Raw genomic sequence first — 72089 nt, 5'->3', positions numbered from 1 at the left:
AATGTACGTGCCAAGGGCAGCTATTTGTACACTTAGTGCATCTGATGCCTAGTGGAAGCTATTTTATTTGTGGGGTCATTGTGGGGCAATTTAATTTAATACTGGGGTCTATTAAATTAAGTTGGGATGATGGGATCTTTAATTTAATGTTGGGCTGGTTTGGGGCTATTAATTGAATGTGGGCCTGAGTTTGGGGAGGAGGACTATTTATTAAATGGGAATAATAATTATTTAGTGCCAGGGATGGTTGTGGGAAATGGTTATATTAAACATGCATACTATTAATTTATTACTGAGACTATTTAGAGATTGTCGGAATAGCTTTATTTATCAAATGGGTATACTATTAATTTAATGTCAGGACTGGTGTGAGGGAATTAGATCTATTTATCAAATGTGAGTACAATTATTTTTTTTTTCACAAATAAAGTTTTATTGAGATTTTACAAATATACCACAAAATAAAACAAAATACAATGGTTTACTTCAATACCTTATAAAAACCATAATACAATACAAAATATTATACATACATTAGCCAGGGGGGGGGGGGGAGTGAGCTGGAAGGAGAAGAGGGATAGGTAAAAATGTAGCAGGAGGAACCACCTACAGTAGTCAAGTATTTAAACAGGCTGAAACTCAGAACCATGTGTCTAGTGGACCTTAGGGGCAGACAGCTGAATCAAGTGATTCAGGTGGGGTTGGATGGTTCCTATAGTACTCGTCCAAAAGATGTGCATAAAGGAGACAATTTCAACACATTCTCGCCAGCAATATTTGGACACATCAGGCCAGATCCTATGGAGTTTATTGGGGGTGAGGTACAATCTGTGGACTACCTTAACCAACATCTCTGAATGATTTATACATTTTGACATTTTATAAATATTCTGGTATATTTTCTCCTAATCTTCCTCGGTCAATGGGATCTCCAGCTCATCCTCCCAGCGGGCCTGAATCGTCAAGGTACAAGATTCCCCAGGAACCATCAAAATCTGGAACCAAGAGGATGAGTACTATTATTTTAATGAGGCTGGTTAGAATTTTCTAAATTTCATGTACCCATTTTATTTTCCAAATAGGTCCCCCAACATTCCAGGATCCAGACAAGCAGCAACTAGTGATACCAGCAGCCGCAGGTCGTGAATGTGACAAGAACAGGTAGGAGAGAACTGGACAGACTGACAACTATCCTGAATCTGGTGGGGCAGTCCCAAACTAGGGTGACCATCTCACTTAGTCAGGATTTGGTCCGACTGCAAGAACAGTTGGGAGTTATGTCCCGCTTCACACTGTACTGCTCATGAATGCAGAGCTGCATGCACCTAACAGTACTGCACATAGTATTGCCTGTGCATTTATCTAAAATTAGTCTAAAATGATAACCATATTACATCATAAGAGCACCTGGGTCCCCAGAGCCTTAATTCAGCTCTGCTGTAAGGTGATAAATGCTTCTCATTAGATTTTTGGACAAGACCCGATCGAAGAGAGAAAGGCTGATAACTGTCCTGCAAGCCTGGAGAATGCCCCTTAAATGCATTATCCACATCCCGTTATCTCATTTAAATAATCATATTGAAAAATCTCGTTTTTGATATTAGAGATTGCAGTTTGTTTGGTCCTCCTGCTCCAACTCTTCCTCCCAGCACTAAGTTCCATGGCTATGTGGGAGTGCAGCTTTCAGGTAACGAAGTAACTGTATTGTCATGACACTCTGAGGCAGATTATTATTTACAGTATTTCTAATAATCAAAAGCATGCACTTTTGTTATAAAAAATGTGGCATAATAGGATAGTTTTTATGGTGGTCGAGGAGGACATTTAGAAGTGGCAGTATGTAAATTTAGAAGTGACGGTATGAAAAATGTAACAAGAATGTAAGTGAATGGCATTTGATAGTTTTACATTGAAGGCAGTAGGAGAAGTGACGGTATGACATACCACCGTATACACCCCCCACTTAGACCAGTGGGCTAATTCAGTTGAAAAGAAAACACATTTTCAGGATTTTGGAGTACATAAAAAAAAAAGAATTAAATAAAATAATATTTAGAAATCATTCTTTTTTTTAATGTAAATTAGCATTTTCCTTGCGTGCTCCTTCTACTATTCCATCACCCTCTGTACCTCTTGGCCTGCTTCGCTAGTTCTGTTTTCTTAAACTTCGGCCTTCTTCTCGCTGATTTCTACCATCCCTTTCTCTATCTGTCCCTGATTTGCTTTACCCTGTCACCTGTGTTTGTATATATTTTTGTATCATGTTGTGTCTTGGTTCTCTGTTTTCTGTAGATGTAATGTACGGCGCTGCGGACCCTTTGTGGTGCCTTATAAATCAAAGATAATAATAATAATAATAACACATTGATTACAATCTTAAATAAAAATCCAGTGATGTTTAATTAAAAAAATGATTTAGATATACAGCGATAAATGTGAATTCAAATAAAAATATTTTAGGTGTCCTGACAGTTGCAATGATACCTAGAACAGTTTAAAAGATAGACTTTTATTATACAGAGAAAAATAAAAACATATATTTATTGCCACTTTTAAATATTGGTCACATTTTAAGTAGTGTATTTAACACTTTCAATTTCCCATGACTAAGTCTGTACGGTGAAACGTACGTTGGGTCACATGTGACGCATGACATCACAGACCAGGAAGTAAGAAGCCGGTAAGCTGGAGACACCCGCGATCGTGCCAAACTCCAGCATAGTTAGTTCCTTATATATATCAGCAGCTACTTATGTACTAATAGTTCATGTTATCGTTCGGGCACTCATGGAATATTAGGTAGTTTTTTTCTGAGGGATCTCAAACAGATGTGGATTAGCCCACAATACAGTTAGCTACTAATGAAAGTAGCGCCTTAATACAATAGGGGAATTTGCTTTGTATGCTGTTAAAACCTATTTACCATATTTGGTCCTGTATTTACAGAGTGATAGACAGCAATTTTTGGGGACAACCTAATGGATACATACTATACCATATGATAGCTTGTTATTATTAATAGAAGTAGCACTTCATTACAATAAAGGAATTCAATCTGTATGGTATCAGTTTTCTTTTCTTTCCTTTCTTTGACTATTTTGGTGTGAATGACATGTAACACCTGACAAATACCAGTTGAACATTGGTTATATCTAAATGACAATACGTAGAACATATAAGAAGTACCCCATAAATGTAAGGGGATCTTTTTCCCTCATGATGACTAATCAAAAAACCGGTAATTTTTGAGCTATTACACACCCAGAAGTTATCAGCCAAATTTATATGCAAATAAGATATTGGATATATATACATAGAACTACAGCTTCTGTTTGATATTTTGATATTTGGACATACTTTTTTTTTTTTTTAACTCTTTATTTAAAGAGGAAACAACAGGGAAAAATACAATCAACACGATTGACATAAAAATATTAATATTCAAGATGTCTCCTCTATGTTTTATGTTTTTATATCGGGGGGAGGAGGGGGAAAGAGAAAGAAGGGGTGGGAGGTAGAAAGGCACAAGTATTGTTAACAATATCACTAATAAGTAAATAAGTAACTAAGCAAACTTGGAACATTGCTGGGAAAAGCTAAGCCACACAATTACATTGACTACCAAAATGAAAAATAGCATAAACATTACTCACCAGTAGTCGCCATATCCAGCCTGGGGGTCCGGAGGTGGCCCAAGAGCTATATTCCATCTGCAGGAGGGGGAGCCGTACTGGATAGGCAGCTACGACTTTCTAGTAAATACCACGGGGCCCACACTCCTATCGAAATTATATGATTTATCATGAAGGTAACACGTTATACTCTCCATGCTTGCGACATGTCCTATGTAGGACTGTAACTCCTGCATAGAGGGAGCCCTAGGGTCTTTCCAGTGTTTTGCTATTAGGGATTTAGCAGCTGCCAAGATATGAGAGATAAGCTTGTTAGAAGGTGCGCTCTCATCAGGTATAGGGCGAGAGAGAAGGAATGACCAGGGGTCCTTATCGGTTGTTCTGACACAGAGTTTATAAGTGTAAGAACCATGTTCCAGAAAGGAACTATGCGAGGGCAGGTCCATCATATATGTAACATCGTACCTCTCTGGCCACATTCCCGCCAGCAGCTCGGAGTGGCCGTAGGAAACATTCGAGACAGCTTATCAGGAGTATAGTACCACCTATAGTACACTTTATAGGCTGTTTCCTTAATTAGTGTAGATATCGAGCTCTTGGCAATCCCTTCCCTGATCTCCTCCCAGCATGAGTCGTCTGGAGGAGGTCCCAGGTCACTTTCCCATTCCCGCTCATGTCGGCCTGGAGTATCGAAAGTGTAGTCTATGAGCCAATTATAGATCTGGGAGATCATCCCTTTAGTGATAGGGGAATGTAGACACATATACTCAAAGGAGGTCGGGCCCGAAGAACCTCCTGGGGGGGCATGGACATGGTGAAGTGTCGGACCTGGAAGTACTCAAAGAAAAGCGGACAAAACGGTTCAAAGCTATGATGAAGTTCCGACATAGAGGCCCAAGTTTGATTGACCACCAGGTCCAAAACCACCCGTATTCCCGCCCTTATCCAATGTTTAAATTGCTGTGTAGAATTGCCAGGAGGAAAGTGTGGGTTGCCCCAGAGAGGAGTCAGAGGTGAGATAGGGGAGGACAATTTATATTTGACCCGACATGAATCCCAAAGGGATAAACAGAATTTAAGAGAATGAAGAGAGGAGGCCGCTGGTGGTCTTTCTATGTTAGCCAGGCCCCAGAGTGATGCCATAGAGGGGACCCCAACATAGTGGGTCTCCAGGTCCATTTGCACATACTTTTGATAGACTGGAGTAAGCACAATGGCTACAAGATACCAGGAGATACAATAACATTTGGGAGTTCCCTGTTTAGATTAAATATATAGTTAAAGAGGCAATACCAATATATACAATATATATATATGATATACTTGTACTTCTATATATAAGATTGACCGGCTTCCCTAAAGGGTCTACTTTTATATCTCTGACACTTATTATTCACAACTTTATCACTTTCTTTACTTTTAAAATTTTGCCGATATTTTTGGAACCTGGTTATTAGATTTTAATTAAATTATTAATAAAAATGTTGTTTTTATATTCGGACCGGAGTGCCTCATTAAACAACCCTCTCTGGGTGATTTCTGTCACCATTTGTTTTCTTTATCCATGTATACATAGTTGTGAGAGCACCCCCTCATAATATACCTCTTATTTATTTGGTCAGGTATTTATTACTGAGGACAGTCCTATCCCTGGAGTGGACTAGGCTTTTTTTCTTTTTTCTATTTAACACTTCTGCAAGATAATTCTCCAATATATGCTCCATTAAATTTTTACACGGTAGTACCTTTGGAAAATGTTCATAGCATTATGAACATGTTTATAGTATTCGTTAATTGATGTTCTTAAGTAATCAAATCTTGCAGTTTGTTACTAATCCTGAACAAATTATACACTTGGTATCTCCTTGATACTTTTAAACATACTGTGTACATTGTGTTTTAAACTTTGTTCACCTTGTCGACTCGGCAATATCCCAGGTATATGAACCCAGGATATTGCTGGGTGACAGAGCCTCCCGCCCCGACAAATTCCCACTGAACCTGGGTCTGTCAGAGTCTCCCTGGCAACATCACAAGAGGAGCTCCTTTTGCGATGTTGATTTTTTTTATTTTGTGTTTTTTTTTTAACCTTTCAATAGCTGAAAAACCCAGATCTCACTGTTCAGACTGACATCTACCCGGGAATAACCGTTTAAAAGACCTGGGTTCAATTCACAGGTCATCCGACCCGGGTAGATGCAGGGGACCCCATATCTTAAATATCCTTCCGTACTACCTCTGCTCAGATATCACGGTATGATTCACACAGTCACTAATTACAAAGTGGCCAGAAATTTTATCTAAAGTAAATTATGCACAGTATCATCATCATCAACATTTATTTATATAGCGCCAGCAAATTCCGTAGCGCTTTACAATTGGGTATCTCTGTATCACTACAGTGAACACTCTCCATAAATATATATATATATATATATATATATATATATATATACACACACACACTCTTCACTCATCTAATACACAATTTATGCTGTAAGTCCCAAGCACTAGCTTACTAGTTAGTGTACAAACGCCTGTCTCTCCTCTCATTTCATTCTCGACTCTCTGCAATCAGGCTTCCACTGAAACTACTCTCACAAAAGTGATCAATGATCTACTTACTGCAAAGTTTAAGGCTTATATTTACTAAACTATAGCAACCAATCAGATTCTAGCTGTCATTTTGTAGAATATACTAAATAAATTATACCTAGAATCTGATTGGTTGCTATAGGCAACATCTTCACTTCTTCAAACACGCAGTTTAGTAAATATACCCCTTAGGGTCATTTATCCATAGTCATTTTCCTGGACCTCTCTGTTGCTTTTGACACTGTTGATCACCCTCTTCTCCTACACACCCTTCACTCCATTGGCCTTTGTGATACAGTTCTTTCCTGGCTCTCTTCCTACCTATCGAACGGCTCCTTTACTGTTTCTATCTCTGGCACAATCTCTCCTCCACTCCCACTTTCTGTTGGGGTCCAACAAGGCTCTGTTCTTGGCCCTTTACCTTTTCATTATACACTTTTTCTCTTGGGGCACTAATTTGCTTATTCGGCCTCCGATCTCTCCTCTACGTTGATGACACCCAAATATACATATCTTCTTCTGACCTCCCTCCTTCTGTACTATCTTGTGTAACCAACTGTCTTTCTGCTATCTCCACATAGATGTCCCAACACCACCTAAAGCTCAATATGTCCAAAACAGAGTTTATTATCATTCCTCCTGCTCTCAAATCTCCCTCACTGTCAATAACGCCACAATTTCCTCAGTCTCCCAAACCCGCTGCCGTGGTGTCACACTTGACACCACCATCTGCTTTTTTCCTCACATTCATACTCTCCCAGTTCTGTTGACTCCACCTTAAAAACATTGCCAGAATACAACTGTGACTGGATCACTTATAAATAACTTATTTGTGCCTGGCTCTTGTATAATAATTTATTGTAGAAATGTATTTCAATCAGAGGTGCAAGCACCAATGTATAATTTGAAATGCACTTATCGTGTTACATTGGGATGTGTTTTATATGGAAGTGTCATTGTTTGGGTTTGTAACTTTGCTAGAGGAAGTCTGTTTGCTGATAGCGGGAAATGCTAAGTAAGTCTTTATGTGAAGTGACAGACACCTGTTTAGACTGTAACCCAGCAGGGGGGCGCTGCCTGACTGTCTGGCGTGGCTGCATTTCAGATAATGCGAGCATCAAGTTTTAGCACATAACAGAGTAGTGTAAATATTGTTAGCTTTGTATTGCATGTAAATCTATGTTTGGGAAACATATATCGTATCCTGATACTAAAAATAACTCAGACCTCAGGGGATTGGCTTACCCTGTGAGGCTGTGTCCAAACTGTATAAAAAGGGAGACCTTCTACAATGAAATATATCATCATTCTTGTTCCATCTGACCTGATCACTGGTGCCTTCAATCAGTGTAACTGCAAATAAACATCACCTGCTTGAAAACGTCTTCCATGCTGAAAATCCTGTTACCTACAGATTAGACTCAAAATCTAACTGTTTTTGGCTGTCTGAGGTTTGGACCCAGCTTACCACCACCACTCTGCCCGCTACCCAGCAGCTCTGGCCAGTGTGATAGGCCAGGGGGTAATCCATCCACAGCAACCCTGATCCATAGTAAACAGTCAGGGGTACCAGCCCAGAAGCACCAGTGAGGGGGTACCCTAGAAGTGACAGTTACCCAGAAGGAACCTGGTACTAGATGCCGGTAAGGAGTCCAGTGGTGGCAGCATTTGTAAGCCCCTCCTACTGCGGTTAGAGGGCGCATTTGGGATAACGAAAGGGAACGGTGGCAAAGTAAGCCCAGCCGCTTCCCAGCAACAACAGACAGTGGCATTGGCGGTCCATCCTGTCGCAACACCCTTTTCTTACTCAACATGTTACCAAAAACTCTTATTCATTCTTTCTTCTCCAGTCTTGACTATTGCAACTTCCTGCAATCTGGCATTCCTGACACCCATACATCCACACTTTCATCCATCCTAAATGCTGCTGAAAGACTGATCTTCCTCTCTCGCTGCTCCACATCTGTTGCACCACTTTGCATGTCCCTACACTAGCTCCCTGTGTCCTCCAGAATCAAATTCAAATTACTCACCCTTATCTACAAAGCCCTCAACAACACTACCCGCGTGACAAAACGCGTTTGATTACACCGTAACCAGCACGTTTCTCATTTCTCACAAAATGTGGATTATAGCATGTACTTTTTATAGCCCTTGCTTTGTTCCCCAGCGCAACAAAATACCCCTGCAGTGTCTAATTACATGTGGATAAGGGGACATTGTAGCTCATTGCAAATATGTATATTGTGTATTGTATATTGATAATGTGGCAGTGAGGTTGTTATTCATTGTCCTTAAAGTGAAGCCAGGTGGGTTGTGGGTAAAGATCAGGTGGTGTCCAGGATACAGGTGAGGGGGCTGGAGCTTCATTCATTCTCCCCCCTCCTTCCTCTACAGGAAGCATGGAACAGCTGAGGACCCTGTGACATCATAAAGTAGTGTAAGGGGTTAATTTTAGGACGGGCTAACTGCTATCTTATCATTGGAGGTGGGAGAAGCCAATTAGTATCCATTGTTCTCAATAGGACTAGTCCAGACGTTTTGTCTGCGTCCCAGCAGGGGGTTTCTGTGGAAGCACAGCTCATCTCCACTCCCCCCTTCAACCCTCTGATCCAGGACCTATCAATGTTTATTGAGAGAGACCCAGGGGTTTGCCGAGGGAGGGGAAAGCACTGTGGAAATTTGACCCTAGATATAAGGAGCTACTTCAGGGGAGAGGTGGTTGTTCATTCTGTGTTTTGATTCCTAGAAGGTGCAAGATCTGGTTTTGAGTTGTTGTTCTTTAGCAGAGTCTAGATATGCAGCTGAGATCCATGGGTCGTCAAGTCTGGACAGCTAGATGACTGTTAACTCTTTAAGCTAGTGGGGTAAGGGATAGATGATGTTGTAAACCTGCTTGGTATTTATTTACTGTGTGTAAATAATAATCTAGTGTTGCTCACACTAATCCACTCTCACAAGTATCCCAATGTCCACTCTGAGCCACATTTGCTCCTCTCGTTTCAGCTGTGCTCTCTTCCACTTAAAATATAAACTCTTATGAGCAGGGTCCTTCATACCCTTTGTTTTCATGTCTGCGTTTATTTTGTTTACCTTGTATGTCCCTGTTTTATGTATGTACTGTTTTCCCTAATGTACGGCGCTATAGAGCACTGTGGTGCCTTACAAATCTATGATAATAATAATGAAAGGCCTTTGAGTTTTGAGCTGTATCCTTGCCTCACTGAAATTACAAACGAGAAAAGTCCCACTCACCTGAGAATGCATCCAGATGTAACGCAAATTCCTACTTGATCTGCCTAGAGTTTTGAACCCTTGTTCTCTTATCAATATTATCACTGAAGGGACATCCTGCATATATACTGGCTGGGTACATATTGACATATCTTACATTTTCAGATATAAAGTTTATATTCATCCTGTACAGCATTACAGCAAATGCAGACTGCGGATTTCCCTTGCTAAAATACTGTATTAAGGATTAGTGACATTATTCCAAGTGATGAGTGAAAAAGTATTTGTATAATTTCAGATTGTCCCTATTTTATACATCCCTATTTCTTGGCATTGTGTTTAAAGGTACGTTTATAAATTTGGCCGGCAAAGTCACTGAATATCAGCGATTTGCTAATGTCTAGAAACTATAATGAGGAAGCTGCCCTCCTGCTATAGCCAAATGGGAATCCTTTATGAGTACTATGCTCGTTTTTGATTATCACATTAGCCTAATTTACTACTAATGGGACATATATGTACCGTATTTCCCCATGTATAAGACGCACCTTTTTCCCCCAAATTTTGGGTCTAATAAAAAGGGTGCGTCTTATACACTGCAAGTCTTACTTACCTGAATGAAAAAGTCGGCACCTGGATGTGAGAGGAGAGAGGAGTCCCCGCCGGAAGTCCCGCCGCGTAACCGGAAGTAGCGGGTCCGCCGGGCTGTTCCAACTCCAGCCCCTGGTCTCCACCGGAAACAGGTCACAAGTGCCGTGATAGGCGCTCCGAGAGGTAGAGGTAAGGCACTGAGCAAGAAGCCACCAGGGCCAGGGGGGACTCTCAGAAGGCGGGGGCACCCGGGAATCTGGAAACCGCCAGGAGGGCAGCATGCTCAGAGCATGAGACGGCGCAGGAAAACCAGCCGGCAGTGGGAGACCCCAGTTGTCTCAGGAAGCGTCATATACTTGGGGAAATACGGTAAAATGTAGGGATTAAAATATTTAATGTTTTTTAGGGTAAAATGTACTAATGTGAACATTATTATAGGAAAGCTTGTAAACAGCAGATATGGGCAAATCAATTTGACTGAATCTTGGAGATTTGCAGCAGACTAGTTAATTTGTCATTCATTCCTGATTTACAAACAATATAAACCACTGGTGACACTGGTACTTTACCAATATTTCCACAGACAGGTTGCGCAGTAATAACAAAACCAGATCCCCCATAGATCTCAGGGCCAGTCCTGTTTAAAGTAATCTAAATAAATCATCATCATGGAGACCATAAACTTGAGGTCGGTCAGTCTTCAAGGCTGGTGTGAACACAGGTGATAATAACATCAGCACATTTCTATACTGTGTAAAAGCAGACGTGTCCTATTGATGCCAGTCATTTCACAAAATGGCACTAGACAGGGATGTCTGGCCCTCTGTATGTACAGCTGAGCCAAGACTCAATCTGGAACTACTGGGATACTTCTCAGCAGTCCCAGTAGTCTTTGTCTACAAGCTGTTTAAGGTAACCCCCTCTCTCCTATATCAAGTGTTCAGAATAATAGGATTTTTAAATTTATGTAAAATCCATTTCTCCTAGTTCATTGAGGGACACCAGGAACATTAGGGTATAGTGTAGGTGAGATTGGAGTGTGGCACTTTAAGAAAGTTGTTAGCTATCACTAGCTCTTTCCCCTCTATATCACCACCCTTCCTGTTTACGCTTCAGTTTATGCTTAACCAAGCCCCACAGTAAAGAAGACAATAGAGAAAGAGGAAAACAATTACATTATCTTGAACAAAAAAAAGACAATGTCAACCAAAAAGAGAAACTAGAGCATCAAGGATGGGCGCCTGGTTGTGCTCTTAGGGACTAGGAGAAACAAATTTTAGGCAAATATAAAAATCCTATTTTCTCCCACATCCAATTGGGGGAAATCCCAAAGCCGCAATTACGGGTGTGTCAGGCATCGTCCCCGCATTGCGATTATGGAGCGGGGACAGCTGCCTGTCGCTTACGGCCAAAGGAGCTCTGTTGCTAGGCAACAGAGAAGCAGTCTCCCCCTGCTGTCCGAGCGTCGCCCGAGCAGGCGCAGTAGCGCATACCGTTGCTAGGCAACGGGATGCTAGTTTTGGCTCTTGGTCAGCGGTCTGTGACGTCACTGACTGCCAACCTATCAATTCCTGGGCTCCACTATTTAAACCTGACTCTGGCACCATTAGGGTGCCAGGGTATCAGGCTTATTCCTGCCTCCAGCATTCCTAGTAGAGATTTCTGCTATACCTCCTGTTTTTGACCCGGCTTGTTCTGTGACTACTCTCCTGGATGCTGTTTCTAGTTGTATACTCTCCTGGTTTGACCTCGGCTTCTCTGACCATTCTTTTGGATCTCCCTCGGTACTGCATTGTCCTGTTGGCTTGACCCGGCTTGACCTGGCCACCCTTGTCACTACTACACTGGTGACTGTCTTGGAGAACTGCGACCTGCGCACCTCTTGCAGCGAAGTCCAAACCTCCTTGCGGGGGTCCCTGGCGAACACCGGGGGTGCGTTAGACTCCGCGCCTCCCTGTACAGTTGAGCTAATACCAGTTAGTAGCTCCATCCAGCTCACAGTCCTGAAAGGGTGGGAATGCTCATAAGAAAGCGCAAAGTACCTTTCTCCCAAAACTTGCATCACCAGATGCAAACACATTAAACTTGTAAATCCAAGTAAATGTGAGAACAGAGGACCAGGTGGCCGTCTGACACAGATGTTCACCATGTCATGCCACCCAGGAAGCACTTACCGACCTCATGTAGTTAGCTCGAAGATGATCAGGAACAGGCTGCCCAGCTCCATTATAAGCCTAATGGATTACAGACGTATTCCACCGAGCAATAACCACCTTAGGGCTGTCCAGCCTCTCTTATGTGCATCACAGAGAACCAAAAGATTCTCCGACTTGCGCACATCTTGAGTCCTACGAAATACATACGCAAAGCACAGACATCTAGAAAATGAAGAGAAAGTTTGTCCTGTGAAGACCGACATCTAGTCAGGGCAGTGATGACAAAGTCTTGATTTATGTGAAATTTTTACACAACCTTAGGGAGGAAAGAAGGCTTAGTTCTGAGAACTGCCATACCCTAATGAAAAATAATAAGAGGATACCTGCATGATAATGCTGCAAGCTTGGAAACTCTTCTAGCATACAAAACGGGTTAGAGGAAAACAGTTTTCCAATTCAAAAACTTTAAATCCACTGTGTCCAAGGGTTCAATTGGGGAATGCTGTAAAGAATGCTGGCTAGATTTACTAAGCTGCGGGTTTGAAAAAGTGGGGATGTTGCCTATAGCAACCAATCACATTCTAGCTTTCATTTATTTAGTACCTTCTACAAAATGACAGCTAGAATATGATTGTTGCTATAGGCAACATCCCCACTTTTTCAAACCCGCAGCTTAGTAAATCTAGCCCCAAGTTTAAATCCCAAGGCGCTACCAGTGGAATAAATGGAGGCTGTGCATGACGTACCACCTGAATGAAAGTTTGAACATCTGGCATTAAAGCAAGTCTTCCTTGAAAGAAGACTGACAGAGCAGACACCTAACCCTTAAGTGAACTAAGGCACAAACCAGCATCCAGCCCATCCTGCAATAACATAAGCAACCTGGACAACAGAAAAGAAGAGGTAGGATACCCTTTTAATCACACCAGACAATATATGTCCTCCAAACACGATGATATATTTTGACTGAACCCGATTTGCAAGCCCGAAGCTTGATCTGCACCATGCGCCAGGACAAACACTTAGCTCGAATGATCATGGCTTCAATAGCCACGCCCTTAAACTTAGACAGAAAATGATTAAAACAGTCCTTGACTTAATAATAGGTGTGGTCGGAGCAGCAGATGCCACAACCTACCCCCACCATGGAGAGAACATTGGCCAATCCAGCACCACCAGGATGACTGGAACACCCGCTCTCTTTACATTACTTAAGAACCTTGGAAACATGGAACGGATATGGCGCCTACTGAAAAAAATGATGCATGCTGATCAGAGCACGGAACATTGCTCGCAGTTCCAATACATTGCTTGGAAGTTTGTATTCTTCCAGAATCCAAAGACAGGATTGTAAGACAGACAGCACCCCAACCCCGAAGCCTGGCATCCGTTGTAATCAAGGTCCAATCTCAGATCAAGACTGGTCGACCCCTGCAGATTGTTTTTCTGCAGCCACCAAAGGAGCGACTGACGCACTCGAGGAGAGAGACGAAACACCTGATCGGAGAGAGTCAGGAGGGATCTGTTCCACTTTGACAGGAGTTCCAACTGAAAATCCCGTGCATGAAAGTGTGCAAACTGGACTGCCTTGAAAGTTGCTATCATCTTGCCCAGAACACTCATGCAGAAGTGTACAAATGTCTGTTTGACAGCCAAGAAAGATCTTACGATCTTCTGTAAAGCCTAAATTTTGTCCAGGGGCAAGAACACCTGCTGTTGTTGGGTGTCGAATAGAAGTCCTAAAAGGATCATCCGTTGGAGTCAACTTGGACTTCTTAAAGTTGAGGATCCAAACGTGGGACTCCAGAGTCTGGGTCGTTACTTGCAGGAGTACCACTGGGGAAGATCGTCCAGGTAATGGGGGATCGTAATCCCCTTGGACTGCAACAGCGCAGTTATGACCACCATAATGTTGGTGAAGATCCCTGGCCGTGGCCAGACCAAAAGGAAGTGGCTGGAATTGGTAGTGATCCGAATTAACCGCAAACCTGAGGAGGGACTGATGACCCTCCCAGATGGAAACATGCAGATAGACATCCTTGATGTCTAGAGCTCCACCATGGACTCCCCTTGTTCCATACTTTGAATCACCGACCGCAAAGACTTCAAGTAACAGATTGGAATAAAGCCCCAAATCCTTTTGTGATTCCTGAACCGGAATAACCATTGTGGAAGATGAGTGTATGACAATTTGCAGAGTCAGTTACCTTTCAGTTAAACTAAAGTTTAAAAAGAGAAAAAGGGGTATAGAGGTGGAGGAGCTAGGGCTAGCAAACAACTTTCTTAAAAGTGCCACATGCCTATCTCACCTACACTATACCCCAATGACCCCCAATTGGATGTGGGTGAAATGGAAACTATTCAATTATCCAATGTTATTCTTTCTTGATGGGGGTGCTTGGAAGGCGGTGGGAATATGAAATTGGACCAATTACATAAAGAAGGTGCTTCAAACAACCATGTACAGAATTTCCAATTCCAAAGACTTATTTATTTTCTAGATATTTCCAGGTTCGCCAGTGCAAGTATCACGGACTTACCTGATCCCCGCCGCTCCGTCCAGCCGCACTTCCGCATTCAGGACCATGTGACCGCACCCGGAGGCGGTCACATGACCACAACCCTAGAGGCGGGGATTTTGAATCCCCTTCAGTATAAAAACCTCACTCTGACACTCGCTGAGTGTCAGAGCAACACTTACCTGTTCCTGGCTCCTGCTCTTCGTGGATTGCAGTGTCTTCCAGTTTCCAGTGTCTTCCTGTGTGCTGATCTCTGCCTGTTTGACTTCCCTGGCTCTCCGTTCCCTGTGTACCGACCCGGCTTGCTGACCATTCTCCTATTCTTGTGACCCGTGTACCGAACCTGGCTTTTTGACTCCGAGTTGCCTTCTGATTCTGCCTGACTCCATTCCTGTGTACCGAACCGGCTTGTTTGACTCCGCTACCACCGCTTCACTCCGCTGTACTACATCTTGAGGCGAACCTGGGGACCGCGACCTGCGACTCCTGGCAGCGAAGCCCACCCCGCCTTGCGGCGGTTCTTGGTGAACACCGGGGAAATCGTTAGACTCCGCACCTCAGGTAAGCCAGTGCTAATCAAGATTAGTAATATAGTATCCAGAATCTGTTACAGTTTGCTCTGACCATGGATACCACAGCTAAAGATCTGTTGGAGCATTTAGTAGGAAGGATGGATAAGCAAGAAGCTAACCAAGAGCAACTTTTAAAATTCCTCAATAGTCTATCCACTCGGTTGGATGTTGTCCAGAACACCCTTGTGGCTGGTGGATCACCTGGGCCGGCAGTGGCTCCTGTACCTCAGGCCGCAGCAGCAGCTTCTTCCTCGCAGTTACGGTTACCTAACCCACCCAAGTTCGATGGAGACCCTAAATATTGCAGAGGATTCTTAAATCAATGCTCCATACAATTCGAACTTCTACCTGGGAACTTCCCTTCCGAAAAAACTAAAGTGGCCTATGTGATTTCGTTATTGTCCGGTCAAGCCTTAGCATGGGCTTCCCCCTTATGGGAGAGGGACGACCACATTCTACATAACTTCAACCTCTTCTTGTCCACCTTCAAGAAAATATTTGATGAGCCAGGAAGGGTGTCCAATGCCGCTTCCGGCTTACCACGTCTCCGCCAGGGAAACCAGTCTGTGGGGCAGTATGCGGTCCACTTCAGAACTATGGCCTCTGAACTTTGCTGGAACGATGAGGCCCTAGTAGCTACATTCTGGCAGGGCCTTTCAGACCGAATCAAAGACGAGTTGGTATCCCAGGAACTCCCTACGTCTTTGGACGACATTATCTCCCTCTGTGTCAAAGTTGATTTGCGTTTCAAGGAACGTAATTCCAAGAAGGAACAGTCGCGGCGTAGTATGATTCGCTTGGCCCTCAACTTCCAAACCCCTGTTCTCCCTCCTGAAGAGCCCATGCAACTTGGGAGGACCCGCCTATCAGCCGAAGAAAGGGAGAGGAGATTTCGGAACAAGTTGTGTTTATATTGTGGAGAGAGCGGCCATCTTCTGAGTTCTTGTCCCAAACGCTCGGGAAACGACAGGGCCTAACGAGTTCTGGAGCTGTATCGTTGGGCCTCTTTTCTCAGTGTCAGTCAGTTCCCAATAGTAATGATTGCCTGTCTATTCCCATTTCCCTCCAGTTAGGACAAAAGACCTTCCCGCAGTCGGCTCTTCTAGATTCCGGAGCCGCAGGAAATTTCATTTCTGCCACTGTAGTTAAACAATTCGCTATTCCCACACAAGCGTTGGAACAACCCATCTCTCTGATGGCCATTTATGGGGGAAGAATTCCTGAGGGGTCCATTCTGGTACGCACTATTCCCCTTCTGCTTCAGATAGGAGCACTTCATCAAGAGAAGATTTCTTTTCTAGTAATACAGAGGTCTACCAACCCAGTCATCCTAGGACTTCCATGGCTTCGGGTCCACTCTCCCACCTTGGACTGGAAATCTGGTCACATATTGTCATGGGGACAGTCCTGCTTCTCTCGCTGCCTACAGAGAGTGGTTCCTTCGAATAGTCCTAGACGTTCCCAAGAATTTCCTGTGACTCTCCTACCTGAACCATACCAAACTTTCTCTGATGTTTTTTGTCAACAAGAGGCCACTAGACTTCCTCCTCACAGAATCTGGGACTGTGGCATTGATCTGATACCTGGTAAACCCATTCCCAGGGGCCGTGTTTACCCCCTTTACCTCCCGGAGTCTAAGGCTATGGAGGAGTATATCCAAGAAAATCTAAACAGGGGCTTCATCCGCAAGTCTGCCTCCCCAGCTGGGGCTGGCTTCTTCTTCGTAAAAAAAAAAGATGGGGGCCTCCGCCCTTGCATTGATTACAGAGGCCTGAATGCCATTACCGTTAAAAATCGGTATCCACTGCCACTGATTTCTGAATTATTTGACCGGATTAAGGGTGCCACCATCTTTTCTAAACTTGATCTCAGAGGAGCGTATAACCTTATACGCATTAAGGAGGGGGGTGAATGGAAGACGGCGTTCAACACCCGAGACGGCCACTTTGAATATCTGGTCATGCCTTTCGGGCTATGCAATGCCCCAGCCATATTTCAGAGCTTTATGAATGAGCTGTTTCAAGACCTCTTGTACCAATCCGTAGTCATCTACTTGGAGGACATTCTCATCTTTTCTCAAGATCTAGCATCTCATCGTACTCATGTATTGGAGGTCCTTTCTCGTATCCGAAAAAATCAGCTATTTTGCAAATTGGAGAAATGCACCTTCGAGCAGAAACAAATTCCCTTCCTGGGATATATTATTTCGGGCACCGGTCTACAGATGGATCCCACAAAATTGAAAGCCATACTTGACTGGCCCCAACCTTCGGGCCTTAAGGCCACTCAACGCTTCCTAGGATTCTCCAACTATTATCGTCAATTTATCAAGGGGTACTCTTCTCTCGTGGCTCCCATCACATCATTGACCCGCAAATCTGCTGATGCTGGTATTTGGTCCACTGAGGCTATCTAAGCCTTTATATTATTAAAGTCTCTTTTTTCATCTGCACCCATTCTTCAACAGCCAGATTGTTCTCGTCCTTTTGTCCTGGAGGTAGATGCCTCTTCTGTTGGCACAGGAGCCGTACTATCACAGCGAGGTCCTTCTGGAAAACTTCATCCCTGCGGATTCTTTTCCCGTCGCTTTTTACCTGCTGAGAGGGATTATGGGATTGGCGACAAAGAACTCCTGGCCATCAAGATGGCTCTCTCCGAATGGAGACATTTACTAGAAGGAGCGCAATTTCCTATCACCATATATACCGACCATAAGAATTTGCTTTACTTACGCACTGCTCGATGTCTGAACCCTTGACAAGCAAGGTGGTCCTTATTCTTCTCACGCTTTGATTTCAACATCACTTTTCACTCGGGATCTAAGAATACGAAGGCAGACGCCTTATCTCGCTCTTTTGATCCAGCTGACATGGAATTCTCGGAAGATAATAAATTCATTGTAAATCCATGTCAAGTATTGGCAGCTACACACCTGAAAAAGGGTTGTCCTCCGGGCAAAACATTCATCTTGCCACATCTACGCACCCGGCTCCTTCACTGGGCTCATCACTCACTCTTCTCTGGGCATGCCGGCATTCGCAAGACCTGGGACTTATTGTCCCGAAGCTACTGGTGGCCTTCCTTGCTGGAGGATGTGAAGAGATTTGTTGCTGCTTGTTCCAAATGTGCTCAACACAAGACCTCTAGGAAGAAGCCTTATGGATGCTTGCTCCCATTACCCATTCCTGATTACCCATGGTCACAGATCTCCATGGATTTTATCACAGACCTTCCTCCTTCCAAATCCTGTACTGTAGTGCTTGTGGTCACGGATCGCTTCTCTAAATCAGCTCACTTTATTGCTCTCAAAGGCCTTCCTTCTTCCTCCTCCTTAGCCGATATTTTTATTAAAGAAATATTTCGCCTCCACGGCTGTCCTCAACATATTGTCTCCGATAGGGGATCAAAATTTATATCAAAATTTTGGCGGTCTTTTTGCAATAAATCCGGGATTAAGCTTGACTTTTCTTCCGCATATCATCCCCAGTCCAATGGGGCTACTGAGAGAACCAACCAAGAATTAGAGAAGTTTCTAAGAATATTTATCTCTAGTAACCAAGACAACTGGGTGGACCTTCTCCCTTGGGCCGAGTTCGCCCAGAACAACCATTTCCATGAGGCCATCTCTAACTCCCCCTTTTTTGTTCTGTATGGCTGCCATCCTAGACTACCCACCTTCTCTCAAGTCTCATCTTCTGAAGTTCCAGCAGTGGACTCTCTGTTTCGTAACTTCTCTGATATTTGGGAACAAACCAAGACAAATTTAAAGAAAGCAACTACTCGTTCCAAAAAATTCTACGATAAAAGGAGAAGAATGACTCCAAGTTTTGCAGTTGGTGACAGGGTATGGCTATCCATCCAGAACATTCGTTTAAAGGTTCCCAGTAAAAAATTTGCTCCCAAGTTTATTGGCTCATTCGCTATATCTGAGATTATTAATCTCGTAGCCTTTAGATTGAGTCTGCCTCCCTCTTTACGCATACCCAATGTCTTCCATGTCTCCTTGTTAAAACCGATGGTAACCAACAGATTCTCCACCTCATCCAGAACTCCTCCTCCTGCTGTGGATCTGGATCAAGTCGAATACGAGATTAAAACTATCCTAGATTCTCGTAAAGTTCAAGGTGCCATACAGTTCTTGGTAGATTGGAAGGGTTACGGCCCTGAGGAGCGCTCATGGGTAAGAGCCATTGATCTACATGCTCCCCGTCTACTTAAATCCTTCCATAAAAAATTTCCTTTGAAACCCTATTAGGTGTTCGGAGTCCACCTTTATGGCAGGGGGTACTGTCACGAACTTACCTGATCCCCGCCGCTCCGTCCAGCCGCACTTCCGCATTCAGGACCATGTGACCGCACCCGGATGCGGTCACATGACCACAACCCTAGAGGCGGGGATTTTGAATCCCCTTCAGTATAAAAACCTCACTCTGACACTCGCTGAGTGTCAGAGCAACACTTACCTGTTCCTGGCTCCTGCTCTTCGTGGATTGCAGTGTCTTCCAGTTTCCAGTGTCTTCCTGTGTGCTGATCTCTGCCTGTTTGACTTCCCTGGCTCTCCGTTCCCTGTGTACCGACCCGGCTTGCTGACCATTCTCCTATTCTTGTGACCCGTGTACCGAACCTGGCTTTTTGACTCCGAGTTGCCTTCTGATTCTGCCTGACTCCATTCCTGTGTACCGAACCGGCTTGTTTGACTCCGCTACCACCGCTTCACTCCGCTGTACTACATCTTGAGGCGAACCTGGGGACCGCGACCTGCGACTCCTGGCAGCGAAGCCCACCCCGCCTTGCGGCGGTTCTTGGTGAACACCGGGGAAATCGTTAGACTCCGCACCTCAGGTAAGCCAGTGCTAATCAAGATTAGTAATATAGTATCCAGAATCTGTTACAGCAAGGTCTTGATGCATTTCTAGAAATGTGGTAATATCCAGTGCTATATGACATCCATAAAGGCTAGACTAAGAAATTGGTAATTTATACTTCCCCTTATTACAATGCAAGGTAATGAAGTAAGCCTGGATAGGTGGTATAGGTCCCATTGAGAAATCCTACTAAAAAAGTCCTATCTGTTCCCTTTGTTTGAGAAAGTTACATAATTAGATTTTGTTCATATATCATATAGATCCCCTATCCAGCTTGCTCATTTTGAGAAAAAAAATTGTTCTCCAAATGTCATAGCGTAGGTGCAACTTTATCATCTTCTCTGGAACAGTCAAAATTATATGAAGCGGATTTGTAAATTAATCCATATAATGGGACATCCAGTCCCGCTAAATATAAGTGATCGCATGTTGTGATAATAGAAGGGTTAAACCTTCCTCTTCCTATAACAGACTATATGAATCACTGTTGCTTCTAGAATTGGTTTATGCCTGGTTACATGCTAATATTCCAAAGATTTGCATTACAGTCAGAATTTAATGCAATACTTTCTTACATAACATTGTGGGAAAGTTATAGCCTAATATACAAGTAAATATACAAATATTTATTTTGTTAAAAATTAATAGCACATGTAAAAAAAAATAGTTTTTCTTTTATTGTATTTTATTAAAATACCAGTTTATTATTGTTTAGACTGGTCTTATAAATAGCTGCCTGACTTACATTTATAATCGTTTTATACAATGAAAATTATGCCCCTAAATTCACTTCTGTACAATAGAGAGACAATAAAAATTGATCAAAATCAAAATTGGGTTAGTGTGTCAAGCAAGAAGTCATTCCTCTTATAAAAATGTATTTATTTTACAATAAAATGTTATGCACAGATGTAGTTACATTTAGAATAATCCCACTTTGCAGGTAAGCCCATTATTTTAACCATTTCAGACATACAAACAAATTGGAAAGCCCTTCCATGTGAGGATACAAAAACGAGCAAACGTTTGCTTTGAGTGCAAAGAAAACAAAACACCACTTTGTATTTTGGAATTACTCCCGGATTTGGATAAAGAGGTTATGATGACAAGCTTTGGTGTGGATACTACTATTTAAAAAAAGACAATGAAAAAGCATTTCCACCCAGATTTATTTTTATATCCGGTTTCAGTGAGCTCTGTTTACTTTGAAAGAGGCAGTAACTGAATACCTGGTAAGCCTCAGCTGCTGTGTTGCTAGGTTTCATTGACCATTGCAACCAGTGTTTGGAGAATGTATAAATTACAGATGTCAAACGTAAATGACATTGATGGCCATATTGATTGAGTAAAACTCAGTGTGATGGAAGCAGTGTTGCATTTAATACGGATTTCTCGTTTAGATAGCTGCAATTTGCTAAAGTTCATCTTGAAATAAATAATCAAAATGAACACAACTGCAAAATATGTAATAAAGTTTACTTTAAACAGAAGAGTTTATACAACTCAGGGCCACATTTAATTGAAATTCTCAACAGTTTCAGAAGGCTGCAAGGCAGAGGAGAGAGGGCTGCATGCGGTCGCCAAAACAATGGTTAGAGATGCTCAGTGTAAACTAATGTGGCTAGGACAGAACATTAGAATACCACAGTTACAAAAAAACATATGGGGAGACTTTCCTTAAATATTACTCCAGTGTTGCTCAATGTAGGCGAAAGTAAATCTGTATCCTTATCAGCAAGTGCCAGGTGAGTTTAATAAGGTCTGAATAATATGTTGGTCAGTGGTCGTCAAGATTATCTTATACTCGGTGACTCGATTCTAGCTGCGGTTGTCCTGCAAAGTACATTTAGAGGTCAAGCAGTTTTCACCTTCAAGGAATAGTTTTCTATGACCTCTAGAAGATCCTCTGCTGCGGCTGCCTGGTGGACCTTATCAATTAAATCATCCAAAAGATCCTCACCAGCTAGGAATTCCTATAAAGTTAAAATGAATTAAAATATTAAACCAATTTACAAGTTTATTTGCACATATTACCCTGTAGTCACAGAAAATCATTCTATTATATATTTGTCATATGGCAATAAAGGTGCAACACTGTCCTCAGGATAGGTCAAACCTAACTGTGCCAAAACAAATATGAAATTAACAGATTAAACACAAATACAAGTTTAAATATAAGTTGTCTTACATAAAATATCTACTATAAGCATTCAAAAATACACATGCAGGGATGGATTTACACCATCAGAGCCTTTGGTGTCCCAAGGATCACCCTGGTTACTAGCAGATGTGGGACAGCGCTTCATACATTTTATGTATGTAGGTATGTATTTGTACATGTCTTAAAGTCACATGACCTGACAGAACTTGGAGTCTTCAGATTCTATTTACATACAGATGGCGAATACATTCCTTTGATAAATGGCACAATCAAATGTCTCCGAGCTGCGAAGGACGTGTCCAATCGTATTCGGTTGGAGGTGCATGTCGCAGGTGACTCCAGGTCAGAATCCAGAGTTTTCATTATTACAGAGTCATTGCCGGGACAGCCTCCTATGAGATGCGCTGTCCTGACATTAATTTAATAGTAAATTGCTCCGTTAAGTCACCTGTCATTGATGCAATGACAGATGATACTTAACGGGGCAAAAGTGCAAATCATGGTAAATAGGCCCCAGAGCGTCTCCTGTTACACATAGGCATACAAACCACATATGGTAAAACTACCAAAAACAACTTTTGCAGCATGTATTTTCCACAATGTTACATTTTCTAAATGAAACCTGCTCCAGCACTACGTACAGTGGAAACTATTGTATTTTAGTACAATGTTTTACCAACTTTAGTAATTTCTGCTTATTAAGACGGTTTACCAATTCTGTGTGTGCTAGAAGTGATATATACCCTTAAATGACGGACGTCATAGAATATTCGGTGGTCAGTTAATCTGTCCTGAGTGAAGTTGTAAGTACGAATTCGGTCAGACTGATCTCTTGTCCCGACCTGGATAAGGAATAATAAGGTAATATGTTATAACCAATGACATATAACCAATAGGGTAGTTGCACAACACTAAACATTACTAATATTGTGCCAGCTGACGTGTATAAAACTTTAGTAAATGCAGTTAAAGCTATCAAAGCGTTTCAGTTCTCTTATCAGTAAGAACTCTGTTCCCACCTGTAGTTTCCTGGAACTTTGCCTTTGGGACAATTCCTGCTGGACTGTCTGTTCATGGAGTTTAGCTCTCAGCATCCTCATGGCTTTGTCCTTGTTTTGAATCTGAGAGCGCTCTTGTTGGCACTCCACTGATATCCCTACATAGAAAGACAGTACAATAATAGCCGGCGAATGGCCTATTGACTTCACAATTCTAGAACGGTTACATTCATAGACCGTGATGGATCTGCATTTGCAGGTTCATGCGACTAGACGAGAGGGCTGTGTCCACAGGTTTACTACATGCCACAGCGTTGTACCCATGGCATCAAAGTCAGTGGTTGCATCGCTGTGCCCATAGTTCAGTGTCCAGTAGTATGTAAAAGACTGGTAGGATACTGTACCTGTAGGTATGTGAACAATCCTCACTGCACTGTCTGTTGTATTGACATGTTGTCCTCCAGCCCCTTTGGCTCTGAACGTATCAATACGCAGATCTTTTGGGTCAATTTTAATATCTACCTGTACAGGAAATAAAAGCATATGTATTTTTTAAACACCATTTCAAAAGTACAACAATGCCTTGAAAGCAGACCTCTGGTCAGGCCATGTACTTTACCTCATCAGGCTGTGGTAGCACGATTACAGCCATGGTCCCTGTGTGGATCCTCTGCATCCGAGAGGACAATCCCACCTCTGGAATCCGCTGCACTCTGTGAACTCCACCTTCATATTTCAATCGCTTATATACCCCTTCACCTATAATCCGTGCAGCGGCATGATGGACACCACCTGTAATGTGGAGGAGGAGTTTGCTCCTATTATGCTATGCACAAAATACTGCACTCCCATTTCAGACAGATGCTTAAAGCTGTAACAACTGAGCTTCTGTACCAGCAAGTACAATAGGTTACACCAGAATAGCTTTTGTAACAGAGGTTCTGTATCACAATGTACGGTAGGTTACCCCAGAATAGCTGCTGTAACAACTGAGCTCTGTACCAGCAAGTACGGTAGGTTACCCCAGAATAGCTGCTGTAACAACTGAGCTCTGTACCAGCAAGTACGGTAGGTTACCCCAGAATAGCTGTTGTAACAGAGCTTCTGTATCACAATGTACGATAGGTTACCCCAGAATAGCTGCTGTAACAACTGAGCTCTGTACCAGCAAGTACGATAGGTTACCCCAGAATAGCTGCTGTAACAACTGAGCTCTGTACCAGAATGTACGATAGGTTACCCCAGAATAGCTGTCTGCTTGTATGTGACCCACAGGAGGAGACTATCTAGAATTCTGGAGGACTTAGCTGAAAGACTGGTATGGGTTAATGCTGTGTTATAATGCACAGAACACCTAGGCTCTAGACAAGATTCTGGTAACTATTGGTTTGTCGAAGTCAGCAAATTGGATAAAGTCATTTCAATTAAAGTCGAACAAACTTGGTTGTCTTTGTCTGAAAAGATGCGTACGGTACGCATCGACGTACAAGGGCACGCTACGGCGTGAAAGGGTGTACGCATCCACTACACGTGGCAGCAACAGTAACTGGTCTTTTACCATACATTCGCACAAACACGCATACTTATAAAATAGTACACATTAATGGTAGTTGCAACACATAGTCAGTTATGTCGAAATATAGTAGTATTTATACGTTATATTAGAGTTACATGCATATTAGTGAAATACACGGAACAGGTTGAAGGAATCATATCATGAGTGGTATCATAATAAACCTCTTTACATATCCTACTGGTTGGTTCTCTCTGCGAAGGAATCGCAGAGTGCATACGCAAGTTATGAATGATAGGAATTGCAAGGCCCGACATACGTGACACCTCCTTAGAAAATTTAGATTTTACGTTTTATACAGACGGAAGTTGCCATAGACAGACAGAGACAGGAGAGCTATGTACTGGTTATGCTGTTGTAGACGATCAGGATGTGGTAGAAGCTGAACCCCTTGGCCCACCTCACTCAGCCCAGGTGGCGGAACTAGTAGCACTAAGGAGAGCGTGTGAATTGGCAGAGGGTAAATCAGCCAATATATATACTGACTCTAGGTACGCCTTCTGGGTAGTGCACGATTTTGGGGCCCTGTGGCGTCTTAGAAACTTTATGACAGCAGCAGGTACACCAGTGGCACACTCACAACACATAAAAGGACTTCTGACAGCGATACAGTTACCCAGAACAGTAGCCGTCATAAAGTGCAAAGCCCATACCTTTGAAGAAGACCCAGTGTCATTGAGCAACAACAGAGCAGACGAAGCTGCTAAATGGGCAGCAGGGCAACCTATGACTGTATCGACCGAGACTATGATGGTTTTTCAGACATTAGACATGCAGAAGTTAATTGAAATGCAAGATTTGTGTTCCCTGCAGGAAAAGGCGGTCTGGAAGGCGAAGGGATGTGGCCAAGAGTCCTCAGGACTCCGGAGGGATGGACAAGGTAAGCCTGTAGCTCCCCGAACATACTATCCAAGCCTGGCTGAAGCAGCACACGGTCTGACTCACCTGGGTAAAGAAGGTATGTGCAAACTGGTGAGAGGATACTGGTGTGCTCCCGGATTTTCCTCTCAGGCTGGTAAGAAAGCAATGTCATGTCTTACTTGTTTGAGGAAAAATGTTGGGAAAACTATTCCAACTGAGCCATCCCACATCCCTCCTACAGACGGACCTTTCCAGGTAATACAAATTGACTATATCCAATTACCACCGTGCAGGAATTTAAAGTATGTGTTAGTGTGTATTGATGTGTTTTCCGGTTGGGTAGAAGCATATCCGGCAGCCACTAATACTGCTGTGTTCACTGCAAAGAAAATTGTACAAGACTTTGTGTGTAGGTTCGGTATCCCTAGAATCATTGAAAGTGATAGGGGTACCCATTTTACTGGTGATATCTTCCAAAATATGTGTAAACTCATGGGAATCGGTAGCAGACTTCACACCCCTTACCGACCACAAGCCAGTGGTAAGGTGGAGAGAGTAGATGGTACTATAAAGAACAAACTGGGTAAGATAATGGCTGAAACTGGGTTGGCATGGCCTGAGGCTTTGCCGTTGGTCCTCCATAGCATTCGAAACACTCCTAGACCTCCTCTTAATCTGTCCCCCTTTGAGATACTGTTCGGACGACAACCTCATTTGATCGTGAGTCCACAAGACGACTTAAAGTGTAATAATGAAGTGACTGTACAATATCTTATAAGAATGAGTAGACAGCTGAAACAACAACAACAAAAACTAAAAATGCTGTCACCTGGTATGCCAGAGACGAACTGTCATGATGTTGAACCTGGAGACCATGTTATGATCCGCAATTTCTTACGTTCAGGTTGTTTAACAGACCGTTGGGAAGGCCCGTACCAAGTGCTGCTGACCAGTACTACATCACTGAAGGTTGCAGAGAGAGACACTTGGGTCCATTCCACCCACTGCAGGAGAGTCCATAATCCGGAGAAAGTGCAAGATAAAACTAAGACTGACGACATAGAGCTGTCACTTGTGAGCCTGTTCCGGGAGACCTAAAGCCTGCAGTCGAGACACCTGAACCAGAGACGTTGCCTCAGAACTATCTTTCCAGCGATGGAATGGCGGTTTTTGTTTTTCTTTTGTTCCAGGATTTTCCTTGTTTTTACTCTTTCTAGGACATTCTATTTTTGTGAAGGAGGATAGAGGACGGAGGAGAGTTCTGGGAGTGATACGGATGAAATGGAGGCAGAAGAAAAGTTAATAGGATACTCAGAGCAGCCCATTATCAAACTTGGTCCGGGGGTTATGAAAAGGTCTGCTAGCTCAGGAACTCGGAGGCAGTGTGAGGGGCTATTGTCTGATGAGTATTGTATCTGCAAGTTCTGCGACTCCCTAGTTGAAGAGAGATGCATCCAACGATGCCAGTCCCCCAGTACTCTGAATATAGGCGGGCATCCTTTGGAGGATTATCACTCCCTGGTGGGTAAGGTGCTAAACCAAACCGAGTGTTGGGTGTGCTCTCGCGTGCCGCAAGGGCAGCATAATATAGGACTAGTGCCATTCCCTCTAAACATATCTTAAGTACTCGAATTGGGCGGTGGGAGGCCCATAGACGGGAGGTACAATAACACTAGGTCCCCCAGTCTGACGCTTCGACAATACTCCATAGGCAAATCTTTGCTGTGCCTAAACATATCTCATGCAAAGCGCCTGGAGAATTGGGAGGCTGACCTATCAGATCAGACAATGGCTCGCCACACTCATTTTAGAGGGAGACTCACAAGGTCACTACTAGGCAGGAATGTTGATGGAAGTCACAGATTAGGGCGTATAACTAAACATAAGAAGGTATCCATTGGAAAAGTCTCTACAGATAAATGTAAAAATGTCATTAATGCCGACACGTGTCTAGAACAAATGGGAGACACTGGGCATGGGTAGTTTTATCAAAACTCTGTGTGATATAATTCATGGGCATACTGTTCCTTATGTTCTCCCTGATGATGTGTATTTTGTTTGTGGGAGGAAAGCTTATTCCTGGGTGACTCCGAGTTCCAAGGGCTTGTGTTTCTTAGCTAAACTGGTTCCTGAAATCATGACCATTACTCATGAAGAAATGGTTGGTATTCACAAGTGTCACTCACCGGACTGTGAGTGCTTCTTCCCGGACATTTAGGAACCGTGGTCGTCCTCCATCCTGAGGGACTGCGCATGCGCAGCCCTTTCTATTCCTCCAGTGTATGTTCCTTTAACTTAATTGGCAGATCAGGCAACCTCCCTATATTAAGCACCTGTGGTCAACACCACGTTGCCTGATCTTGGAGTCTCATTCCCCATGAGTCTCTGAAGGTGTTCCTGTGTTTCCTCGTTTATTCAGCCCAGCTGATTCCTGTGGTTTCCAAACCACTTCTACCTCTGTGGTTTCCAAACCACTTCTCCTACTGTGGTTCCCATACCACTTCTACCATCTACTGCATCATCGTGACTGTGAGCTGATTCCTATCCGCTGCCTCCGTGCATTACAGTCTTCTAAGCACTTCAACTCCACCTTGTATCATTGGGACTGTTAGCTGATGCCTATCCGCTGCCTCCGTGCACTACAGTCTTTCATTCACATCCACTCACCTGTTCATGATTGTGACTGCCCGCTGATTCCTATCCGCTGCCTCCGTGCACTACAGGCTTCAACCTGCAACTCGTCTGTGTTTCATCATCGTGACTGCTAGCTGATTCCTATCCGCTGCCTCCGTGCACTACAGTCTTCAACCTGCAACCCGTCTGTGTTTCCTCGGGACTGTTTAGCTGATTTCTATCCGCCGCCTCTGTGCGCTTCAGTCTTCAGCCCTTGTCAACTCTCCCGTGTTTCCTGGAGTCTGCTGCCACTATTGCTACCCGCTACTCTCCGTGATCAACTGTTTCAGTTCAACTCTGCTCTGGTGTCCCATCGTTACTGCACCTGCTGGTTGCTATTGGCTACCTCCGTGTTCCCGCAGAGACCCGCTGCTGTTGCTTCTCAGCGCTACGCATCCATCTGCTGCTGATCCGCTCTCCACGCCTTCCTGGGTTCCCTGCTGGTCTACCTACCTGTGCGCTGCACCTGCTAGACCACCGCTTCACCCATCCAGGGACTTTGCATCCTGCCGGCCTCCTGCCGTTCAGGTATCTCTGCACTTCTGTCTGACTGCCTTCTCCTGAACCACGGTATGCATACTTCCCATTGACTGTGCTGTGTATTGCATACCTTGCTGGACTGTGTGGGTTCTCCTCTGGAGTGTACTATCTACTGAGTCTATTGCCATCATTGACTGTGTTATCTCATGCTGGATTACTTCAAGAGACTTTCTATATTGGCAGTGTTGTTCAGTCATTTATACATTTATATTGTGCATATTACTGTGGATCAAAGTCAAGGTGCCCGTGTATATATTGTGTTGCAGTCTCTCCCCGTGCACCTCCTCACATATATATTCAGTGGTACAACTTGCTAGTGGCAGACCACTGACCCCTGTTTCCAGTTTCACCCGTTCCAGTATTCTCTCACATAGCAGTGGTACAACTTGCTAACGCAGACCACTGACTCCCCGGATACCTCCACTTGGATTCCATTCCTTCACTCAGACAGCGGTACAACTTGCTATCCGCAGACCGCTGACTCTCATCACCTCCTCGTTTCTGTTGGACATTCCTCCTCACTATAGCAGTGGTACAACTTGCTACTGCAGACCACTGACTACCTTCACGTGTCCTTTGTCCATACAGTTCCTCGTGTATTACTACCTCCATATTGCCAGTGCTGCTAGTCATAGACTTTCCTGAGCATCTCATCATCTGCTATTTCCTGTTCCGTGATCACCCTGCTACCAGAGTACCATATTACCACCTATACTGCTCTGGTAAGCCTATCACCTGGTGATCCCTGGGTAAAGACTCCTAGTGCCCGTGACAGTAAGATCAGGCCATGACAGACCCAGATACGGAACCTACCGCTAAAGAGATGCTGCAGCATCTGGTCAGCCGTGTGGAGCAACAGGATGCTCGCCAACAGCTGTTACTTCAATGTTACCAATCTTTAACCTCCCAAGGAACATCTGGACAGACCGTTACAGCTAATATTGAAGCTCCTGTGCTTTCCTCCGTTTCCCCAGTGCCATCCCAGGTGTCTACAGTTCCTACGCTACACCTGCCTACTCCGTCAAAATATGACGGGGACCCCAAAACTTGTAGAGGTTTCCTTAACCAATGTTCAGTCCATTTTGAACTTCAACCTCAAAATTTTTCTACCCATCGTTCCAGAGTGGCCTATCTTATCTCATTGTTTTCTGGACAAGCCCTGGCTTGGGCCTCCCCTCTGTGGGAGAGAAACGATCCAATTCTACAGGATAGTGCCAAATTCATTTCCACGTTCCGAAGTGTGTTCGATGAACCAGGTCGTGTGACCTCCGCTGCTTCCAGCATTCTTCGTTTGCGACAAGGCTCCCATACAGTAGGACAGTATGTCATTCAATTTAGGATCTTAGCCTCTGAACTTCAGTGGAACACTGAAGCATTAGTTGCCGCCTTCTGGCAGGGGCTCTCCGATAAAATTAAAGATGCACTGACTACCCAAGAGCTTCCTTCGTCACTAGAAGATTTGATCTCTCTTTGCCATCGTGTAGATATGAGATTTCGTGAAAGAGAGTCTGAGAAAACAACGGCTGTTAAAGCACCTCTTCGTTTAAACCCTCAATTTCGTCCAGCTCCATCATCTGTGATTCCCATGGAGATAGGACGCTCCAAATTATCTTCAGAGGAAAGGAAACGAAGAGTAAAGAATAGACTCTGTATCTATTGTGCTGATTCCACGCATATGCTCAGCTCTTGCCCTAAGAGATCGGGAAATGCCAGGCCCTAACTAGTTCTGGAGAGGTGAAGTTAGGGTCCCTGGAGTCCTCTCCATTGTCTATGAAATCTAAAGTCTGCGCTTTCGATGTTACGATTTCCTTTGCTACCAAATCCTTTGAGTCACAGGCATTGATTGATTCCGGAGCAGCAGGAAATTTCATTTCCAAATCACTAGTGAATCAATGGTCCCTACCAGTGATCACTTTAAAAACACCCATTACTGTGACGGCTATAGATGGATCACGTCTCATCAATGGTCTCATCACCCAGAGTACGTCTCCAGTAACCCTTCAGATTGGTGTACTACACCATGAAGAAATTTCCATCTCATCTTCCTCCCCGGGACTCCCTCCTCAGTATGCTTCATATGCCGATGTGTTTGATAAAGCTCAGTCTGAACGTCTTCCTCCTCATCGTTCTTGGGATTGTCCGATCGACCTTCTACCTGGCAAGACTCCTCCCAGGGGTCGGGTCTATCCTCTCTCGTTACCTGAAACTCAAGCCACATCTGAGTACATACAGGAGAATCTCCAGCGTGGGTTCATTCGACCTTCCACCTCTCCCGCTGGAGCTGGGTTCTTCTTCGTCAAAAAGAAGGATGGATCATTACGCCCTTGTATAGATTTTCGTGGACTCAACGCCATTACTATCAAGAATCGGTATCCCATTCCGCTGATCACTGAGCTATTTGATCGCATCAAGGGAGCTCGGATATTTACTAAGTTGGATCTTCGTGGTGCCTACAATTTAATTAGAATCCGTTCCGGTGATGAATGGAAGACCGCGTTTAACACCAGAGATGGGCATTACGAATATTTAGTAATGCCCTTCGGGCTATGTAATGCCCCCGCGGTTTTCCAGGGTTTCATCAATGAGATCTTTCGGGACTTATTATATGTATGTGTCGTTGTCTACCTGGACGACATATTGATCTTCTCACAGGACCTGCCTTCTCATCACCAACATGTGGCAGAGGTCCTCTCCAGACTACGGAAGAACTCGTTGTTCTGTAAATTGGAAAAATGTTCATTCGAGTTACCCCAGATTCCATTCTTGGGGTATATAGTTTCCGGAGTTGGCCTGAAGATGGATCCAGACAAAGTAAATGCTGTACTACATTGGCCTCAGCCAACTACTCTTCGTGCCATCCAGCGTTTTTTAGGTTTTGCCAATTACTATAGACGCTTCATTCAAGACTTTTCATCCATTGCATCTCCCATTGTGGCCCTAACTCGGAAAGGGGCTAATACTAAGCAATGGTCATCTGAGGCTCTCCAAGCCTTTCAAATCCTCAAAGAGTCCTTCTCGTCTGCTCCCATTCTGCGACAGCCTAATGTGACACTCCCCTTCTTCCTAGAAGTAGATGCCTCTAATGTGGGCTTAGGAGCTATTCTCTCCCAACGCTCGGAGCAACAAAAATTACATCCTTGTGCCTTCTACTCTCGGGGTCTTCTGCCCGCAGAGAAAAATTATACTATCGGGGACAAGGAGTTGCTGGCCATCAAAGCTGCATTACAGGAATGGAGATACTTGTTGGAAGGAGCTCGCCATCCGGTGACGATCTTCACGGATCATAAGAACTTGTCATATTTGCAATCTGCTCAATGCTTGAACCCTCGTCAAGCAAGATGGTCTCTTTTCTTTTCCCGTTTTGAATTAATTATAACCTTCAAACCAGCCGCTAAGAACAAGAAAGCTGACGCTCTATCTCGAGCTTTTGTGACGTCCTCTGATGTAGAAGAGGTTCCCAACCATGCTATTCTAGACCCCAAATGTATTTCTCTGGCTGCTTCATCCACCAAAATGCTGCCATTTGGGAAGACCCTTGTGCCTCCTACTCTGAGGAGGAAAATCCTTTCGTGGTTCCATGCCTCTCGTTTTTCTGGACACGCCGGTGAACACAAGACCTTTGAGATTCTCTCTCGTAGTTACTGGCGGCCTTCAATGAGGAGAGACGTCAAAGAGTTTGTTGCTTCCTGTGATTTATGTTCTCAGTTCAAATCCTCCCGCAGAACTCCAGCAGGGTTGCTGCGACCACTACCCATTCCGTCCAAGCCTTGGACCCATATTAGTATGGATTTCGTTACTGATTTGCCACCAAGTAAGAATCACAATACTATTTGGGTAGTGGTAGACAGATTTTCGAAGATGGCTCATTTCGTCCCTCTGCCCGGTTTACCTTCCTCGTCTACTCTGGCTGAACATTTCATTAAAGAAATCTTCCGCATCCATGGATGTCCGTCTGAGATTGTGTCGGATAGAGGAGTACAATTCGTTTCCAGATTCTGGCGGTCCCTTTGTAAAACCTTGGGCATACGATTAGCACTCTCATCTTCTTACCATCCGCAATCTAACGGACAAACAGAACGAGTCAATCAAGATCTTGAGACCTTTATTAGGATGTTCTCTTCAGCCAACCAAGACAACTGGGTAGAATTGCTCCCTTGGGCTGAATTCGCCCATAACAACATGTACCATGAGTCATCATCCAAAACTCCTTTCTTTGTGGTCTACGGTCACCATCCGTCTTTTCCGGAATTTCCTGCCCTCCCGCCCACCCAAGTTCCTGCTGTGGAGACTGCTTGTCAGACCTTCAAAAATATCTGGTCTCAGGTCAAAACCTGTTTAAAGAAGACATCTAACAAATATAAGTCTTTCGCAGATAAGAAGAGGCGGGCTATTCCACCACTAAAAATTGGAGATCGTGTCTGGTTATCTACCAAAAATATTCGTTTGAAGGTTCCATCTATGAAATTCGCCCCTCGTTTTATTGGTCCATATAGGATCATTCAAGTTATCAATCCAGTATGTGTTAAACTTCTTCTTCCTAAGAATCTTCGGATTTCCAATGCCTTCCATGTGTCCTTGCTCAAACCTCTCATCATCAACCGTTTCTCAACTCCTCCCTCAGCTCCGCAGCCAGTTCAAGTTCACCAGGAGGAGGATTTCGAGATTACTGAGGTATTGGATGCAAAAATTTCGCGAGGAGTTCTCCGTTTCCTCGTTCATTGGAAGGGCTTTGGTCCTGAAGAGCGTTCATGGATCAAAGCTGAAGATCTTAATGCTCCTGCCCTTCTGAAGAAGTTTTATTCCAAAAATCCGGACAAGCCCGGTTCCAGGCGTTCTGTGCCCACCTTTAAAAGGGGGGGTACTGTCACTCACCGGACTGTGAGTGCTTCTTCCCGGACATTTAGGAACCGTGGTCGTCCTCCATCCTGAGGGACTGCGCATGCGCAGCCCTTTCTATTCCTCCAGTGTATGTTCCTTTAACTTAATTGGCAGATCAGGCAACCTCCCTATATTAAGCACCTGTGGTCAACACCACGTTGCCTGATCTTGGAGTCTCATTCCCCATGAGTCTCTGAAGGTGTTCCTGTGTTTCCTCGTTTATTCAGCCCAGCTGATTCCTGTGGTTTCCAAACCACTTCTACCTCTGTGGTTTCCAAACCACTTCTCCTACTGTGGTTCCCATACCACTTCTACCATCTACTGCATCATCGTGACTGTGAGCTGATTCCTATCCGCTGCCTCCGTGCATTACAGTCTTCTAAGCACTTCAACTCCACCTTGTATCATTGGGACTGTTAGCTGATGCCTATCCGCTGCCTCCGTGCACTACAGTCTTTCATTCACATCCACTCACCTGTTCATGATTGTGACTGCCCGCTGATTCCTATCCGCTGCCTCCGTGCACTACAGGCTTCAACCTGCAACTCGTCTGTGTTTCATCATCGTGACTGCTAGCTGATTCCTATCCGCTGCCTCCGTGCACTACAGTCTTCAACCTGCAACTCGTCTGTGTTTCATCATCGTGACTGCTAGCTGATTCCTATCCGCTGCCTCCGTGCACTACAGTCTTCAACCTGCAACCCGTCTGTGTTTCCTCGGGACTGTTTAGCTGATTCCTATCCGCCGCCTCTGTGCGCTTCAGTCTTCAGCCCTTGTCAACTCTCCCGTGTTTCCTGGAGTCTGCTGCCACTATTGCTACCCGCTACTCTCCGTGATCAACTGTTTCAGTTCAACTCTGCTCTGGTGTCCCATCGTTACTGCACCTGCTGGTTGCTATTGGCTACCTCCGTGTTCCCGCAGAGACCCGCTGCTGTTGCTTCTCAGCGCTACGCATCCATCTGCTGCTGATCCGCTCTCCACGCCTTCCTGGGTTCCCTGCTGGTCTACCTACCTGTGCGCTGCACCTGCTAGACCACCGCTTCACCCATCCAGGGACTTTGCATCCTGCCGGCCTCCTGCCGTTCAGGTATCTCTGCACTTCTGTCTGACTGCCTTCTCCTGAACCACGGTATGCATACTTCCCATTGACTGTGCTGTGTATTGCATACCTTGCTGGACTGTGTGGGTTCTCCTCTGGAGTGTACTATCTACTGAGTCTATTGCCATCATTGACTGTGTTATCTCATGCTGGATTACTTCAAGAGACTTTCTATATTGGCAGTGTTGTTCAGTCATTTATACATTTATATTGTGCATATTACTGTGGATCAAAGTCAAGGTGCCCGTGTATATATTGTGTTGCAGTCTCTCCCCGTGCACCTCCTCACATATATATTCAGTGGTACAACTTGCTAGTGGCAGACCACTGACCCCTGTTTCCAGTTTCACCCGTTCCAGTATTCTCTCACATAGCAGTGGTACAACTTGCTAACGCAGACCACTGACTCCCCGGATACCTCCACTTGGATTCCATTCCTTCACTCAGACAGCGGTACAACTTGCTATCCGCAGACCGCTGACTCTCATCACCTCCTCGTTTCTGTTGGACATTCCTCCTCACTATAGCAGTGGTACAACTTGCTACTGCAGACCACTGACTACCTTCACGTGTCCTTTGTCCATACAGTTCCTCGTGTATTACTACCTCCATATTGCCAGTGCTGCTAGTCATAGACTTTCCTGAGCATCTCATCATCTGCTATTTCCTGTTCCGTGATCACCCTGCTACCAGAGTACCATATTACCACCTATACTGCTCTGGTAAGCCTATCACCTGGTGATCCCTGGGTAAAGACTCCTAGTGCCCGTGACAACAAGACTACATCACCAGCATACATACACACACAGTATGAACACCGTGGCGAGAGAAATATGATTCCTGGTGAGGAACCCATAGCTACAAAATTGATTAGTGAAACTGCTGGTTTCCAAGTTATGGTTGCTCTAGATCTCACCAGGACCGCTCGGGGAACATTAAACTTTAAATATATCCAAGACCTAGCTAAATTAATAGATAATATCACCGAGATGTATGAAGACACTTTCAGGTATACTGGAAGGGAGCTACAAGCGTACAAGAAGGAGTTGGTGCAACATAGACTGGTACTAAATTATCTCACCTCTATTACTGGTGGGTACTGTGTGACACTGGCCACCCAGTTCGGTGTCAAATGTTGCACGTACATTACTAATAATACGGATGACCCTAAAGAGGTTATAGACCGGAAGATGGATGAAATTTTGCAGCTGAAATGGGAATTTCGAAAGAGCCATAATTCTTCGTTATATGAGATCGGGGAAAAGGTGGCGGGTTGGTTCTCGTGGTTGAACCCTGTGAAATGGTTCTCCAGTCTGGGGGAGTGGGTACAGGAAATGGTTGCTAGTGTAGGTAAGCTCCTTCTCCTTATACTGGGTGTCATCTTAGCAATTGGTTTAGTTGTCAAATGTGTTCCTACTGTGTTGAAGTGTGGAAAGCGGTCTCATAGGCGTAACACTGAGAAAGAGACTGAAAGGGTGGTACCAGATACCGAGATCATGGTCTGTGAAGAAGTATTGTATAATCCTGAACTTGAAACGGTGATTGGGTGATAGTTTATTACACTATCAAAGGGTGGAGCTGTCGAAGTCAGCAAATTGGATAAAGTCATTTCAATTAAAGTCGAACAAACTTGGTTGTCTTTGTCTGAAAAGATGCGTACGGTACGCTACGGCGTACAAGGGCACGCTACGGCGTGAAAGGGCGTACGCATCCACTACACGTGGCAGCAATAGTAACTGGTCTTTTACCATACATTCGCACAAACACGCATACTTATAAAATAGTACACATTAATGGTAGTTGCAACACATAGTCAGTTATGTCTAAATATAGTAGTATTTATACGTTATATTAGCGTTACATGCATATTAGTGAAATACACGGAACAGGTTGAAGGAATCATATCATGAGTGGTATCATAATAAACCTCTTTACATATCCTACTGGTTGGTTCTCTCTGCGAAGGAATCGCAGAGTGCATACGCAAGTTATGAATGACAGGGAATTATGAATTACTTAAGACTAAGGAATCTTGGCGGGAAGAACCGAGCATACCCCCTGGAGAGGTGACCCCCTCCTTTGGATTCCTTAGGATGAACTAGCCAATGATTGACAACCTCTTGGACCTTCCTGAGACCTGGACCAATAGATGCAAGCTATACCATCTTCATTGTATTACTGTATTTCATTGTGTATATAAGCAGCAGCTTCACATCCAGTGTTCAGACAGCTTGTCCCCAGACTTCAGGATTGAATGACTGCACTGGATCCAGAGCTCCTGCGATAAGTAACGGCTGTATTTATTATTACTTCGCTTGAGCATATTATTCTACTATTTGCGAATAAATCTTTGTTCGTTGGAAACACAACTCGAGGTTCGATAATCGTTATTGGTTAGCGACAATACGCACATAACAGGTTTTAACTGGAAAGCGTTGTAAATATAGCAATAATGAATGAGCCCTAGCTCCTTTCACAATCAATATATCAAACATGTACAAAACAGATAAAACAAAACCCTTACCATATTCACTTGGTGTATAATTCAGAAGTTCAAATGACCAACACTTGTACTGGGCATAGTTTCGGTACATGTCAAAAACCTCTTCAGTAAATTGCTGGCAAATGTCACCTGAAAGGAAGAAAAATACTACTAAAATTGGTATATACTACCAAATGAGTCAGGTCATTGTTTCTCAAATTCTTACATACACCGCTCTCAATTACTCAGCAGTCATCCAGCAAAATATATTGTAGCTATATAGCACTTTCAAACTAAAATAAGAAATAAGTGTAGGGCAGAAGTTATATTTGTGTAACTATATATTTGTGCAGAAATATAAATGTACAGTTATTGAAAGCCTGGGCACATAGATGTCATTTAATCAACATTGCCTCCGCTACTTTGTTACATATTATTATTATCGTAGATTTGTAAGGCACCACAGTGCTCCGCAGCGCCGTACTGTAGGGAAAACAGGACATACATAAAACTGGGACATACAAGATAGACAAAATAAATGCAGACATGAAAACAATGGGTATGAAGGATCCTGCTCATTAGAGCTCTTACATTCTAAGTGGAAGAGGGCACAGCTGAAACAAGAGGAGCAAATGTGGTTCAGAGTGGAGATTGGGACAGTTGTGAGGGTGCATTAGTGAGAATAGTGTTATCGGGGATAAGGTCACCTTTAAAAAAAAAAAAGAGATGGGTTTACAAAGAGCATCTAAAGATTTGAAGGCTGTGGGAAAGTCTGATTGAGCGTGGTAGGGAATTCCATAAGTAGGGAGCAGCACAGGAGAAGTCTTGTAGGCGGAAGTGAGAGGTGGTTACCAGAGATGAGACAAGGCGCAGGTCAGAGGTAGATCTAAGGGGGCGGGAGGGAGAGTATTTTGATATGATATTTGAGATGTATGCAGGGGTAGTGTTGTTGAGGGCTTTGTAGCTAAAGGTGAGTAATCTGAATTTGATTCTGGAGGACATAAAGGAAAGGTGGGAGGATACTCACACAGCAATCAGTAATCTCAATGCAGAGATACTGGTACAGTGCATGCAGCAGTCTTATCAAAGTGGCAACAGAGCAGAGATAGGAGAAAGTAGAGCATATTCTGCTATCTCCATCACGGCTCTGTCAGCTGCTGTGGTAATTCCTCTATCTCTCAGAGATCTGTAATTTCTCTGCAAGTATCATCAAGAAAACAGAACGGAGAAGAGATGGATTAAATGACACCCATGTGTTCATAGTGTTAAATTTGTAAATTGTAATTTATTAGGGCAAAGATAGAGATTTACGTCACCTAGTTATATAATGTTACATGATAACTATGTTTTGTTTTAGCGCTGTTTACCTGGCAAACACAAATTGCAGTCAGTGTTTATCAGCAGACATGAGGAGACTATAGGAAGCCTACACACAAGTATATCAGTATACCAACAACTATTGTTTGTATTCTGTACAGAACTGTGGAAATATTGTGGAGCCTTACAAATAAAGGATGATATTTATATTATTATTAATAATAATAACAACTCTTTTCAAATGGGAAATTTTGTAGGGTTTGCAAAACATATAGACGCCATTTAGTCTACAAACATGAATTTCTCTTTAGATTTGCTTTTATTTATTTGGGTTAATGCGGCCATATTGATTTTCCAGTGGATGTAAAATCATCTATCGTCCAACAACGTTAATACAGCAGCGCCACACACTGGACAAAATCATCATGACAGTGGTCAATTGTTTTTTCCTCGGATAACTCGCTGAAATATATGCTTAGAAATTTGCATGACAAAGCAAAACGTGTGTGGGAACATGACAGTTATGCACAGCTTCAAAATATGTGTTAGCTCTATGTAAGGACAGTATTCCTTTGTTGACTTATAAACTCAGCAATATGACATTTGTCAGTCTATTATATTAAGCATCCTGACCTCCAGTAGTCCTGCCAGATACCACTTCCAGTATTGCGTCGTTCATGTCATATTTTTTCTGTGGCACAAGTATGTTTAACAGCTGAAAATATACAGAGGAATGCTTTTACAAATCCACCTTTCACAGTCAAAAATAGTTAAGAATAAAATTTATACCACAATTTTATTTGATACATTACAATAACTGTGACTATATCAACAAATATTAAAATTGATCTGAAAGCTAATTAAACTTGCAATGATGATAAATTAGGAAAGATTATGATTCAAAAGGAGAATGATCAGTCTGTTTAAAGGTGCAGTAATTAAAGTGAAAGAAATCAGGGTATAAAAGTTAAAGATTATTTATCTTGCCCTTAATCCCTCCTTTGTGCAGTGCTTTAACAAGAAGCCTGGTAGGAAACAGTCCACCCTATGGTAACACTGAAGATAAGTATGGCTGCCTGGCATGTAAAGTGCACGCTTGTATGCCCCCTCCTTGCCCCTGCTCTCTATACCAATGGGAGCAGTGAGGAGCAGAAGTGTGGACTTCTGCAGCAGTATAACCTGGTGCTTTCTTAACCCTATAACAGTTACTTCCGAGCCATAAACAAACATAATTGTGTTTATTTGTCAGAGTGGCAATAATACTCAAAACAAAAGTCCAATTATCCCTTGGTCGGCCAACTTGTCCAGCATCGATCACCTTCCATAGATAAAGTGATCGGAACAGTTGCTCTACAAGGCCCCATTACAGGTACACCCTAGAGCAGGGGTTGGCAACCTTTTTCTATCGGAGCGCAGCAGTTCAGTGTCGGGGAAGGAATGACAGCCGGAGAAAAGCTGAACTGCTGCGCTTGCGCAACAGTTCAGCTCTTCTCCGGCTGTCATTTAGACGGCGGACGGCCTGTCAGGACTCAGGGGGCTGCGTGCGCCGGGGGATGCCGACCCCTGCCCTAGAGTCTACTAGCTGTGAAAGAATATTCTCCGATAGACACACAATTCCAAATATTTATTATTTATTTTACATTTATTTATAGACTAGACTAGTGGACTCCAAACTTTTTCAGCTCAAGGCACCCTTTGGGTCTCCAAAAATTTGTCAAGGCACCCCTAAGCCAAAATAACTACCAAGTAGTCAACTGCCTTGCTTACCACTGGCCTTGACCAAGGCACCCCTGTGAGATCTCCAAGGCACCCCAGGGAGCCTAGGCGCACAGTTTGGGAACCACTGGACTAGTCTACTGAAATAATTATACCTGAAATTGCAAAAAAAGTTTTTAAACTTAACTAAATCTGTTCATGATTTTTTTTAGACTCGACAGCAGGAAAAGCTGTGCAAATGCAAAAAATGTGCACACTGCTACAAAACAAAAAGTCTTCAGTAAAGGCTATATACAAATAAGCACTGCATGTTTGGGACAAGCCATGTCGTCCTATCATTCGGCCTGGAGAAATCAAGTTTTATCTTGGTTGTCCCTCTCTGCCAGTCGCTACATTGGCTCCCCATGGCATACAGAATTAAAAATTACATTTAAACTCCTCATCTACAAAGTCCTCAGGCAATCCTCTCCCACTTCATCTCCAATCTCACCTCTACCCACACTTCTTCCTGCACCATACGCTCTGCCAACAACCGCTGCCTCACTACCCCACTTATTACCTCTTCCCACTCCTGCCTCCAGGACTTTGCCTAGGCTGTTCCTCACCTGTGGAACCCTGTCAAATAAGCATCTTCTCTCCAATGCTTCAAGCGTGCCATTAAAATCAATTTCTGTATTCAAGTCCATCAGCCCTCCTTCTAACACCTTCTGCTATCAACGCCAGTACCCCACACGTGCCACCCTATTTGTGTCTTCCCCTTCCCTTTAGGATGTAAGCTCTCATGATCAGGGTCCTCTTTCCTTGTGTTCTCCTTCTAATATTCCATCACCCTCCGTATCTCTAGGCCTGCTCCCTAGTACCGTATTCTTGAGCCCAGGCCTACGTCACGTTGCACACGTTGGACAATATCTGCACTCTCACCCAATGTCCCATAAATAACTTGATCTGCATTACCAAGTTATCTGTGTTAACTACTAAATGTCTGGTCTTTGTATAATTATGTTTACTCTACGAATGTATTATGTAATGTACTATGGATTGTTGCTGAGTATTGTATACTACTGTAAATTTCATGTAAGGCGTTGCAGACCTTTTGTGGTGGCTTATAAAAGATAATAATAATGATAAAGTTATGGGATCCTTATCCTTTTATTAAAGGGGGAATGGAAAAAATAAATCTTAAATAAGTGGTGCTTTAAGAAACACATAAAACCCCGCTGTAGAACCAGGCAACTAACCAAATAATATGCTAATCATTTCTTTATATTAATATTCTTAGTAAATTAGTATGTCTAGAAATGATAAGCTTATACATAGCCCCTAGTGTAGTATGGATTTACTTCACCTTTTCACGTAGCTTATTAATGTTTTGGCTCATAGTATCTTTTTCTTCCAGCAGCAACTGCTCATCTTCTCTGGAGTTTAAGCCTGTAAGAAATCCAGCTATTGCTTAGAGATGCTGAGTATACTTTCATATACGTTAATAATCCACAGTGAGAAAAGTTCTAGAAATGTTAAAACTGTCTAGCATTACAACTTACACTTCTTTAATAAATTGTAATACAGGTTTCGGTTGTAAACAATCTTACTCCTTTGATTTGAAAAAATAATTTTACTACATTTTTTTTTATAAAAATGCAGTAACTTATTTGACCTCTATTGTAATAAGACTAAATTAAAAAGAAACAAACTGTCATTATAAAATGTATTAATCTTCAGTTTACTTTGTTTGACATATGTAAAATTGAAAAATAGGGCACTCTTTAGGAGGGGAATTCAACTGACAGCGTTATGCTTGCGAATAACACAACCTGCGCACTATTACCATTACTACGGTAATAGTGCGCATAACTGCCGCTAGTACGGTAATTTCAACGCTGATTTGTGTTCGCAGCTCTGCGTTAAGATTACAGTACTAACGGTAACAGTGCGCAGACCGTGTTATTCTCACAAGTAACGCTGTCAGTTGAATCCCCTCCCCCCCCAAAGGGTGCCCTATTTTTCTATTTTACATATGTCTAAACAAGTAAACTGAAGATTAACACATTTTACAACAACAGTTTATCTTTCTCTTTAATTTAGTCGTGTGTGTGTGTGTGTGTAAAATGTATATATATATATATATATATATATATATATATATATATATATATATACATACATACACACACATATATATATATACACACAAAAAGACACACACACGTGGCACTAGAAACATAACGCCTCAGCAGTCACAGAGTGAGAATTGCTATTCCTACCTACAAAAATTGTTATTAGGAAATCATTAAAATTGTGACTGGCATTGTCTGTAGATCACTATTCTTATAGTAGATTAAAGTAAGAGATAACACACAGATCTTAAAGTCACAACTTCAAATGAACAAAAACACATTAAAAAGTTTACAGATAAATAAAATATTTCTCATAATAGAATGTATTTATAATGTTTTCTATAAGAGCATCATAGTAAAGAATAGGCATACCTTGCAGTAATAGGTTCAAATACAAGCACACCTTACCGGTAAACATGGCTTCCAGCTCTCGGACTTCACTTTCCGCTTCGTGTATTTGGTTCAGGAGAACGCTGAGAGAGGACAGTTCAGTGTGTCGATGGCTGAGACCCTTCCGCTCCTCCTCTTTTAAAGTAAGATTTAGCATTTCAGATAGATCTTTATGCTCTTTCATTAAGGACTGCAAATAATTCTGCAAAGTCTTGTTTTGCCACAGAAAAACAATGCCTTGAGAGCAGCATCTTCTTGGCTGAAATCCATGAAGAGATGGGCATATATTTCTCTTGGCCAATGATACAAGAGCAAGCTGCTTAATAACTAAGTTAGAACATAGTCTGCGTGATGGAAGATTATATGAATGAAAACACGAAACACTGCTCCTCCATAGTGCAACAATTCGTGGACGTTTCATTGTAACAACTCCTCCGTCTCCTGAAATAAATTCATAAATGTTAAATAGCACATGGATATTACAAAGGTAATACTGCAACACACTAATTAAATATTTTCTATTCATAAAACCACTAAACACCACTGACTGGTCGACGGTTTCCACATCATTTAAGCAACTGAATAAGGTCTGTCTGCTGCACTACAGAAGATAGATGGAAATGCATATCTGATCCTTAATGTAAAGATCAAAAGGCTTTTCATTTACTGTAAAACAGTTTGCAAATCAATGTAGTTTGCTAAAAATTTTATTCAGGTTTGTTAGTGGTAGGTCTAGCTAGATATATTCAATTGAACAAATGAATAACACATGTGCCGTTCTTTTGTGGTGTTCAAGCAACAGAGCAGGTTTTATTGAATTGAATGAAGTCCTGTTCCGAGTGATCAGATCATCACTACAAAAGCTTTCCTAAGAACATTCAATTTAAAAGTGAGCACACACATCCCTAACCTAAAAATGAATATTATAGACACTCTAGTATAATATAAATAAAGCTCCATGAGGCTATTGCATTAATGTATCTAAAAAGTCAGCATATATGTATATGACATCAGAATAAAAGTACGCTGGAGCTAGCTAGCTCTATATATATATATATATATATATATATATATAAAATAAAGGTCCTGTGTGTGGGAGCTGTTGCCCTCACATGTACACACTGTACAGATCACTCACCTGCCAACCGGCACACGCTGAGGTCACTGCAAAAAGACTCCAACTCCCAGCATGCACTGCGAAGAGGGAACAACCGTACGGGAGCCGAGAAGTGTTAATACCTCTGAGCCTAATGATATCACATTACAAAGAAATAAGACAACAGGGAACCCTATCTCGGACACGCTCTAGCGGTATAATAATGCTATTTCTCCAGCATCACTGTGCGGGACGAATGAGAGCTTGCGTCATTAAAGTGCGCTTACAAGTAATGGTGAAGTCGCACACAGTGCGCATGCGCAGAAGCTCCCCTCGCAGTTTGGCTTTAGACTGAGAGATTTTATCCTCGAGTCCCACGTGTGGGTCCGCTGGAGCCATCATGTCGGCTGTCCTCACCTCTCCCCCAAGGAGAACGACCTCCTTAAGAGGACCCTGGTGAGAGCCCAACTTTTGGTCCGCAGAGCTCACGCTCCAATGCCAGGGATACGTGTCATCGCCCCCTATCACAGCCCTGGCTTTCAGAGCTTGCACTCTAATGTCTAGCTGCCGCGCAATAACAGACAAAGCCAGCGGGTACAGCGGGTCACAGAGTATTATGTACATGTAGAGCCAATGGCAGGTATATTACATAACGTGTGGTTTGGATACAGTATAGCAGAATTATATGATATGTCTGTAGACGATAGGTGTGGGGGATATAATGTCTGGAGGCAGTGCAAGTCATTTTATGTCTGACAGGGATTGTCTTATCTGATCTGTAGAGAGGTGGATGTTATCAGATCAGAGGAAGGGATAGTAACAAGTGTGTTTAATATATGCATTACATTAATTGTGGCCTACAATGTAAAGTATGTTTTTACAAATATTTGTAACAGTGTTGAGGCAAATGTGTAGTGATTTGGAGAAATGGACTAAAATGTTGAATCTTAATTTTAATATGTCAACATAAAAAATATATGTGGGATGCAAAAAAAAGAATACGGAAAGAATGGTGACATTTCAACAACTGAGGAAAGGGAACTTTTAATTGTATCTGCAGATGACATAAGGGCATGCAAGTTGTGTGGTCTCTGCTTCTGAGAGCTTACATTCTAATTGAAGGTTATTATACAGAGAGAAGGTGGAGATGGTTTTGTTTGGCCACAGAATGACTTATCCTAACTATTTCAAAGCTTCATGAGGTGTGTCTTTATGTTGTGTAGGAAGATGTATAGATAACAGCAAGGTTATTTCACTATTTCCTAGGTCACTTGTAAGACATTGAGCATGTGTTATGTTCCTGGAGGTCTGAACTCTAAAAGACATTCATTAAATAGAAAAGACTCCTGAAAGACTTTTAGGGGCATATTCAATTAGCTTTTGGATTCGCCGTAACGTGCCGGAACAGCCGCGAAACGTAATACACGGTACCGCAATAACGTGGATTTTCGTTCGCAGCCCATAGGGTTGCGAACGAAAATCCGCGTTAATGCGGTACCGTAATACCCGCAAGAACGCGCACTTTTCGCGGCAACGCGCGTTACCGCGAATCCAAAAGCTAATTGAATATGCCCCTTAGAGCTGATCATGTACATTTTAGAGGAATAGAGAGACAGAGGCGATATATGAAAGCTAAAATAAGGAGAACATGTTTTTACCAAAAGGGTTATATATTCATGTAATAGTCTCCTGCAGTTATGGTGAAGATTCATTCAGTAAGAGAATTCAATAATATATCGCCAGAATAAAGATGTTACAATAGTAAACGCTAAGATCTAAAACATTTAAATAAGTAAAAATATAATCTCAATAGGAATAAAAAAAAATGGCCAAACTATATAGTTTCTTTTCGGCTGTCAAACTCTGTGTTTCTATGTATCTTTATTTGGTTACGTTATCAACTGATTTTTAGTTTCTGTACCTCAATTACTGCACTAGTTTCATCTTTACCTAGTTTTCAATTTACGTTTTCAACATGAAATATTTTCCGCTTTTCAATGATATTGACATCAAGTAAATATTAGTAATTAACATATTTTTTAATGATTCTGTAACATACATAATGTTATGTACTATTATTAAGAAATATGTAGCTTATGTTTACCTGATATTTTCATTTCCTTGAACTCCTTGGCAGCCTGCAATATATTCCATTTGTCTGGGTTATTAGGGAGTCTGGAAAAGAAATGTTGCTAGCATGTTTAAAATAATTACTTTGTTGTAAGTCAGTGGTGAGGAATATGGGGACTTACTAGTGACCATTGGTCCAACATATGAGGGCCTCCAATCACCTATTTGAAAAAGTTCAGATTATGAGATCAGAGAACTAGCATACGGTGCTCACACAATCCAAATAATAGATTTGTTTCCCACGCCTGTTGCAAGTTTCCCCAGGAATAAGCCAGAAAATTTGTAACAAAAGAATAATGTGAGCCATGCAAAAAATGGAAGGGGTGTGGTAATGCATGTTGGAAACTACTATAGCATCATAGCTAACAATAGCAATCATTTAATTATCCCCATTTTTACACACCTTCACATTTTACCAACCCACACACATGGTCAGACTGTGTCCTAAATTGTACCTTTTGCATTCTGCCCTCTTTAATCACTGTCACCCTGTGCCATACATCAATCACATTGTTACCCTGTGCTCTCACATTCAGTCTGTGCCACCCCATTAAGGTCATATGCTAATGACTTCTCACCCATTCCCAGTATATTTTCAGAGAACTGTAAGAACAGGTTGCCAGCAATTAAAGCTCTGAGACTATGTACACACGAGTTAATTTTTTGCATTTAAGAAGTGTTTTTATTACAGGTTAAGCAGATGAACAGATGTGAAAAGAAAAATAATTTTACCAAATGAGACGGTACATATTTGCATTGTATGTTTTCATCTCAATAGAAGCACATTATAAATGCAATGAGGTGCGGTTAAGAAGTGGAATATGTTATCGGCTTGAACAAGTTAATTGTCTGTTCTGTCACAGACACGTTTAAAGTATGCAGCTTAAATGCACTTGTAAATGCAGCTAAATGAATATTAAACGCATACATAAATGCAGTGTACTAAACACATTGCAAATGCCTGTGTATACATACCCCTGGTTACAGCATTATGCTAAGCTATCCTGTTGTAAGAGCCAGAGCCACACTATACTGAAACCAGCTCTGGCCTCTGTAAAGGTACTGCATGTTATAATGCTATGCCTTGGGGCTGTAAATCACTCCTAACCAGCTCTCCATTAATGTAAATACACTGTTTGAAATGTTTTTGTAGCTTCCAGTTTCATAACACAATAATCTCCCTGTAAATAAAGTGCTCTTACACAACATGAAGTATCTTTACCAGCACAAATCGGGAAGTCTTCAATGAAGAGGTTTTAAAACACATTTCTACCTCCATTCAGCATTTGTTTTCAGGTATACTGACCTTGTTGTATTGGCTCTCTGATTTTGATTCCTGTTACATGAATTTAAAAAGAAAGGTGTTTTTCCTGGAACTTAAACAAAGTAGTTACAAATTATATAGCAAGGGAAGGAAAACAATTCTCATCTATATGTTAAGTACCCCATTTCTGTGTGTGTTTTTTTTTGTTTTTTTTTTTAAATAACAAACTCTTTAAAAAGATATGAAAATCCCACAACATCTACTTATTCTTCTGTAATGTGGATGTTTTCTTGGATCCCAAAAGGGATTATTGTTCTTTAATTTTTATTAAGTAAGTACTGCAGTGCTTGTCATTCCCATACAATACAGTAAGAACAGTCAAAGGTTCCTCAGGCCGACTGTTGTTTGGCCAGATCTACCTGGTTTTACCAAACGTGCATATACATGTATGGCCATATACGAGAGGTCCCACTATCTGCCGTTTAGCCATAGCAGCCAAAACATAAAAAACACACATACACGGTCAAATTTACCAATTGTCCCGTTCAACTTCCAAACAATCCCGTTTACATGTTAATCGGGATCAGCAATTTTTTTTGGTCTAAGACAACCTAATTGTCAGACACAATTGCAGCCTTTACGAGTACCTGGGATATACAGACTCTCGCTCCACAGGCTTCTAGTGTGCTAAGAGTTGGGATGGTTTAATTAGTAGACGAATTACAACTTTTACAGCAAATTTCTGTTTAATCTTTTCATTCACAGGTGCAAAATGTATGTATTATTTGGACAAGTCAAGGCAAGAGAAGGCAATAGTGATAGCTACAAAATTTTATAAAAGTTTAGTTTATCTTAGTGTTCAGGTAAGCCAAGTAAAGTAGTCACAAAGTGAACTATACTATTACCTTTAACAAATTTGTGACAGGATGGACCTCCTATACCACCCTGTCTGTTGTGTTGCTGGGGACCGGCTGGGCTTGCTTTGCCACCATCCTCTTTTCTTTCTCCCAAATGCGCCCTCTAACCACAGTAGGAGGGGCTTTTGCTGCTGCCACCACTAATCTCCTTAGCGGCACCTAGAACAGTGTCCTTCTGGGTAACTTGCTGCTAGTGTATCCCCATGCTGGCCCACCTGGGCTGGTACCCTTGACCTCTTATCTTCAGATGGTTCCCCCTGATCTATCACACTGGCTAGAGCTGCAGGGTAGAGGGCAGAGTGTTGGTATTGGGATGCTGGGTCCTAACCTCAACAAATAACTAATTAGATTTGGCGTAATCTGTAGGTCACAAGAATTACAGCAGGTAAGTAGTCGTCAAAGCAGGTTCCTTAAGCAGTGATGTTTATTAACTCAGAAAGTCCTGGAAAGGACAGTTAAATACTCACTAGTTTGAGGTACTAGTGATATCCAGAAAGTACAGATGTAATAATAATGATACATGGTCAAACAGTCAGCTTTTTATACAGATTTACACAGATACCCAGGCAGGAGGTAATCCAGCCTCCTGCCCTCTAACCAATTTAAGTGCTTCATGCAGTGTGCACATAAATCAGCCTGGAGGGGTTTACCACCTTTTTACATTGCTGCTAGCAGCACCACTATGTATGATGTTTTCTATTGAATGTTTACCATCAGAATATAACATTTCTGTAATCTTGCTTTGAACGCAATTTAACTTGCAAAATTCACATTCCTCTGTGATCACTTGCATACGGAATCTACCAGCACGTATTACCTCCTCTTGTCTTTCAGGCTCAACAGATGTTTTGGTCACTCCGATGAAAAGGTCTAATTAATATGAGATTACCTGTCTCCAGACAGTTGCAAAACCCAACCATGACATACTGTCTCAGAAATCAATAATTTTCACACATACCAGTATAAAACAATAAGTACACAGCACAAGACAACAACCCTCTGACCAACATAGTTGTGTGACTGAGCATACCGCCTGCTAAATACTTTCTAATTCTAGCTGGACAAATATTCAAAATGATGTAGCACTTACCCTTGTGTAGCAAACCATTGTCCAATAGATTGTAAGCTTGCGAGCAGGGCCCTCTTACCTCTCTGAATGTATGTATTACCCATTATTGTATTATTGCTGTTTGTTGGGATGATGAAGTACATTTGCAATGATATACAGAGGTCTACAATAGTTTATTTCTGTGTGATCCAGCCACAAACCTATTTATAATGTATGTGCTCATATTTTCAGATTGTTATTTAAAGTCCAATTTGTTAGTATTGGGTTGAAACAAAGTGTCCAGACTCGTGCAGTAATGTGAATGTTACAAGATGCTCTTCATTGGGGATTAATTTGTAATTTATGTTTAATGGCAAACCTTCATCTTCACAGTGAAGGGGAGAACAATTATCTCTTTGTATTCTTGTGGCTTACATTATAATATGCATTCTAGTTACTAGGCTGAGCGGCAGATTTAGGGCCTAATTAAGAGTTAGGAGATTATCCAGCTGAAGGGTGCAGGGTTTGCTGTGTACAGCTGTGTTACAGTGTGTGCAGAGGGGGCAACTTGCAGCTTACTATTGGTCCATACGGTCACATGCACTTTCAGGCATTTAGAATGACTAACAGGCAGCATTTCCAGGATTAACTTGGAGTGCAGTTTAAGGCGTTCACAGACACACCAGTTTTTCAATTTTAACTTAAAGATCTTTTCACTAACAGTGTTTTTATTGAAAGATTCATACATAGACAGAACAATGTAAATATCATTACCTTGATACAGTGAGCATGTACAGAAAAGAGGTCTATCAATCCTGATTATTTCAGTCTACCTACACACATAGCAATACAAGTGTTTTTAATTACTGGGTGATCAAAATGTTCACAGTTGAATTTATCTTTTATTAGATTGCATTAATATTTGTCATGTGCAACACATGATATGGTGATAATTGTAAGGTCTCTGAGAATATGATCCCATTGCAAGAAAAGAAAATGTTTGTGTACATGGTCATCTTTAGATGTATGTGTACAGCATGTCTATTACCTTATGTTCCTCCTGCAGAGTCTGACAAAGGACTTGACAGCATTACTTGATGGCAGCTTCGGAAGGTGTAGTACCGGGCAACCCGTCGTAAGCTTTTCCTATCTACACCTGCATTTATGTTATCAGCATATAAAGAAGACTGTAGCACCGGACAGATAGTGCCCTTAACCACGATGTGCTCTGGAATGAAATACATCACTATGGTAAGACGTCAGGAGACGAGGAGTCACATGCATTGGAACGCACGGCAGATAGAATGTGGTTACATTGCTGACCACTTCCTTTCCATCCTTTCTCTCTGAACTGCCCAAAGAAAGGCCAATAGATCATACAGATCACTGTCATGTTTGTAGCTGTACAGTCTTTAGTCTTATTATCTTCTAAAGTAGTTAGATGGCTCTTTGTGCAGTATGAGCATTAAGACGGTAAAACGCTTTCTTAGAATATTATTAAGAATAATGGTCATTTTGTAGGTCATATGTAGCAATTTTAGTTGAGAATAATACTCTGCTTGATGGGTTTTCACATTTTGGGGGTTGATTTTAAAAATAGTTGAAAATGTAATATTCCTAACAATGTATCAAGTGCCAGTGACCTATTTCATGTTGCACCACTGCAGTGTGCTGCCTTGTGGTGTATGAGTTTGCCAGCCATCGAGTTTACACTGTAATTTTATATGAAATTGCAGCATATCATGGAAGCAATATCCAAATGACAAGGTCTGTTTTCCTGTAACTGTGTGTTCTGGAGAGAGTTGTACTCTCTCTTTAAATCATTTAGCGGGTTAGCTGTTTTTAGGTGTCAGTAGTTGTTTTCACTTGTTCAGACTCATGATTCTTGTTGTCTTATTTATGAATTGAGAGCATACATGAGACGAGCCCTTCTACAATAAAGATCATAACATGTTTTGCTCTGTAAGGTCTTCCATTGGACCATATCACTTTGTTAGTCTGGTCCTATCATTGTACAAAGCCTCAGGATCTCCTTGATTCATGAATGCCACTATGGATTGTTATCGGGTACATATTCCCTGTGATGACAATCTGGCTACATACACATCAGTCTACTTGCACATTGGTGTTGAAAATGCATTCGTAACGAAAATAAAAAGTCCTATAAACTTTATTGCGTTTGTGTATTTGGTACATGTTTATATGCATTTTAGATTGTGTTCAATATGTTTTCTTTGCATCTGTGAAACAGGAAGTTGTTATCTTGTTCAGGCCAAATACATGTGTACACACATATGTAAATGCTTCTTAAACTCATCTCATTGTGTTTACAATGCTTTCCCAATGAAATGAACATAAGTTTTCAACTGCATTGACTTGTATCAGGTGCACTCATGTGGAGCAACAAGTCATCTAAATATTGCAATGTAACACAAGCTAAAAGCTTGTAAAACATAAATTTATATGGTCTCATTTGGTACAATGTTTTTTATTTTCACAGCTGTTTACATGTACTGAGGATGTTTTAAAAATACATGTTAAATGCATCATTTTAACCCCAGTGATTACGCAACCTAAGGCGTTCATAATCCTACCACTTCCTCTATAAAGATCAGTGGCTGATTTATCAAAGTAAAACTTTGTTACACACGTTTACTGTTGTGCATCTGTGTTACAGCCTTTTCCATTTCTTCAAAGAGGTTCTATTTATTTCATGTGATATGAATTTATAAATATATTATTTGTAAGAACACTGGCCCAGTTCCTTAGTTTCCCGCACATGGAGGTGAAATGGACATTCCCCCATGGTTATGGTTCACACAAGCTAACTCTATGAGTTAGCATTTGAAGTTCATTTTAACCTGTATGATAAATGATTGTTAGTCCAACAAATGTTTTACTTTTTCATATATTACAAGTTCATAGTCTGTCTCCTCCCTTACCTGTATAATGCAATTCCTGTATAATGCAATTCCTGCACTGTGCAGATGCGAAGGTGGAGACCAATGCAGCTGCACTGCAGTATTGTAAATAGACAGATGGATACCTAACAATATGCCCATGAGGGAGGATGAGAAGGAAGTTAGTTACAGTAATATGTGTAGGTCTAAACCAGGCCTGTCCAACCTGCGGCCCTCCAGATGTTGTGAAACTACAAGTCCCGGCAAGCCCTTCCACAGCTATCAACAGGTTGTCTACTGGCAAAGCATGCTGGGGCTTGTAGTTTCACAACACCTGGAGGGCCACAGGTTGGACAGGCCTGGTCTAAACTAAGACATTTCACACAACATGGGAATAATGCTCCAGTGTCTTTCCTATTTAATATAAACAATAGTCCTTCACTTGTTTGGGAGACAGTCAAGGCCAGGGCTGTATATCGGGCAGTGAAACACATGGCCCTGTTCAGGACAAATGCCAGGAGGGGGTGCCAGATTAGGTGTGGGATTATTATTTTTTTTTATTATTTTTTTTTAGAAGGGCAGGTGCAAGTGAACGGGGGCCAGTGCTTGCTATGATGATTTGTTAATGACTGATTTCATCCTGGCCATCCACCATATTGTACTTGTTTGGGGTACCTGATACAGATCCACCCCGAGCTCTCTGATTGGCTCAACTCCCTGTCACATGGAGCTGAGCAGTCAAACCAAGGTCTTGGGATTGGTTCACAGTCCTCTCTTTGCCCCCCATGTGGACTGTCACAGAGCTACATATAGTGAAAAATGTTGTTAATTTTCACCTAATTAATATTTCTATGCCCCCACCAACCTAACATGACGGCTATCGCCAAACAACCTCAGAGGAACGAATAGCAGATTGTGGCATTGATAAGTAGGATAGTTTAATTTATTTGAGATAAAACAGTTATACCGGGGGTGTGGTTTGGCGACCATGATGGAGAGATGGGGTTTGTAACAGCTCTCCTCATGTTCAACTTCTATCCCCTGACATCAGAGCTTCCCAGCCTGTAAACAAGCCTCAAACCAACAAGTGGCAAGTAATCTACTTCTCCACGTATTTGCAGCTTTTAGTGTTCCCGGAGGTGCAGTAAAAACTTTGGTGCTGGATTGAGGCCTAATCACGAGCAGAGCTGGAGGCCGGGACACGCGCACCAGAGATGACTGGAGAGACTACCGGGAATGAATTGTTGGAGATATATACTCCCCTACCTGCCAGTCTGAAGAGGGCAACCTGAGACCACTGCATGAGTTGCCTGACTGGTGATAGATAAGCCGATTTTGTACAGCAGCTTGTGCCTGCGGACAGCCGCTATTAGAGTTGTTTGGGCTACCAGGGAGTGCCGCCGGACTTCGCGGACACCGCCGCGGGTCCTCTCCTGCAGATGGGGAGCTACGCCTATCCAGTCGGCCTGCTGGGTGACTCGACTGGGTTCCCCAGCGTCTCTCTGGCACGATAAAACCAGTAGTCCCATCGCAAAAGCGGGACATAGCACCCAGGAGTCTACCAGATGCAGAAAGAGACAGTTGCTGTGGTTGCTGTCATGCACAGAGGGCCCTCCTTTGGGCAGAGAACTGCTTTTGCTACCATCTGAGAACTGCACCATCAGGTTAGTGCCCTTGCACTGCAACCACTCCACATCTCTACAGCCTGCTTGAACTATCCCCTGACAGAGGCTAGAATACCCTTCCTTGGGTGCAACAACTAAATTAGATTACAATATTGGGTCAAAGTGTCACAAGGTGATCCTAACACCTGGAGGTGTCTAACTTGAAAGCTTCTCTAACATATTCTGTCAGTATACAGCCTGAATCAGTTGACAGTTACTGAATAGTTTTGCCATAGTAATAAAGCCACCTGCTAGTTTTTCATCTGATTTACCCTAGTACTTCTCAACCCAGAATTATTCCTGCTATAACGCTGCCATCTTGTGGTGATTCTTCATACTACACTGCCTGCTTTAACACTCAGGCTCCACCTGGTCGTACTCAACACTGTCACCAGGACTCTTAAGGACCTCAACTCAAGACCTGTTGCTGTTACAAATAAAACTATCACACCTGTTCACACAAACCCCTATGGGCTAAATATATTGACTAACAATGTAGTTCCCTAGCATCCGATTGCTGAGATGGCCGCCTAGTCCACACATGGGATTCTCCAATGTACCGCTGCTGATGGCTGACCAATCCTTTGCAACTTATTAAGTGTGAAATCCAGATGCCCAGAAAGGCAGGGAGAGGAAGAGCTTCGCCAAGAAAGACACTAGAAAATCATCAGCAACTGCACAATGATCTGATCTGCGCACATTTCTGAAGTCATCAACGGCCCCTGAAACGAATTTCATGGCCTCGTCAAATAACTCATCTAATCCAACTACTGAATCTCAATCCGAAAAGAACCAGTCCGCTACCATGTCACCAGCCAAAGATCAACCTGAAATATCGCAGGTCTACAATTGCTTCGATCTCTAACAACAAAAGAAGAGTTACCCTCTAAAAAAGACTTTGAAGCACTGGAAGCCAAATTGCAGGAAATTGTCCACCAAGAAGTTGCTACTCTGCTGACAGATATTGCACATCTAAGACACCAACTGAAGGCCCTAGAAGAGAGCAAAGATAAAGCCGCTGTGCTGCTCTACAAGCCATGGTGGCCAACCAAGCGAAAGTCCTGCAATGGTTTCATTATAAAATGGATGACATAGACAATCGAGGCTGTAGAAATAATCTAAGAATCAGAGGCCTACCAGAGGATATACTCACCCAGGGACTGGTGAACGCTCTCACCCAGGTGTTTAATGAAATTCTGGAATAGCCACCGGAAAATGTGATCACATTTGTTAGAGCCTTGTGCCCAAAAGGGGCTCCTTCAGAACAGCCCAGGGACGTCATATGCTGCTTGTACTATTTTACATAAAAAGATGAGATTCTATGAAGATTGCGATGCCTTGAGGGCCTCGAATTCAACAGTCAAGTGATTCAGGTGTTTCAGGACCTTTCATGGCATAATCTCCAGCAATGACGAATGCTTTGGCCCCTCACAGAGGAATTACGAAAGAAAAACATCAAGTACGGCTGGGGCTTCCCATTCCAACTGCAGGTCACTCACAAAGGGAAATCTGCTCTCCTTAGAGAACAGGCAGATATATCAGCCTTTTGTTCTACTTTGGACATCCCACTAATCTCACTCCCAGAGTGGCAGGAGTCACATTTGGGCTTAACCATGGCAGAAGTCACACCGAGGGAGGAGAGGCTTCAGTAATTGGGTAGGTCAAGGAAAATCCACCAAAAATGCCAAAATCAGCGAGGTCAGGAGGACACATGAATCTCGTGAGATAACACTCATGATAGTGCAAGATGGAGAAATCCTTTCTGAGAATTTAATATTTGTCACCATCTAAGGGCAAGACTCTTTTCTACGTACCCCTCGAGGTGTTTCCTCGAGGGGTACGTAGACAACCTATCTTTTGTATATTTTGTTTGTTTCCTAAAACTTCCCGTCTTTCTTTATCCGCCCAAGTCACTATGTTCATTGTTCCCCATATCCACTGGACATGCTCTGTCCACCATTTGCTGCTCTTTGATGATGTTGGATAGCCTCCAGTCTGCAGCCATTAATGTTAAAGGTGTAAATATTCCCGAAAAAAGATCCAGATTGACTAGAGACCTGATAGCAAAAAGAATACACATAGCCTTCCTACAAGAGACCCATTTTAAACAAGGGTCAGAAACCCGCCTACACAGCCACCAATACCCGCATTTCTTCACATGTAATAATTCTGAGAACAAGACACTTGGAGTAGCCATACTCTTTTCTAGATGTTTACCTGTCCAAGACATTGTCACACACAAACTACAAGTGGGTAGGGGTCTGGAAGTGAGCTGCAAAATCTCCCATCAGTTGTTTACTGTAAATATGTAGGTTCCAAATCATAACCAACCTGTTTTTTTAGAAACCCTCCTGGACAAAGTGGACCTGTTAAGGAAAGGTATTCTCGTTTTGGAAGGTGATCTGAACTGGGCACTCTACCTGCCCGTTGATGCATCATCTGGGGCAGCTAGATATTCAGGCAACCTATATCGCAAGGTGAGACGCATCATGCATGAACACTAGCTGGTCGACGAATGGAGACTCAAATATCCCACAGAACGGGACTACACATTCTTCTCACACCCACATAATATCTACTCCCGTCTGGACTATTTTTTCCTGTCCCATAATCACTTACCTCTGGATAAAGAAGTTACAATAGGCCAAGTCACCTGGTCTGACCATGCTCCAGTATATATGTCCCTTTCGCTACCTCATCCAGGTCACAAATTATATACATGGATGCTGAATGAACTATTGATCCAAGACGCTTATAGTAAATCACAAATTGAGACGGCACTAGACGAATTTACTCAACCTAACGATACCCCTGACATGTCCAAAATCTTATTATGGGAGGCCCACAAATGTGTCATTCGGGCAAAAGTCATACAATTGGGTACAATTATGAAAAAACAAAAGATAACTCAACGAGAGCTATTACTCCTAGAGAAAATTAAATCCCTTGAGATTAAACAAAGCCTCTAAAGAATCAACCACCCTAGCAGAGTTGGCAGAAACAAGAAAGGCAATTCCTCTGTGACAAAATAAAACTGTATTACAGTAAGTGCCGCAATAAGTTTTTCCAGAGAATATACAAATGCTGAAGGTTCTTTATTTCACTGAGAAAATAGAGTAGGCAATAAAGACGACACCTTCAGGGAAAAGTCCAGGTCCTGATGGTCTTATAACATCGTATTACAAAACCTTTGAAAATAAATTGTTTCCACTCATGCTTCAGGCTTTCAACTCTATATCTGCACAATCTCACTTCTCTTGTCACTGACAGCCTACATTACAGTTTTGTCTAAAGAAGGGAATGACCTAGGGATATATTTACTAAACTGCGGGTTTGAAAAAGTGGAGATTCTAGCTGTCATTTTGTAGAATGCACTAAATAAATGACAGCTAGCATCTGATTGGTTGCTATAGGCAACATCTCCACTTTTTCAAACCCGTTTAGTTTAGTTTAGTAAATTTAGCCCCTAATGTTATGTCAAAGTTATAGACCCATATCATTGCTCAATGTGGACATAAAATGATATGCCAAGCTCATAGCCAACAGGCTAAAACCACTATTTCGTAAGATAATACACTTAGATAAGGTGGGGTTTGTCTCAGGTCGTGAGGCACGCGACAACACCACAAAGATAATTGACCTGGTTTAGTTTGCTATCTCCACCAATACCCCAACAGTCTTTCTGTCCACAGATGCAGAAAAAGCATTCAATAGGGTAGATTGGGACTTCATGTTGGGTATACTTAAGCACCTGGGTCTAGGGCCCATTAAAACTATACTCCCATCTGACGGCTAGAGTCAAGGTTAATGGAGGCATGTCAGAACCCACTGGAATAGCAAATGGAACAAGACAGGGCTGTCCCTTATCCCCAATTATTTTTATCTTATGTATCGAGGCGTTGGCACGAACCCTGTAATCGCGATTCCGAATTTAATGTCCGAATTCCACATTTTTGGAGATCTCTCCAATTTTAAGATTAACTATTTGAAATCCGTGGGCCTTAATATTTCAACACCCATAGATGTAGTTGAAGGTTTGAAGTGGCTTTCCCTTTTGTCTAGCACCCCACACAACTCAAATACTTAGGGGTGATCATAAATAAAGACAACTCAAAGATTTTCACAGATAATGTCTTGCCCTTCACTGCAACCATCCGTAACAAATTGAGGGACTTGCTCTCAAAGGACTTTTCCCTGATAGAGTCAATATAGGGAAAATGAATTTATTCCCCAGAGTCCTCTACTTACTACACACACTTATGATCCACATTCCCACCTCATGTTTCAATGAAATATACACAAGGCTATATGGCATTTTGTTTGGAGAGGTAGGTAGCCCCGCTTCAAACACGACATTCTGTAGATGCGTAAACATGCTGTAGGTTTACAGCTACCACACTTTACTACATACTACGATGCCGTTATGTTAAATAGAGTCCTCGACTAGACGAGAGGGGGACCAGACAAACAAAGGGTCTGGATAGACGGATATAACCTATGTACACAGATTGACCTTACACCTGGGCAATCATCACTCCCTGCTGTCAAACATCTGACTGTTTCTCTTCCCACAGCAATCTCTTCTGACTCCATTCTGTGACAACCTAAACTCCCCCCCCCCCCCCCCCTGGCCTGTCAAAACAGGCTTTCCAACACTGGACCCGGGCTGGGATCACCCATATCGGCCAGCTGGTGGTCACGTGTGGGGCCATACCCTTTGCTGATCTACAGGCAAAATGGGAACTACCTAATCAGGGCCATCTTAACAGCATTATGGGCCCTCGGGCAAAGCAGTGCATTGGGACGCTACCTACACAGACACTCACAGAAATAAAAAGATAAATTATAGATAAAATTAAGCTTATATTTATTCGTACCTCCAACAAAATCAGTGTTTAAACATTAAAAAAAACAGGCTGTACAGCAGAGATTAATCCGCACAAATGTTTGGACAATATAACGTGAGTCTTGACGTTAAAAAAACAAGAAATTCAACATAAAAATGGTACTCAGTTGGTAAATCATACAGAAGGAGATGGCACAGTATGAATTATTTATTATTAATCAGGTGTTCAACACAAACATTTGCAAAATCTCATTGCAGAGAATTGCTTAAAAAAATTATGTGTGTTGATTTTATCTTGCTTATGTACAATTACTACGTGTATGATGTTGTCGTCAAGGTCAATATATGTATGTGCAACAGCAAGATAGATAACAGCTGATTGTGAGATGATTCGTCCACCTAAACGTTTTAATATAAAGGGTTTGAAGATTCTGAATAAATTTCCCAGAATAATATACTGAAAAGTTGGCAGCCTATGGGGCTCCTATGCTTATGGGGCCCCTGGGCAACTGCCCAGCGAGTGTACCCATGCGTTAAGACAGCTCTGTACCTAATGTGGAAGTGTGGAGGCATTTAATTTGCTCCCTGAATGTCCGCAAGATGGCAGGGAGGACACTTACACAATTTGAGTCTTTATGCACAACCCCTCAGTATTCCAGACACATCATATCATCCATATATAGAATCCTGATTGAACACTCCTTTAATAAACTACTCAAATTTACTAACGATTGGGTACGTGAGTTGGGATCTGTTATACCCGAACAAGATTGGGGGGATATATTTCAACGTACGCAAACAAGCTCAATCAGTGTACGAGTAGTCGAAACACAATATGAAGTGCTGACTTGGTGTCCCAGCCTACTAGGCAAAATGCTCCCTGGGGTTCCAAACCTATTTTGGAGGTGAAAAATGGTGCCAGATACCCCATTACATATTGGTGGGAATGCTCATCTCTTAGACCCTTTTGGGACACGGTCTTTATCTCCAAAGCAATTGTGGGAATTACCTAATTGCCCGAAATACTGGCTGCTTAATGATATCAAACTGCCCATTTCCCAATTCAAAAAATCTACTGTAAAGTACGACAGTTGTGCTACAATAGCTGTGATACCGGTTTACTGAAGATCTCCAAAAGCCCTTTCTATCAAAGAATGGTTTGAACCTTTGAACATGTTAATGGACGATATGATTTACTCCTCGGCCAATAAATACAAAGTATATTACTTACTTTGGTTTGAGTGAATGGAATTCAAAGATACCACATTGTATGCCCAATGGAATAAGTGAAGTTCCAACTCTTTCACTTCCCCCACCTTCCTATTTCCCCCTTTTTTTCCTGTCTTCTCTCTATATCCTATCCAATAGAGTAGTTAAGCAATTGTACATCTCTTGGTGTATTCGGTCATATTCCACAGGGTTCTGCAAGCGGAACTTGTTGCCTTTTTTCTAAGCTTAATGATCGACTCGCCTAATGGGTTTTGCAAACCTTTTTGAATGTTGTTATATAACAAACAGCTAATAGTATTGTTCAATTGTGTTTATACTGTTATATGCAGATGTATGTGCTGTTCTATTTTCAATAAAAACAGATTTATATATAAAAAAAAACAGTTGTACAATTTTCTTTTGGTATTTTATTTATTAGATTTTGGAGAGGGTGCTTGATGTATAGTCTCAGGGAGCGGTGGTGAATGAGGGATTTCAATGGGTAAGATATTGTGCCAGGGAGTGGTGGTGGGTGAGGGCTATTTCTGTGGGTGAGGAATGATGACAAGGATTGGGGGCGAGTGAGGGGTATATTAGTGGGTAATGTATAGTACCAAGGAGTGGTGGTGAATGAGGGCGATTTTGGTGGGTGAGGAATGGTGTATGAGTAGTTGTAGGTAAGAGGTACTGTATATCAGATTGATGGGTGGATTAGCAGTCAGTAGTTTGGAGGAGTGTTTGGGGATGGGTAAGTGTGGAGGGTGAGGTAGTGTAGTACTGGCAGCAATACTTACCCCCAAATCTTGAGAGAGCTAAGCCTGTACTGACGCTTTGTCTATGTTCTCTGCTCATCTTAATGTAACTTGTCTGAGAATAGGTTGTGCTCTTACCCTATAAACATATCAGTCTTTACAATGCAGTATGCAAGCAGGGAATGTTAGCTTTACATTTTGTAATATATGTCTATTTTTAGAAATTGGGGTTAGAAGGTTATGTGGCACTTCAAAGTCTAAGTAAAACAGAACATATTGTACTATATACTGATCGAGGTGTAACTAGTGGAACATGTGCCACCGCCATGGGTGCCTAATACTGCCCCATAAAAAAAGTGGAGGGGGGGCACCAGTGTTGTCTCTTGACCAGGGCACTAAAATGTCTAGTTACGACTCTGGTCAAGGCAGCCCGACAGGCAAAAATTCACATGCCTTACCACATCCCTTTTGTATATATGCCTACCAAAATGGTATATCTGCAATATAAACACAGCTGCCAGTGGGTGGATTGGGATACTGTTATAACTAGCTAGGTAAAAAAAAAGAGTACTTTAAGAAAGTTGAATTAAGGAAGGTAAGGACCAGCAGAACACAAGGGGGCAGTGCTTAGACGTGTCTTGCATACAGAGCCATGCACAATTTAGGCTAGGTGTCTTGTATAGCAGAAAATACAGGGGAAATATATACACTTTTTATGTACTCACAGCACAAAAGAAAGTCAAAACATGCAATGAGCAGCCACAATGCACAAGCATTGTGGCTGCTCATTGCATGTGAGGAGACACAATGTCTGACTAACTAAATCATGCCTATATTACCTTTGATTCTCTTTGATTTATTTATTTGTTTACATAGTAAATAATATGCAGTGATTGGGTACATGTACACCACATATCAATAGAGACAAACATTTGCATTACAAACTTCTAGATAAACAGTCTGATAAAGTCATTTTACTACAAGTGTTTCCTTTTTATATAAGGTAACAAATGGGGAGGAGGTTAGAGGACAAAAGGAAACCTCAAAAAATAAACTACAAAATGTAACCTTGGTATGATAAACAAAATAATCTGAAATGAATAGTAAGGTGTCACAACCCAGCAAGTCATTTCATAACAAAATCTATTCAACGTCTTGTAAGGAGGGGTATTGTCTACAGAGGAGAGGATGAATCATTCCCAAACTGAATTACATTGAGCTTCTTTCTCTTGTAACTGCTGGCTAATTTTTTCCATTGATGCAATAAATCAAATTTATACAAGGATCTAATGGGAGAGAGAGAGGAGATTTAATGCTTAGCTAAAACAGATGTGGCTGCATTTAACATGTGAGGATAATTTGTCATATGATTACAAATAGGTAACTGTGCTAACCACGGTTACATCTGAATAGGAGCCTCAAATATCCTATTAATCAGACACTGGACATCATATTCATCATCAACATTTATTTATATAATGCCAGCAAATTCCGTAGCGCTTTACAATTGAGAACAAACATTAATAAAGCAAAACTGCATAATACATACAGACAGAGAGGTAAGAGTCGTCACCCTCGACTCATCCCTCTCTTTTACCCCCCACATTCAATCTCTTGCGCAATCCTGTCGCTTTCAACTTCGTAACATTGCCTGCATCCGGCTCTTCCTATCTAATGAAGCAACCAAAACTATTATCCATGCGCTCATCATTTCCCGGCTGGACTATTGCAATCTTCCCCTCACCGGCCTCCCCCGCTCTCGCCTTGCCCCCCTTTGTTCTATACTTAATGCGGCGGCGAGGCTTATCTTCCTTTCTCGCCGCTCCTCTTCTGCCTCCCCTCTCTGCCTTGCCCTTCACTGGCTCCCCTTCCCCTATCGAATTATTTTCAAACTTCTTACCCTCACCTACAAGGCCCTCTCCCAGTCTACTGCCCCTTATATCTCCAATCTCCTCTCCATCCACACTCCCGCCCGTTCCCTGCGCTCGGCCAATGACCGTCGCCTCTCCTCCACTCTAATAACCTCATCCCACTTCAGAATTCAAGACTTCTCCCGAGCTGCCCCCTTGCACTGGAATGACCTCCCTCGCTCCATCCGTCTATCCCCTAACTTGTGCTCCTTCAAACGGGCACTCAAAACTCATCTCTTCCTCAAGGCTTACCAGCCCTCCACTTAACCCTCTTTCCATGCTCGCTCTCATCTCCTGGATCCTCCTTTGAAAAGGGTGCGCTTGCTCCCCTCCTCTGACTCCCTCTGTGCCGATTGTCTGTTGCCCTCCCTTTAGGATGTAAGCTCTAATGAGCAGGGCCCTTCTCTCTCCTGTCTCTCTACCTTCTCTTCTGCTCCAACCTCAATATTCTTGATTTTCCTGGAGCATCTGAAGTCTCGGTATTACTCGTTTATTGTTCTGTACTGTTATTCCCTGTACTGTCCATTGTTTGTACTGTGTTCGGCGCTGCGGAAACCTTGTGGCGCCTTATAAATAAATAATAATAATAATAAGAGGGCCCTGCTCGCAAGCTTACAATCTATAGGACAATGGGAGTTTGAAACACAAGTGCACGTACTACATCATATTGCATATTGGTCTGGCTAGAATGCAAAGGTAAAAAGTATTGAGTGGACTGTGTGCTCAGTCACACAGCAATGTTGGTCAGAGGGTTGTTGTCTTGTGTTAGCTGTGTAGAAAGTGGTAATAGGGTAACCTAGGGAGATTAAGATGCTGGTTGAGGAACATCATAAGCTTGTCTGAAGAGGTGGGTTTTCAGAGACCGTTTGAAGACTAGAGGAAAGTCTTACTGTGCGAGGGAGGGAATTCCACAAAGTGGGTGCAGCCCAAAAAAAGTCCTGTAACCGGGAATGGGAGGATGTGATGAGAGAGGAATAGAGACGCAGATCTTGTGCAAAACAGAGGTGTCAAGTTGGGAGATATTTTGAGAGAAGTGAGGAGATGTATGTCTGTGCAATTTTGTCAATGGCCTCATAGGTTAGTAGAAGAGTTTTGTATTGGATTCCTTGATAAAAAGGGAACCAATGTAGAGACTGACAGAGAGGCTCAGCAGAGGAAGAACAGTTTGCAAGGAAAATTGCTCTAGCCGCAGCGTGCAAACTAGATTTTGGGAAGACCAGTAAGGAGGGAATTGCAATAGTGGTTGCAGGAGATGATAAGTGGGAATTTAGACTGTAAGCTCCAATGGGGCAGGGACTGATGTGAATGAGTTCTCTGTACAGCGCTGCGGAATTAGTGGCGCTATATAAATAAATGATGATGATGATGATGATTAGTCGATGTGGGGAACATAGGATAGTTGTGAGTCAAGGATTACAGCTAGGCAGTGAGCCTGCAAGGTTGGATTTATTGTCATGTTATCAACAGAAATAGAAATGTCAGGCAGGAAGCTTCTGTTTTTGGTTGGGAATATTATTAATTCAGTTTTGAAAAATTGAGTTTGAGTTGGCAAGAACACATCCAAGATGAAATGGCAGAAAGACAGTCAGTAACGTGAGACAACACAGATAGTGAGAGATCAGGAGAGGAGAGATAGATCTGTGTATCATCCGCATAGAGGTGATACTCAAATCCAAAGGAGCCTGTTAGTTTTCTCTATAGATAGAGAATAGCAGAGGACCTAGGACTGAGCCTTGTGGTACTCCAACTGATAAAGGAAGCCGAGCAGATATGGATCCAGAGAAATTAACACTGAAAGAGCGATTAGATAGGTAGGATGAGAACCAGGATAGGACAGTGCCTTCATTCCTAAGGATTGTAGCTTTGTATGAGAAGAGAGATCCAGGAGAATTAGAAATGAGTAATGGTCTTCAGTTTTTGCTGTGATCAAATCATTGACAAACTTCGTCAGCGCAGTCTGTGTGGAGTGTTGAGAGCGAAAGCCTGACTGAAGAGGATCCAGTAGGTTGTTTGCAGAAAGGAAACGTGTGAGGCGAGTGTAAAAAACATTTCCAGAATACGTACATATCTCACACAAGACACTGCAAATACTTTAATTCATGCACTCATCATCTCCCGCATTGACTATTCTAATTCCCCCCTTACTGGTCTCACATGTCTCAAAATATTTCCCAACCTCTGTTCTGCAAAAGATCTGCGTCTCTCTTCCACTCTCATCACTTACTCTCATTCTCAGTTACAGGATTTTTTTCGGGCTTCACCCACTTTATGGAATTCACTCCCTCGCATCACAAGACATTCCTCTAGTTCTCGGAAAACCTTCCTCTTCAGACAAGCTTATAATATTCCTCTACCACCTTTTTAATCTCCCTAGGTTACCCTATTACCACTTTCTACACAGCTAACACAAGACAACAACCCTCTGACCAGCATAGTTGTGTGACTGAGCATAGAGCCACTAAATACTTTGTAACCTTTGCATTCTAGCTGGACAAATATTTAATATGATGTAGCACTTACCTTTGTGTATCAAACCATTGTCCCATAGATTGTAAGCTTGTGAGCAGGGCCATCTTACCTCTCTGTCTGCCTGTATTACCCAGTATTGTTTTATTACTGTTTGTTCCCAATTGTAAAGCACTACGGAATCTGCTGGCGCTATATAAATAAATGATGATGAGTGTAGGCAGTTCTCTCATCTTCCAGAAACTGATAATTCTGGGACAGGGCAATCAAACATGTAGGAATCTCCCCTTGGACCGCAGCTGTGACTCTCGTAAAGTTTTGATAATGGAAGTAGACCCAATGTTGACCAAGATGAAATAGAGAACCTTTTAATGTCAGTAGTGTCCTATCTATGTCTTTTAAAATGACATTACTAAGGACAAGGATAGATTGCATACATTGAACTAATAATACACAGTACTAGTTGAGTACTGGATAAAGTTATTGCAGTGGATATGATCTAATTAGATTTTAAAAAGGATATCAATATGGTACTTCACAATTGACTGTTTTATAATTTGGTCTTGGGGATTCTAATTGTCAGTGGTTGATGGAGTTTCTTTGAAATTTAGCTTTCATATTTATGTCCTGTATCTGCTACCTGACAGCATTATAATATACAATACAATCTAATCCATGCACTACGCCTTCTGACACTTTGCAGTCTCTTAGTGATATTTCACCATATGTGACAAAAACATACAGGGCCTGATTCATTAAGGAACGTAAATGCCGATACGTGCTGCATTTTGTGTAAGATCGCACTGCACATGCACAGAAACAAACCATGTATCAGCTAACACAGCAAGATCCAATTAAACTTTAAGTGCAAAGGACCATAACTACAACCTATGATTTCAGGGGTGGAACGGGAAGGGGAATGGGTGTATGCATGTTGTCAGTGTACAGTAAGGGTGTGCCAAGCTCGAGCACACGCAACAATGTCTGATTCAAGCTTTAGGCATCTCCCATGTACGTGTTTTTCAGCCATATCATTTGCATCATCTACAGCTCTGGTGTAAGTGCCAAGTTGTAATGATGATGGTCACATATATGCATGCTAGACACTGTGCTTACTATCAGGAGCAACTGTAAAAATGCAGTTTATGTACAGTAGACATTCATAACATCCTAATAAATGTATTTTGTGTGTGTGTGTGTGGGTGATAGATTAAAAAAACAAACATGTTATTAACAGGTGATATTAATTGAATAGTTTTTTTTCTGTGCATTCTTTTGTGACTTCATATTTCACATATGTCTTGGACTTATCCTGCAGCATATTGTCTGTTAGAGCAGAGCGGACCTAGACTCGTATTCATCGACGTATCATTACATCCGCTCCTTGTTGAATACGGATGTGCGTATGCCCGATTTATGTGCGTTTTAAAAATAATGTACAATATGTTCATTTTGCGTGCTTTAATCAAGCCCACAATGTACAGATGTGTGGGAAGGATTAGTTCTCATCAACTGCAGGACTACGTGTACTATATGCTACCTGTCACGGTTGGCTTACAGGAAATTGATCCCTAGGCTCTGCTGAACATGGCTAGGCCCACCCACGGGCGCGGAGTCTAACAGACAGGTGGTTTTCACCAGGAACCCCCGCAAGGAGGTATGGTCTTAGCTGCACCAAATCTGCAGGTTGCGGTCCTGTGAGTGAGTGTACAGCAGAACGATGTGGGGGAGCCAGGTGAAGTGGATGGAGACGATGGAGTCCACAGATGAGTGGTATAAATACAGGCACAACAATAATATAGGCTGATGGTCAGCAGCCAATGAGTCACTAGGAGAATAGGTGCTCTGTGGTATACAACGAGAGGAGAGAGGCTGTCACTATGAAGTACTCTGGAGATGGTAACGGAAGTACTGGAGCAGCAATAGTTCAACACAGCCAGAGGCTGAAGGCTGACTGGAGTGGTGGAGGTAACTCGTAGTAACAGCTGATGAGTCACAGATGTAGTAGTGGCTCTTAGTGGTAGTGATGAGAGAACTGAAGCTGTCAGGATGAAGTACACTGGAGATGGTAATAAAGGTACTGGAGCAGCGATAGTTCAACATGGCCAGAGACTGAGAGCAGACTGGAGTATCGGAGGTAACTCGTGGTAACAGCTGATGAGTCACAGGTGTAGTAGCAGCTCTGAGTGGTAGCGATGAGAGAACTGAAGCTGTCACGATGAAGTACACTGGAGATGGTAGTAGCAGTGCTGGAGCAGCAATAGTTCAACACAGCAGGAGACTGAGAGCAAACTGAAGTAACATAGGTAACCCGTAGTAACAGCTGATGAGTCACAGGCGTAGTAGCAGCTCTGATTGGTAGCGATGAGAGAACTGAAGCTGTCACAATGATGTACACTGGAGATGGTAATAGAGGTACTGGGGCAGCGATAGTTCAACACAGCCAGAGACTGAGAGCAGACTGGAGTATCGGAGGTAACTCGTGGTAACAGCTGATGAGTCACAGGTGTAGTAGCAGCCCTGAGTGGTAGCGATGAGAGAACTGAAGCTGTCACAATGATGTACACTGGAGATGGTAATAGAGGTACTGGGGCAGCGATAGTTCAACATGGCCAGAGACTGAGAGCAGACTGGAGTATCGGAGGTAACTCGTGGTAACAGCTGATGAGTCACAGATGTAGTAGCGGCTCTTAGTGGTAGTGATGAGAGAACTAAAGCTGTCACGATGAAGTACATTGGAGATGGTAATAGAGGTACTGGAGCAGCGATAGTTCAACACAGGCCACAAACTGAGAGCAGACTGGAGTATCGGAGGTAACTCGTGGTAACAGCTGATGAGTCACAGCTGTAGTAGCAGCTCTGAGTGGTAGCGATAAGAGAACTGAAGCTGTCACAATAATGTACACTGGAGATGGTAATAAAGGTACTGGAGCAGCGATAGTTCAACATGGCCAGAGACTGAGAGCAGGCTGGAGTAGTGGAGGTCACCCGTGGTAACAGCTGATGAGTCACAGATGTAGTAGCGGCTCTTAGTGGTAGTGATGAGAGAACTGAAGCTGTCACGATGAAGTACACTGGAGATGGTAATAGAGGTACTGGAGCAGCGATAGTTCAACACAGGCCACAAACTGAGAGCAGACTGGAACACAGGCAAACCACAAGGAGAACAGGAACCCGAACTACAGGCTGCAGGAAGTGAGCTTGAAGAACAGGCATCAGACAGGTGAATCCAAGAGGTTTAAATAGTGTTCCAGAAGTGCTTAGCCAATGAAAAAGAGGGAGGAGGTCCTGAAGTGCAATAGGCTTGCACCTGCACAGATCTGAATGTAGCTGAATGAATGAACTGGAGAATGTCTGATGCTGGAACATGGCAGTTTCCAGATAATTGGACTGCAGGTAACGAGACAGGTACTATCTGAGGGACCGGAGCGTTACACTATCGTGTCACTTTTATACAAAATAAAAACACAACTTGCATTGTATAATGTAAGTCACATTGTATATAGACACAGATTTGTACAGTTTGGCTCATTTTCCTTAGATAATTTGCTTTACTACACTTAACCTGATGGATAATGGGCCAACACTGCTTGCTGACATTAAACTGAATATTTTAAATGTAAAGAAGCAATATGTCTAAAGAAAACTTATATTTAAACCTTACATTCCTGATTTTTGACCTGTTATCTAATGCATACTGCCACATTGATATGTAAGGATAATATTATCACCAGAAATGATTGTTATACGGTACACAAAACAGTTAAAAAAAACAACCCTAGTAAATACAGAAATAAAAGTAAATGAAATTAAGTAGATTGCTTGACATACTAAACATTTAGTCATTACCACTAACCTTTTTAATTTTCCAATTTCATGTCTTAAAACAAGAATTCTATGCTGTATCTCCGTTAGTTAGCTCTTCTGCGCCATCTTGTGGTAAAGCTTTGCATTGATTATTTGCAAAGTGTTTGAAATCAGTAACAACATACCCATTGGCATTTTACATACATTTAATGCTTATTTTTTAATGTGTTTAGGTTTCTTATTTTAATTTAATAGACATAAATATCTCCAATATGCATAAGGCTTTAAGAACGATCTGGACGGTAATATTATTATGTCGGCTGAGCTTCAATTGGCTAATTGACTAGGTCCTAGACCTGTGTATACAATGGTGTATGTATGTATATATAGTTGTAGTATGGAGACTGTCTAGCAGCTTTGAGAAAATGCTAATCTCACCACGAAACGCGTCAGCTGGTTTAAACTCCTCATTTGACGTGGACCCAGAATTGCTCCCTGCTTGATGCTATCAGATTGCGTGGAACCACTTCCTTGTTTCCAACCAGACCGTAATAAGGGTGATACACTGCTTATGTTATGGAATGCAGAAGTAAGGTGTAAGACGAACGCAGAGTTTATTACCGCTTAAGCAAAATAAGTCTGCTGGTATTCCCTACGGAGGGCTGATATTACACCGGTACCGGTAAGAGATATTTTTCTATGCTAATTTAAAGCTGGAATGAAGCTGCTTCTCAGTACATCTCATTACACTAAGGAGGAGAGTAGAAGGTGAGGATTCTTAACACCCACCGGAATATCAATCCTGGAAACTGTAACCTCCACTATTGTGGTATTATTGAGTACTGCGGTTCCTATGTGCATGGAGAAACATGGGAACATTAGTTCCGTGACTTTACAGCGTTGGATGCCGAAAGAGCTGATCCTCTGCAACCATATGAACTATTTACGTGGTCATAGACTACTGCAATATTACTGAAGGAGCAAGCCCTGTCTTGAATTTTTCTATATAGATTATCTTTGTGGTTTTTATTGGAGTTTTTATTATTATTTTATTTATATGTGTCAATAAATGTTTGCTTTTAAAGAACCAATCCTTTATTTTATCTGATTATGTGGGGAGGACACTCCATTATTTAATATATCTGATATCTACATATTCACTCTCCACAGCACTGTCTTTTTCTGTGTGTATTGACTTATAGACATATTGCTAGCTAAAGCACAAATGCATTTGAATCACAATCGACATACACTATTAGTCTTTTGTTTATGCTTTTACTATTAACAGGCCTTACAATACAATACTTTAAAAGTGGAAATAAAAGAGCGACCTCTATAAACAGTGCTGCTAAATTTTGCGGCACCTTATAAATTAAATATAATAATAATAATTGGCATTCCAAAAAATATTACCTCAACTAAGCCCAATGCAAGCATAAATGACATAGGGTATTACAACTGAAGTAGAAGCAATGGCCTCTAGCGTTAGACATGTTCACATGCGTTTGTCAAATGCTAAAAACCCATTTTAGAAAAAACAGTGCGTATGAGGCCTTAACAAAGCAATATTTGTGAATCTTTTAGGCGCATAAAGGGATAAGAAGAGGATGACTGTAAAATAATAACTCATAACCCAGGATAGTGTACAGTATAGTACAAATAGTGTATTTTCAGGTTTCGCTGTCTTAGGCTTTTTGAGGGCATAAATTAGTGGCATAGGCTTGTGCCTCCTTTGCTTGCCTGATGGATACCACTATGTGCATGTCACCCTAACCAGGGAACTTTCACGTTTTAGCCATTTTATGTATACTTTATGTATACCTTGTTTTTGTTGTTGATGTTTTACTTTTTGTTTGTTCTTTTGTTTATGAGATTTTCCCACCTGCTTTTGAGTGTTTTATTGTTACCAGTTGCTTTCACATTCAGCATATTTTTATTCTTTATTTTCTATGCATAACTTTTGAACTCATAAAGATAACATAGGTCTATTCTTCACAATAGATGCAAAGTATAAGTGTTTACCCTAGGCATGGATTACTTTTAGTTACATTTATTATTTTCAACAAATTGCTAAACCTGCAATCTGTGATTTTGTATGACTCCATTCACAAAGACAACAGTCAGGTCAAGATGTAATTGTCACATCACAGCAATAACATAACAAAACCACCAGAAATATGAGTCTACAGGTTATGGCAGTGGTTCCCAACCAGTGTGTCATATTTTATGTGACATAGTGCCTGGCTGGATGTGATAATATTGCAGTCTCTAGCGAGCAGGACCCTCTGACATTATGTTTTCATTTTTCGTTATTGTATTTATTGCTCATCATGGTATGGTACATTTTTTTTCTCCCTGTTTGCACATCACTGTGATTTTTTTGGCACTATATAAATATAGGGTAATAACAGTAATAGAGGAAGTGTCTTCAAAACATGTTGGATAATATTTCAGCAATATTTTAATTAAAACTGAGACTATTTTGCTAACATTTGTCATTTATTTAAGTGCTAAAAACTTACTCTTTCTTGCTTACAATTTAATTACTACTATGATTTATTAACTGTAAAACCTGGAATGGGAAACAGTGCTGCATTCATATGGGTGAATTGATATTGCCTTGTATAGGACAGAGCATGACTGGGTCATAACAAAAGATATAACCACACCAGTTAATAATATAATACATCCCCTTATTGAAATATTATCATCCAATTATATTCAATGTGTCAGTATTGTTCACTAATTGGAGGGTGCACCTGAACACATGTTAAATTGCTGAAAGACCATTTGGGGAATTGAAGTTACCTGAAGGAGTTAAAAGATCTGTTTTTAAGGCACGCACCTCACTTCTGTCTTGTGAGTATCTAGACATTGGGAGGCAAAGAGCTGGGAATTGCCATCTAATTTTTTGGATATTGATTACATCCTTAATTTTTGTTCTGTTTTTTTTTTTTTTAATACAAATAGACTGTACATTGCCCTCTTTTTACAGTATTATACTATGGTGTACTTTCTTTTCTTTTCTATGTGAATTTTCCAACTGAGTAGCTCCTCAATTGAAGAGGCATTGAGACCAGACATCTAAGAAAAATACCAAATCAAAACATAAGT

At 42.1% G+C, this 72089-nt stretch overlaps 1 protein-coding gene across 2 annotated transcripts; it reads right to left on the bottom strand.

Moving 5' to 3' along the window:
* Nucleotides 1-20818: 20818 nt before the first annotated feature.
* Nucleotides 20819-44330, bottom strand: MTRF1 (mitochondrial translation release factor 1). Of its 2 annotated transcripts, XM_075199777.1 has the most exons (10): nt 44105-44330; nt 42985-43407; nt 41808-41890; nt 39380-39461; nt 37472-37579; nt 23943-24115; nt 23728-23845; nt 23345-23481; nt 23069-23167; nt 20819-22137 (listed from the first exon to the last, which is right to left on the bottom strand). In XM_075199777.1, the coding sequence occupies exons 2-10, from the start codon at nt 43385-43387 to the stop codon at nt 22018-22020; spliced, it is 1323 nt and encodes a 440-aa protein (XP_075055878.1). In that variant the 5' UTR covers nt 43388-43407; nt 44105-44330; the 3' UTR covers nt 20819-22017. The 2 variants fall into 2 exon arrangements, with proteins under 2 accessions (XP_075055878.1, XP_075055877.1); XM_075199776.1 differs by lacking the exon at nt 44105-44330 and having other exon boundaries at nt 42985-43980.
* Between the last annotated feature and the right edge of the window lie 27759 nt (nt 44331-72089).

The sequence above is a fragment of the Mixophyes fleayi genome, chromosome 2 (genome assembly GCF_038048845.1).
Source record: "Mixophyes fleayi isolate aMixFle1 chromosome 2, aMixFle1.hap1, whole genome shotgun sequence".
Taxonomy (NCBI): domain Eukaryota; kingdom Metazoa; phylum Chordata; class Amphibia; order Anura; family Limnodynastidae; genus Mixophyes; species Mixophyes fleayi.
The sequence above is the reverse complement of the archived record's forward strand: the minus strand, read 5'-3'. Positions and strand labels throughout refer to the sequence as shown.

Bases quoted from the DNA above. Each gene is read 5' to 3' on its own strand.
- MTRF1 (XM_075199776.1), bottom strand. From the start codon at position 43,492: ATGAATAGAAAATATTTAATTAGTGTGTTGCAGTATTACCTTTGTAAT. The intron at 41,891-42,984 runs GTAAGGTGTGCT...GATTTCTTACAG, and splicing joins GCTGGAAGCCATGTTTACCG to GCTTAAACTCCAGAGAAGAT. The intron at 23,482-23,727 runs GTACAGTATCCT...CTTTCTATGTAG, and splicing joins GATTGTTCACATACCTACAG to GGATATCAGTGGAGTGCCAA.